The 68,296-nt window shown below is 51.4% G+C and overlaps 4 protein-coding genes across 8 annotated transcripts in view; 2 read left to right on the forward strand and 2 right to left on the reverse strand.

Moving 5' to 3' along the window:
• The window catches only part of AEN (apoptosis enhancing nuclease), a 3,478-nt gene extending 35 nt beyond the window's left edge, over positions 1-3,443 (reverse strand). Inside the window, exons 1-4 of one of the 3 annotated variants that reach the window (XM_053988296.1) lie at positions 3,368-3,443; positions 2,242-2,903; positions 1,767-1,967; positions 1-1,390 (exon numbers count right to left, since the gene is read on the reverse strand). The exon at positions 1-1,390 is cut by the window's left edge and continues 35 nt beyond it. In XM_053988296.1, coding sequence (XP_053844271.1) covers positions 1,187-1,390; positions 1,767-1,967; positions 2,242-2,903; positions 3,368-3,419 — 1,119 coding nt within the window. In that variant the 5' untranslated portion in view covers positions 3,420-3,443 and the 3' untranslated portion in view covers positions 1-1,186. Of the gene's footprint in view, positions 1,391-1,766; positions 1,968-2,241; positions 2,904-3,231; positions 3,293-3,367 lie in introns of those variants that run through there. The other 2 variants (XM_053988294.1, XM_053988295.1) reach the window with 2 other exon arrangements.
• Positions 3,444-22,505: 19,062 nt separating this feature from the next.
• Positions 22,506-36,021, forward strand: DET1 (DET1 partner of COP1 E3 ubiquitin ligase). Of its 3 annotated transcripts, none has more exons than XM_053987999.1 (5): positions 22,506-22,650; positions 23,293-24,401; positions 27,417-27,607; positions 29,249-29,440; positions 33,171-36,021. In XM_053987999.1, the coding sequence occupies exons 2-5, from the start codon at positions 23,319-23,321 to the stop codon at positions 33,358-33,360; spliced, it is 1,656 nt and encodes a 551-aa protein (XP_053843974.1). In that variant the 5' UTR covers positions 22,506-22,650; positions 23,293-23,318; the 3' UTR covers positions 33,361-36,021. The 3 variants fall into 3 exon arrangements, with proteins under 3 accessions (XP_053843974.1, XP_053843976.1, XP_053843975.1); XM_053988001.1 differs by lacking the exon at positions 22,506-22,650 and adding an exon at positions 22,832-22,848; XM_053988000.1 differs by lacking the exon at positions 22,506-22,650 and having other exon boundaries at positions 23,038-24,401.
• Positions 36,022-44,073: 8,052 nt separating this feature from the next.
• Positions 44,074-47,773, reverse strand: MRPS11 (mitochondrial ribosomal protein S11). The gene is made up of 6 exons (XM_053988003.1): positions 47,678-47,773; positions 47,425-47,535; positions 47,099-47,188; positions 46,266-46,395; positions 44,853-44,918; positions 44,074-44,435 (listed from the first exon to the last, which is right to left on the reverse strand). Exons 1-6 carry the CDS (start codon positions 47,722-47,724, stop codon positions 44,328-44,330), a joined length of 552 nt encoding a protein of 183 aa, XP_053843978.1. The 5' UTR covers positions 47,725-47,773; the 3' UTR covers positions 44,074-44,327.
• Position 47,774: 1 nt separating this feature from the next.
• On the forward strand, positions 47,775-50,296 carry MRPL46 (mitochondrial ribosomal protein L46). Its single transcript, XM_053988002.1, has 4 exons — positions 47,775-47,984; positions 48,355-48,547; positions 49,072-49,245; positions 49,850-50,296. Exons 1-4 carry the CDS (start codon positions 47,790-47,792, stop codon positions 50,098-50,100), a joined length of 813 nt encoding a protein of 270 aa, XP_053843977.1. The 5' UTR covers positions 47,775-47,789; the 3' UTR covers positions 50,101-50,296.
• The last annotated feature ends 18,000 nt before the right edge of the window (positions 50,297-68,296 follow it).

A 68,296-nucleotide genomic window follows, 5' to 3' on the forward strand; every position in this document is an offset into this window, starting at 1 on the left:
ATTATGTGAATCATTTATTTAAAATGAAGTGCATTCTATGCTCTTGTCCAGGCTGGACATTGATTAGACCCAGACTTTCCTCTTGAACTTCATTGTGCAGTTGGATCCCTATAAATCTATGGGGCCTGATGGAATTCATCCAAGAATCCCCAAGGAGCTGCTGATGTCATTACAGAGCTGTTCAACTATTTTTGAGCAGTCTTAGGAATCCAGAGAGGTCCCAGATGACTGAAAGCTGGCAAATGTTGCCCCAGTTTTGAAGGGCAAGAAACTGGAAACTACAGCCTGTCAGTCTCACTTCACTGACAGGTAAAATGATGGCAAGTATTTTTTTCTGGGAGGTATTGAAAAACACCTGGAGCACAATGCAGTCAGTGGTCACAGCCAGCGTGGCTTCATCAGGGCAAAGTCCTGCTCGCTGAACCTGATTTCCTTCTACACAGGGTTCCCACCTAGCTAATCAAGGGACACCAGGTGATGAAATCTTTTTGGACTTAAGCAAAGCTTTTGATACAGTATCACAGTATCCTTCTGGACAAAATATTCAGCACACAGCTGGAGCTGAGCACTGGAACAGGCTCCCCAGGGAAGTGATCTCAGCACCAAGCATGTCTGAGTTCAAGGAGTGTTTGGACAAAGCCCTCAGGCACACAATGGGATTCTTTGGGTGTCCTGTGAAGGACAAGGTGTTGGACTCAATGATCCTGACAGATCCCTTCCAACTCAGCATATTCTATGATTCTGTGAAAGAAAGTGAGCAGCAAACTGGTTGTTTACTGGCCCAGATGGTTTTCAGCCCTTGGACATCAGCAAAACACCTCAGTCCCTGCACAGGAAAACTTGCTCCTTGCTGTCTGGGAGGAGGACAACCCCACGGAAGGCATGGAGGGTGTTGGTAGCCCCCTTTACATGCCCACAGAGGCTCCTCCAGGCTGACACAGGACCCTGCTCATCCCCAAGTGACAGATGAACACAGCACAGTACGGCCCTTATTTCTGTGTGACAGCTCAAGGCTGCAGACAGCATTTTTGGGAGACTGCTTGTGTCCAGGTGTCACCTGTCTCCATCCCTGAGCGCAGCAGTGCTGGGCACAAGCCCCAGAGGAGGAGGTCAGCAGTCACCTCCACCTTTAGCAGCTGAAGGCACCAGGATGGCCCAAAACACACAGGGGAGACACTGTCCCCCATCACAGGCTGCTTGCCATCAGGTCTGTGGGCCAGTACTGGTCATCCAGGTACTGGCTGCTGTCTGCAGCGGGGTCTGTGACGGGGCTGGGGGGCCGGGGGGGCAGGCTGTGGGCCAGCTCCTGCTCCCACTGCACCTCCACCAGTCTGTACAGCTCCATGGCTGTCTGGGCGTCCTCCACCGATGAGTGTCCTCTGCAGCCCACCTGAGAAAAGGGGAAAAAACCTCGTTAGATAAAAGGGGCAGCAAAAATCCCACAGGTCACGTTGTCTGCTTGCTTGGAAAGACACAAGTGCTGTGGGTTTTGGAGACAGCAAAGGTTTGATGTAGCCAAGGCCATACAGGTATCTCTTCCACCCTTTTTGGAGGGCACAGATCCTGTCCCTGTTTTACTGAGATACTTAATGGTCAGCTCGGGAGGTCCTTGGCTCTCCCAGCTTATTTATAGCCAGGAGCACGGGGCGAACAAGGTTCATCCCCACCTCACAGAGAACACACGTGGAGGTGGGATGACCAAGCTGTCCACAGGGGTTCACAGCTAACCCAAGGCTGTTTCCCATCTCAGGGTTCCTGGGGCTTACCTGGATCTTTTTATGGAGCAGATGCCTGGCCAAGTTCTTGAGGGAGACATTGGCTCTGATGGGCAGCCCTGCCCTCTTCTTCAGCGCAGGGCTCTGGCTGGTGTCTCGAGTCCTGTCTTTCGGGTGGAAGTACTTCAGGGCTTGGAAGTCATTGTGGATGGCGTGCCCTACCACAATCTTGTCTTTCAAGATCTTCAGGATCTGGAAGAGTCACAGAGGGTTAGACAGACATTGCAGTGAAAGAAATCCCAAGCAAAAAATAAGACATTTCTTATTAAATTCAGCTCCTTGCCTTCTAGTTTTTAGGTTCCCAGAAGGAATAACAAGCAAGCAATCCAACCCACTGCACAGCTTGAGGCTCCCATTCCCATGTTGTGCCTCTGCCTCAGAGCAGCCTAGCACAGGCCACCAAGAATCCCAATTTGTGTCTGACAGATAACACAGACACTTTTAAAAAAATTTCTTTTCTTCTGACCTCAGCCTGGGCAGCCTTGAAGGGAATTGCATTCTTCATGTGCTGCTTGGTGATGCCACTCCAGCGCGTCCGGTAGTCCACGATGGGGAGCTCGGGCTGGACGTACTTGTCGTAGACGACGTCCCCCTCGTAGTTCACCACGGAGCACCGTGCCAGCTCGCTCACCTTACCCTGAGGACCGGTGCCCACCATCTCACAGTCAATGGCCACGTACTTGCCCGGCCGCAGGACCAGGGAGGACGTTCGCACCCTCTTGGAGCTGCCATTCCCCTGGGACAGCAGCATGGAGTGGTGCCTGGCTATGCTGTCTGGAGATGGAGACAGGGATGAGGACACAGTCTGTTTGGGCTTGGGGACCTTGTCACAGCGTGGTGCCGTGGTGCCATTTGCCTCGGTGAGTTCAGTGAGTGCCTTCAGCCCCGCCTCGGGGCTCTCACTGCCCGGCTGCGTGTGGGGGCTCAGCAGCCCCTTCTGCTCCAGCACTGCCCGGCGCGCCATGAACCGCTGGTGCTTACGGCTCCTCTTCTTGCTGCGACCCTGCGGCGAGCCGGGACCCTTCGGGGCCTGAGCGCAGCCCCCATGGGTGCCCTGCAGGGTGGGCGCGGAGACCTGGGGGGCGGGCAGCAGCGGGGTCATCTGTCCTTTGCCTGGTGGCATTCCTGCTGGAGGGTGCACAGGGGGCCATGAGTGCCATGCGGACCCCATGCTCTCCGAAAAGGGACGCACAGAGCCCACGGCAAACCGCCCCCCCGCCGCGGGTTGGCACAGGCAGGAGCTACGGGGCAAGGGAAGGGGGGGAGGGGACACGGACGCACTGTCGCACCCTTTGACACACCACGCCTTTGCCCCCTCATTGCCTGGTCCCACACCGCCCTCTTCCTGGCCCCAGGGCCCTGCCCACCCCCTCGCCGATCCGCAGCCCCCTGCCCACCCCACTACCCCTCTGTCCCCCCCTATTCCGTACTCCCTAGGGCCCTGTCTGCCCATTACCCGGGCCCTCTCTACGTCGCTCCAGGCGCCAGCTCCCCGGCAGCCCCGTTACCCATCGCCAGGCCCCTGCGGGCCCCAGCCGGCCCCTGTGCCGCCCCTGTGCCGCCCCGGTGTCCCCGGTGTCCCCGGTGCTGACCGCTCCCGGCGCGGCTCACACGTGTCCGGCCCGGAAGCCGCCGCGCGCACATGCCCGGGCAAGTCCCGCCATGGCCACGCCCCCGCTTCCCCATTGGCCGCCCAGACATTCTAATTTGCATATGGAGGCGGGGCTTCGGCCGTCCCCGAGGGCGGCGCGGCTTTGGGGTTTTTTTGGGAGAGCCCCGGAGCTCCACACCCGGAGCTTCCAGCTCACGCTGGGTGATGCTCAGGGCTTCAAGCCTGTCCCACCTCTGCCCCTGGCGGAAAGGGACCCTCCGTGGCCGTGGGCTTGGGCTGGGATGCACGCTGCGGTGCCCAGCTGCGCGCCCCGGAGCGCAGCCCCGCACGGATGCGCTGCGCTTTTCCTGCGTCGTTCCCTTCGTCCTGCAGGTGGGGCGGGCTGCAGCACGGCAGCTTGGGGTTTGCATCCTCCAGGCTCTCCCAGGATGCTCCCCGCAGTTGTGGAGGGAAGCTCCGGCTGGGGCATGGTTGAAGGGAGGGTTTCAGACCGGCCTCTCGTTGCTTCACTCTCAAGGCTCACAAAAGCAATGTCCGAGGTGGTCAGAAGAGGAGAAGGGCCGCAGGCAGCCCCAGCCACCGGCTTGTCCCCATGCATTCAGCATCGCTGCAGAGGCCGTGTGCCCTAGGGCAGACTGTGACTTGTTGTGGTGGGATGAGCCATACAACAACAAAATCACTAGTCTTCCACAGGGAAGCAGGCACCGTGTCCATCCTCATCCCTCAGGGCCTTGCTGGGAGTGTTCCCTCTCCCTGCTACCCATGGGGCTCACAGGGATGCAGGACAAATGTTTTCACGCTCCACCGTTCTCCCTTTCCACCACCCATTAGCTTCTCTAGCCTGGTAAGAAAGGAAGGATTTTGATTGCCCTGTGACATGTTTTTTCATATTTATTTTCTGTTTTTCTTTTGGTCAGTAAACCTCTTCCTTAAATCAGTTGCTCCATGTTTTGCATTTCTTGCTTCCATCCCTGCTGTTCAGCTAATTAATCTCCCTTTAACGAGAGTCATTCAGGTGTCTCAATATCTTGCTAGGGAGTCCTGTCAGGTCTCTGTGTAGAAATTTATACTCATTTCTGGTGCTTTTGGTGAAAGTGTGCATTACAGCTCTTGGAGATGGTTAATTTCCTATTCCTGCCCCCCCCCCCCCCCCCGTTTTTCTCCCTGTAAATGAGTTGTGAGCTCACTATCACCACACAAGTGGGAGCAAACTCGAGCCTTGCTGTGAGGGACATGGGCTTGCATTTCTCCTCCAGCTCTGGGTGGATAAGGAGGTGGTGTCACTGCCTGCTCTTCTCCCTCACACCCTGCATCATATGATGAAAGACTCAAGTGCCTGGCTGAGAGCTTCTCCCTGGACACATTGCTGTTCCACTCGTGGGTCTGATCACTCTTGGCTTGTCCACAACAACCTCATCCATGTTCCTCCTGTTCTTCCCAGGATGTATAATTTGCATTCTCTTTGAGAGTGCAAAGTTTTAGCTGTACCCTCATGATTACAAAGAAACCTCAACAGAAGAAATTATGGCATGTGGGGAGGAAGGGAAAAGCTTTTCTCTGTTTTCCAAAGTGACCAGGCTTGGGAAACCAGATAATCAAGGATGCAATCATGGATTTTTTCTATCATTTTTTCTCCCTTCCCCATATACAAAGATGGAAATGAAAAAAAGTCAAAATATCTTTGAAAGAGAAGTCAAAATAACTTTGAAAGTGTGCTGTGACCTCCTGTGATCCCACTGACCCCATGATCTTCAGTAGATGGTTCTCCCACAGTAGGTATTTCTCCCTTTGGTAAAAGCCTGTGTTGAACAGGGATGCTACTCACCTCTCCAAGGTCCTGGGGCCATGCTGGGGGTGGAGGGTTGGGCACCAGATGGTAGAAATCGCATTTCAGATGTGGCAGATGAGCTGAGATGAAGTCAGAGCGCGCCAGAGCCCAGGAGAGGTTTCTGCGGTGTTTGCACAATTTGAAATAATAACGAAATCTGTAAAACTCTGGGTAGAGCACGACTAGAATAACAGGCTAAATTTGTCAGATGAATAATTTACTAGAAGTGATTGGCCGTGCTCCAAGTGAGATGAGCACCAGCCTGGTTCCAGGCTGAGCAGCCTGGGTGTCTGTCCTCAGCTGGAGCAGGTCCCTCTCCTGCTGCCTGGTCATTGCTCTGCCATTAAAGCTGGTCTCTAGACAGGATGCCTTTCCCCAGGTCATCACTGCCCAAGGCTGCAGGGATTCCTGCAGAGCTCCTGGTGCCCTCCAGAAGGTGTCTGCTCTTTATTTTCAAGGCGCTGCTTTGCAGAGCGGAGGTGGTGGAAGTGGGTGTCTGTCTCTGGCTCCAGGCTCATGGATTCACCCATCCTCTGCCTCTTTCCTTCCTCCAACCACTTCTCTGCCCTCGGCCATGGTGCAGAGCGGAGGGAGGAACAGACACATCTTGACATTTGGGGTGGGAAGGGAGATGAAGTCCCAGCCTGAGAGGAGATGGCAACTGCAGTCTCAGCAAGCAATTAACATGATCATGTTTATGAATGCAGATCAGTAATTCCAGGTAAACTCCCCAAGAGCAGTGCTGCAGGCGAACAAAGCCTCCTGCCCACCCAGGAGCCTGCCAGCAGGCCCTGCCAGTGCCAGCACATTCCTGCTGTGACTCTAAACTGCTTCATTTCCTCGTGCCAGCCTGAACATGCATTGTTTTGTCTCCTATTGCCTCGATGCCAGAGCTCCTCTTTGCAGTCTTGGTTGCACCACGTCCTCCTGGACCTCTCTGTTCCCTCCCTGCCAAGGGACACGATTGGTGGGAATGGAATAGGTTAACTCAGAGAAGGCAGCAAGGACCCAGCTTTGCCTCCAGGGGTGATGAGGGATCACTTCATCATCCTGGGCTCTGCAGGGTTCCTGGTGCCTCCCCGTCACCCACCTGTGGTTGGGGAACCTCACCAGGGCTCCCTGAGCTGCTCCCATCACTCTGAGTAGGCTTGTGGCAGGGCTGGTTTGTGCCCACTAGCGTACAGAAGATCAAACAGAAGCTGGGAAGCTCAGAAATAGGTTGAGGTAGTGACCAGTTGCTGGACCTGATTTCATTTAGGGGAAGAAAGTCTCATCATGATGGAGCACCTGGAAATACCAGCACCATTCTTTGGTGCAAGGGACCAGCTGGGGCAGCCAGTGCCACGTGGCTGAGGTGTCACCAGCCAGCAGTCTGATGTCAGAACAGACAGGCACCATGTCAGCCCCTGGCCTTTGCTGTGATGGGACTCGGAGCACTGCAGCCCTCTTGGTCCATAGCAGGGGCCCAGCACAGGGACTCCTGCAGGACCCCTCCATTGCCATGCTGAGATCCCCATCCTGAGCCCACCTGTGCAAAACCTCCAGGAGACTGTGTCCCTCCTGGCTAAGGACAGGGATGGACTGTGTGTGACAGCACCTGAAGACTGCTCAGTGCTGGAAAGCTGTGCTTGGAAGGCAGAAAACCTTTTCCTTTCCCTCGGAGCGCCAAGAACCTCCCTATTCCTCTGGCATCTCCTCCAACACTCCACGGGAATTGTCTGTATCCCTCCAGCACGGACAGATCTCCTCTTCAGTCATGGCCTGGGGGGTGTCAGTGCCCCGGGGATGCTGCCGGGGATAAGGCGGGATGGATGCTCCCAGAGCAGGAGGTGAGGGAGGATGATGCTGCCATCCATCTCCCCCCTCGCTCCCCATTTTCTGGCTCGCCCCCAGGAGAGCAGTGAGCAATTATGGTCCACACGGAAGCTTCATTATTGCCCTGTCGTGGCCTCGTTTGATGAGATGTTTTATTGCCAAACTTATTAAAAGTGAAACGTGCGGTTTCTGCGCAGCAATTTCCTGTCTGCAGCGATAAGCCGGGCTCTGCCCGCTGTGTAATAAACAGTTATTTTTATGTACAGCTCTGGCTGGGGTGACAAGGAAGGGAGAGGGCCTGGCTCGTGTTAATTGCAATGGTTAATGGGATCTATACTGGGAGCTACGTGTGAGGAGGTGCGTGCCCTTCCCCTGCCACGTTCTGTGACACAGGTGGTCTCCAGCGGATTTGTGCCCTGGGCGTTGGCAGTGGGGACTGTGCAGGGTCTCCTCCCCACAGCGCATGGGAACAAGAAGGCTTAGTCTTGAAAGCTCCTCACCTGCCTCCTCTCAGTCCTTCATCGCAGCCTGAGCAAATGAGGGACCTGCTGTGCACCCCCCGGTGTGAGACTCCATCCCCTGCAAGGGCTGCCCCTCAGCTCCATTGATTGCACCCCTGCAGGAGGCTGCAGGGAGCTCCAAAACCTGGGAGCTTCACTTCATCTTCCCCAGATCCTCCCATCTGCCCAAGAGCCTCTCTGTCTGCAGTGGCATTTGCAGGTGATGCTGGTGGCCAAAGCCTGGAGCATCCACCGTGCCACCTCCCACTGTCCCTCCTTGGCAGCAGACAGGTGCTGGAGGGGAGACAGTAAATTCAACAGGCACACTAATGCCACAGAAAACATGTGTCACTGCTGAGCTTGGAGCAGTAAAACTCTGATAAATACCAGCAAAGCTGATAAATATCGTTTCATTTTGTCAGAAACAAAGTGTCCTCATTAGGTGTGCAGTCTGTTTTTTGGTTTAATTACATCTTTTAAATACATTTTGAAAGGAAGCAGCTTTTTAAAATGCAAGGTGTCAGAACTGCATTTACAAAAATCTTGATTGCCTTTTTTTTTTTTTTTTTAATTTTTTTATTTTCCAGATCTGGCCAAAACTATTAGTTCAACTCAACCTGAAAGTGCATAACTTTCCCCAATAAACAATTTGTCAGAAAAATTCCTCCTGGCTCTGGGAGATCTGTTTATTATTTGTCAGCAGTCAAAACCCTGTTGGGTATTTCCCATCTGACTTCTTTTCTTAACAGCATCTTTATTGGTCTGGGAATTAACAGCTGAAGATGTGATACTTGCTATTCATTGCAGTCATCCCAAATGCCACTCATCAGGCCACGGCTCCACAAAGCAAAAGCCCCTCTCCTTTTCTCCAAGGCACAATTTTTGGGTAAGCATAGGGCTTTTCATCCCAGATTTCCTCCCTTCATCCTCCTGATCCTGCAGTATGCAATGGTATCCCCAGGCTTGGAGTCAACTCCCTATCTTCTGCATCCGTCCCCATCCCTGCTGCCCATCTCAGCCTCTTGCTGGGCAAACTCCCTCCACTGCCAGCTCAGACCCTCATTAATTTGTATTGCAGCGTGTGTTGCGGGCTGACGTGTAATTAGAGCTCCTGAAGCCTGTCTCATGCTGTAATTGCCATGACAGGGGCCACAGCATATCCGCTTGTTAATTAGTAAACCACAATATCCCGGGGGCTCGTTGAGAGCCGCCTTAATTGTATTTCAGCTGGAACAGAGGGATAATTACCCTTTGCTAGCACTGCCACTTTTAAATTCTTAAAAAAAAAGAAAAAAAGAAAGAAAAGAAAGGAAAACCCAAATCAAGCTCCTCTGCTGCTTCCCCCCTTGGCTATCCAGGGACCTGGTTTCATCCCCAGGCTGAAGGGGAAGGGCCGTGAAGCGCAGCAGTGTGGGAACAGGATGCCAAGAGATTTGCTCGGGGACACACTCAAACTGGTGGTGACTGAGCTGCTCCGAGGGCGCTTTTGTGTCCCTCCACATGGGACTCCACTGGGAACCCCGCTTGTGGATGCAGGCTGGGCATACTGTTTGATGGGAATCCCATCCTGGACAGTGAGCAATGGCCTGGCATCGCCGCCAGGCACCTCCACTGGCTTGGAGGAACAGCCTGTGTCCAGGCAGGAGTGAGCCAAGGTCTCCCTCCTAACTTCCCATCAGACAGAGGGGGCTGAATTCCCCTCGGAATGGGAGTGGGAGCTGCTGCAGGGGAGGCTGTGGACCTTGCAGGGCTCACTGTAACAAGTGTACATTGCTGCCAAGGGTGTGCTTGTATTCCACACCCCCAACACTCTTAGAGTAACAGCAGGACCTCAGCATGCTCAGTGCTGGAAGTCTCTTCTCCTACAAACCCTGCAGCAGTGTGGGATCAGCCTGCTCGGCTTTAATGGACCCCAGAGGTGAATTATCTCCCTTCTCAATTCCTTTCTTGTCAAACTTCACCTCACTGGGCAACTGTGAGTCTTCTGGGACCTGGTTAAAGCTTTTTGCTCCCCAGGAAGGGTGGCCCTGCAAGGTAGGTGTGTGTCTGTGTGTCTCGTAGCAGTCATGGGGGTACCATGGAGCTTTGGTGAGAGATGGAGGTGCTGAGGTGGAGCATCAGCCTTCTCTGGGCACCACAGGCTCCAGAGCACCTCTTCAGAGGAGCTGTTGTCTGGTCAAAGATCTTTGGGGGAGGTTAACATGGGAAGAGAACCTGACCTGTGACATCCATCCCTTTTCCTGTGCTTCTCCCTGAACCAACAGAAAGAGCTCAGCCACCACCAGCCCTGCTGATGTTTAAAAAAAATCGTATAATGGACAACTGGGCTTTGGTTTGTGAATTGGCATAAATAACAGTCCTGGCTCTCTCCTGGGAAGCTGCATGGAGGTCAGCCTTGAAGAAAAGATCAGTACAGCAGCTCCAAGCATTAGTAAAAAGACATAACCGAGGCAAACCTTGAACATAATTACAGCTTAAGAGCTGTGATGGGAACTCAATGACCTGAAGCCATCTCCTGGACTTGAGTGCAATCAACAGATTGACACTGTTGGGTCCTGAAGGCTGGTTTTTGGAAGCCATACACCAGGGTTGAATGCCAGAGCAGGCAGCGAAGCAGCACAGGTGCCCGTTCCAAAGAGCAGAGCTAGAAAAGGGTCTCAAATGCCATGGAAGAACCAGATGGAGGCAACCACTGGAACACTCTGCATGTAATTGAGGGCACCTTCAAGGGTGTGCACAGGGTGGCTGCCTACCTCCAGGATGCTCTCCACTGCTGTCATGCAAGTGACTGTCATTAGAGCTGGGGATGGAGTTTATAGTTGAGTAACCACAACAACTTTGCACAGATTAAACAACATACTGTGGGTTAATTAGATTTCTTACCGCTGCCTCCATTAACCTAGCCCTGTCATCTGCTGTCAGAGCCCCTTCAAAATTCATATTCAAGGCATTATCACTGGGAGATATGGATGGCTACGTCTCTCCCTGGGCAACCTTACCAGTGTGGACATGGCACATGCCATCTTCTCTTCCTGGAAACCCCTTGGACCAAGTAGAGAGGTGGTTGTCCCCCAGGAGTGCAGATGCTGGGCTGGATATCCCAGCTGGTATTTCCCACCTCAGATGATCCTTAAGAAAAATAGGTGTTTTTGCAGCAGTCTGTGTCTCATTATCCACAGGGTGCCGTGTGAATGCAAATAAACAAATGAGACCCCTTCAACAACATCTGAGAATGTGGCTCCATATTTTTAAGCCAATTTCCTTAGACTGTGTCAGGGCCTGTTTTGTGTTTGCCAGACAATTATGTGGCTAATGAGGACAGGCATGGTTACATCAGGCGGGATTAAGAGGAATAAGGCATCAAATGTTGCAGTGCTTAAGACAACTGCTAACTAATGGGGGCTTGGAGGGCATGTCCTGTGGGCAGGTGGTTCCTCACAGGAATTCTGGTTCTGTTTGGAGGAGATGGAGCAGGCAGTGGGCAGGCTAGCCAGAAGGTGAGGAAGCCTCCTGGTCCCTGCATGGTGGCTGTGACCATAGGAAATGAGAAAGTTGGAATATTTAGGGAAAGTAGCATCACACAGCTGACCCTCAGTTTGTCCCAAGAAGTCAGAGACAGACATGAGTGTTCTGATGGAGAAGAAGGCACCAGCCAAGACCACCCCACAAATGCAGCAAAAGGGGATCAAAAGCAATGTGGAATCTGAACGTCACCACTGAGATCACCAAGAAATTGGTATTTTAGCTGAAACCTTCCCATCCTGACTCACTGACAATCAGCACAGGCTCTGTGCAGTATTTCTGCAGGGCTGTGGATGTCCTCCACCCCCCTGAAGAGGGTGAGGAAAGAAAGCAGGGGCGATGCCTGGTGCTGCAGTGAGACCCCACTCCCTGAGTGACATGGGGACATGTGCACAGCCAGCTGTGACTTTCAGATGCCTCCTCCCAGCCACCTCTCTGCCAGCTCCTCTTCCGCCTGTCTGCCACCACAATCTCCCATCAGTCAATGAACCAGATTCTCCCTTGAGTGCTGCATGGCTGTGCCACTGCTCCCAGCAGGTGCCCTTGGTCATGTTCAGTGAATTCCTACAACTGCAGCATCCTGGGAGAGTAGCCACTGTGACTGTAATGCTGCCCAGAGGGGCTTTGTTTATTCCTCTTTGGACTCTCCTCCTCCTGAACTCTCATCCCACATTTCAGCTGTGTCTTCTACAAAAACCTCTCAGCTGAAGTGAACAAGGACGGGTTTACCTGCAGATGGATGGATGCACAGCCACAACTGTGGCAGAGGTGCCTCCACATGTCCATCTGAAGACCCCAGGCTGTCCAGACCAAACAAGCTCAAGATGTCAACCACCCTTGCAGCACATTTCTGTGCCAACCCTCTGATGCACCCTCTGTTGGATCCCATCACAGCAAGGCACAGACCTGAGCACCTCACACCCAGACTCATCTCTCTCTCTTGTCAGTGCCAACAGGGAGCTTAATCTCAGAGCCCAGTGGTTCACCAAGTCATCCTGAAATCCAGGGGCCTAGGAGAAGCACACACAGCTCATGGAGACACCCTAAACCCTCTTGCTGACTCTGCTCCATGCCCAGTTCCAGTCGCAGCCCAGTCCCAAGCTGTTACCCCAAAATGCAGGCCCCAGCACCCCAAGGACCCCTTCCCTGTCCCTGCAGTGGCCACCCCACCTGTGCCTGCCACCTGCCTTCCTGGAAGAAAATGGCACATGTGCTGAAGAGCTTCCCTTGAGCACAGCCACTGGATTGCTCTCCAGGTGACTAATTTACACCCTAATTGGTGTGGAAACGAATGCCAGAAAGCGCTGGAATACCGAGAAGTGAAGCTTTCCATCTTGGTTTCCTTCAGGGAAATAGTCTTAATTAAGTGTCTTGCAAACAGAGATAATTCCCAGCTATGTGTTGAAACATGAGCCAGGGTGGAGGGTGCAGATGAGATGGGCATCTTCTCCTTGCTAGGTCTGCTTGGCCATTGCAAAGCTGTGGATTCCTTAGATCTCTGTGTCTCCAGGGCTCAACCAGCCTAGACCATGGCTTTTGCACCTCCACCTCCTTTGCTCCTTAGCCCCAAGAGCACCTTCCCATTTTACCAGCCCATCCTGTACTGACTCCAGGGGGGTTGACACCATCTCTATGATTTCCACCAGTATTTATATTATGATTGTTCAAGCTTCATGTCAGTCATTAATCAACTTTAAGCTTTCTGCTGGGGTTCTTTCCGTGTGAATTTACTCTGGACAAGCAATTTCATCTGCACTCCCCATGGTGGGTGGTCCCAACCATCCCATACATCTGGCAGCCCTTCAAGCCCTGTCGATGGGAACATGCCAGGAGGGGTTGCACATGCCAGGCAAACTGGAGTGGCCTCATGTTGCTTTGCTGGGCATGCTGGAGCCCATGGCAATGTGCCAGCACCATGGGAGACACCCAGCAAGCCCTGGCACAGGTGGGAAGGGGACTCTGGGGATGCAAGCTGCAATGGAGAGCTGCTGGACCTGGCACTGCTGCCCTCAGAGCATGGCTGGCATTGAGATGCCCCAGCCCCTTCCCCATGGCCTCGCTGTGCACAGCTGTTCCCTTAGAAATAGCTGTTGCCATGGTTTTCCCAAAGAAAACACATCTCCCCCCCCTTCCCCACCACCACTCCCCACCGCCTTAACCTTGTGACAGCAGTGATGACGCGGCTCCCTAAGAAAGGCCACTTCACGTAACTATGGTAACAATTAGCTTTCTCTTGGTTTTACCTCGGGGGTGACACTGGGGAGAAGGACCCAGAGCTGCTCTCCTGGAGCAGGTGCTTCCCCTGGCCTTGCACCCAGAGCCAGGGCTGGCAAGTGCCCGCTCACTGCTGCAGCATCCCAGGCAGGTGTGTCACTCGGACATAGGGATGTCTGTCTGTCTGCAGGTGCTGGGGACAATCCCCCTGCGTAGCTGGATGCACCCTGGGACCCTACAGAAGCCCTAAAAATCTCAGTAAGGCTCTGCTGGCCTCCAGCAGCGGCTGGCGCAGGGAGATGGTGGGGAGCATCTCCCAAGGCATGGGAATGGTGGGAGCATCTGCATCGCCTGGGCTCACTCTAAAAGCGTGGGGGAAAGAAGGGTGGGAGGCAGCCGGTTGTGCTGGAGAAGGACTGGGAGCCAGCTGGGATTTTGGGGCTGAGAGCATGGCAGGGGCATCCACAGCTTGAATGAGAGGTCTGCAATGGTGCCTCTGCTCCCGGCAGCGGGAGGGTAAACACGGTGCAAAGCCGCTCCTTAGGTACATACGAGTCACAGCTGTCGACTGCAGCAACTAAAATAAGCATTTTCCTGCTTTTTATTCCTCTGAGCCCAGCAGAGCCCACTCAGCACCAGGAGAGGAGCTGGAGTCTATTCTTAGCTCTGCAGGGAAGGGAGCAGGAGTCCCTGTGCTGCTGTCGTGAAGGCTTGGGGGCTGCCACATCCCATCCCCTCATGGTCCCCAGGTGGGACCCCTGGCCTGACCCCAGTGTGGCATTGAGACAGGAAGGACTGCACCCAAACAGGGACAAAGTCCTACTTTTTAGCCAAAGAGGAGTAGGGGAGACAGTGGGAGGAAGGGAAGCCCCAGCACCTCCCTCAGCATCACTGCAGGATTTGGCATCCCCGAAGGAGAGGCTGCAATGCAGGCTCTGAAATTAGTCCCTGCTCCTGCAAACTGCTTTTCTGCCTGGTATGGGGAGAGTGGGGGACCTCAAGTCACAGCTCCTGCTGCCTCAGAGATGGGAGTTTTAAAGGGAGTTGAGGAGTCTGAACTGAGAGTCACCCACTGGCCCGTGCTGTGCCAGGGTCAGACTTGCTTTGCTCAGCCCTAGCCATGAGGTGCTGGCACTGCCCACCCCAACACTTCCCACTGTTTCCTGGCTGCAGATCATGGTGGCCAGGGGGTCAGGGAGCCGGTGGCCACCGGCACCACACCATCCCCACATGGCACTGTGGGTCCTGCTTCAACATGTTGGGGGATTTGGGGTGACCTCCAAAGCAGCCTGCAGGAGCAGCAGGCACAGTGCAGGGAGGAGAGCCCCCATACTGGTCACACTGTGGCCAGTCCAGCACTTGGCTCTGCTCTCCATCCAGCTCCATGAGGATCAGGGTAGGATGGGGGGCAGGCAGGGATACAGCTGTGCATGGGGGGCCATGGGGAAGAAGCCCCAGCTCCATAGCAACAGGTACTCTGCACGTAATGGAGTCCTTTCCGCTCGGCCTCCGCAGCCGCCAGCCTTATTCACATGGCCATAAATAATTCAATTTTCTCATTCACACACATGAATGCTGCGGGCCGGGACTCTGGGTGCACTCAGCCTCCATCTGTCTGGGGGGGAAGGGGGAGCCAGGGCCTGATAATAGACTCCAGCATTTGTTTAACATGGATGAGTGTGGCCAGATGGCCTGGGGACATGAGGAGGGGATGGGGAGGTGGGAGGTGCTGCTGGCACCCCGAGCCTCCCCTGGATGAGAAGGGGAGGAGTGCAGGGGACTGTTGTGGGGATGAGCTGTGGCACCTTGAAATCAACTCTGGGGCCTCTAAACCAGCCTTGGAGTTGTGGACTTTTGGGCTGAGAGTGGGTTAGGCAAGCTCAGGCAGACGTAACTCTCACTGAGCCTTTGTTGCATTTCCAGCAGGGAAGGACTGGGAGAAGTGTTGTGCTGTGCTGAGGATTGCCCTGACCCCTGGTGAGACTGGGAGCAGGGGCATCAATCCATGACTGAGATCATTTAGCAGGCGATGGTGAAGGGCAAGGGACGCTGCCAGTCACCATCATGTCCCATGCTGCCGGACAAGGGCCAGCAGTCCCCAAAATAACACCAGAGAATAACAACCCCAGTGATGAAGACACGTGGCAGCGTGCTGGTGCAATTAGCAGGCTCCGGGCCATCCCCTGGCAGAGGGACAGCGGGCCTGGCAGGAGAACACGAGGGAATTAGCAGGGTTAAGAGGCTGTGCTGGAAAAGCCTCGGTGCCAAGGAGCCAGTGTCTGCTGCTTGCACAAGCTGAGCCAGGTTGGGAGGTGAGGGATGTTGGCTACTGCCTGGTGGCAACAGTTTCTCACCTTTCCTCTCTGTGGCTTGGGCAGAGTTCAGCCTAAAGCATGCCAAGGGTTTGATCAAAGCTGGCACCTTCACCCCTCTCTGTGTTTGACCAGAGGGAGCCGTCGCTCTGGCACACAGCGACATCCTGAGCCTTGGGTGGGCTCAGACCCTGACAGGGAAACACAGACCAGCAGGAAGCCTCGAAGGTGGAATTGCTCACTTCATCCTAACTCTCTCTCCCATACCCAAAGGGTTGGGCTCCTCATCACCAGAGCAAGGTCCCAGCTTCATTCCCCACCCAGAGAAATCCTGTTGGAGATCCCATCCTTGTTTAAGACCCTGGCAAACAGACATTTTGCTTCAAGCTCCTGCACCATCTCCAACTGAAGCTTACAAAGCTGGCAGAGGGGATTTGGGTGATGCCAGAAGGAGGGTCAAGAAAGAAGCCCGCGCTTCGGCAGCGATATCCATCAGCAGCAGCGTTGGAAGAGTTTTCCCTGAGGGAATGGGGGAGGTGGAAGCGCTTGCCGGGGGGAGCTGGGAGCGTAACCAGCTCATGTGCTGGCATTCCCCGGTTCCGCGACGTATTGGGGTAGGACACGTGTGTGTATGTGTATATTTGGGTGCCCTCGCACACAGGCGAGAGTTCCCTCCTGGTTACATGCTGCTCTCGCAGGATTTTGCAGCAGTAAAAGAACGTTAGCTGCATGGTACATCCCTGGATCATCGGGCACAGCCGGCAGCTACTCCACAACTCCTCCCGTGCGGCGTACAACCCCCGCCTGCTCCGTGTGTTCATCTGCATGAACCAGACCCCCCACCCCGTGCCTGTTCAATTCTGCTTGCACCTTTTAGAGACACTGGAAAAACAGGCAGCCCTCACCGTACCCATCTAATATTAAATTAGCTCCTGCTTTCCGTGGCTGCTGCTCCAGCAACTCCTGCCCACACAACCTGCAGGAAGGGGGTGAGCCTGACCTTGGGAGCCAGCCCCCCAGCAGCTCTCTGCTACAGACGCTGCACCCTGCTCTGAGCATCTTCCAGGGAGCTGCCCACAGAGCAGCAGCCTCAGCTTCCCCAAAGCTCTCCAAAGGCAGGCGGGTGCACCCAGGGCTGCCCTGTGCCACACTGGGGTGCTGAGCACAGCCACAGCTCCCCAATTCACTGGCTGCACCCATAGCAGCAGGGGGGCCAGAAGTGACAGAGCATCACAGGGGGCTGTGAGTGTTCCCCCCAGATCTCCCAGGCCATGTGTCAAGAGGTCCAGGCTGTGTCCCTGCACTTCTGCTGCTGCCAGGTGGGCAAATGCCAAGACCTCCCAGACAGAAATTTCCACCTGTCAGACAATTCATATTTTGCTTCTTCCACCCAAAAACCAGGCCCAGCCCAAGCCATCTGCATCTTTTGAGGGATGGATGGCAGAAACATGCTGCTGCTTATTCCTTCAGCTCCCAGCAGGAGCAGGACGTGGACAGCCTGACTCCAGCGGGATCCCAGGGGCAGCTGCATCACTGGGTTTGCTCAGGTCCTCAGGGATGGACCACAGATGGACCTCACTGCAGCATGGACCACTTCCCCCCCCTGCCCCATGTGCCCAGGAAGGCTGCAGAGGCAGCTTGCTGTGGGGTTTGTCCCGGTTGTTTTGCTCCCACGACAGCCACCCCTGTGTTACCAGTGGCTCTGTAGCTGCTGGGGGTCCATGCAGGCTCCAGTGGATCTGGATCTGGATCTGCAGGCAGCTGTGGGCTCGGAAAGACCTTCCAGGACTGCTTGGTGGGAGCTACCGAGGAGTTTGGTGACTTGCAGGGTCACCAGTGGAGTATGTCCAGTGGGAAGGGACACAGCCTTCCTCTGACTGGGAATACACACACCAATCCCTGCATGCACATCTCCACCCTGCTCTTCTCCAAGCCTCTCAGGTCCCAGACCCTCTTCTACCTTGTTCATTGCCTGCACATCCAAGTGACACCGAACAGAGGCACTTACCTGCTGCCCCATGGGAACTGAAAGGACAGTGGGACAAAGCCCTTAGGACAGGGCAGAGTTGGTCCTTCTTCCCCCACAAGGTGAGGAGGACAGCTCCTCTCCTTCTCCTGCCTGCTCCCTCAGCATGCACCGTGGCTCCTGGCATCACCCAGGGCCCCTCAGGGCTTGGCCATGGTGGGTTTCGGGTGCACGGCACGGCACCAGCTCTCAGGGTCTCACAGCAGGAACAAGGTTTATTCCAGGGAGCTGGCATAGAAGGAGGGCAGATGCCCAGGGGTGGGCATCTTCTGAGGTGGTCTGGGAATGCCGGCTGGCAAGGGATGAAGACGCTGCAGACCCCCACACCTCCCAGGCAGGAGCATCCCTGCCCCTTCACCTAGCGAGGGACCTGCCACCTCGGGGAGGTTTGTTGTCCCCGGGGTGGTTCTCTTGTTCTGTCCAAGCGGGGGGCACCCATCCAGGCTCTGGATTCCCAGGGGTCCCTTCAGGCTGCAGCCCTGAATACTGCCAGCGGCGTTTGGGGCTGCAGCCCACCGGGGTCCCCAGTGGGACGGGGGGGCACGGAGCGCAGCCTTACCTTGGAGGAGCCGCTACAGGGAAGGGATACGGGACCCAGCTTGGGACGCCCCGGTCCCGGGAGAGCTGCAGTGGTGGAGGCAGGGGATGCAGGGATGAGGTGACACGGACGGGATGGGATGCGGTGGGTGGGTGGGTGGGTGGGTGGATGGATGGATGGTTTGGGGGCTGCAGGTTTCCCCGCTCTCAGGTGCGGAGACAATAGCCAGGGCTCCTGTTGCAGCTGCAGACTGTCTCTTTAAACCCCTCATCAGCCCACAGGTGGCCCTGTCACCACCGTGGTCATCCATGACGTCATCGGGAGGGAGGGAAGGGGAGGAGGAGGAGGAGGGGGGAGAATCGCGATCCCCCTCCACAGCAAAAGTCCCCGAGCGCCCATGGCAACAGATTGCAAATGTCACTGCGCATCAGCCGGGAGGAGGCTGCCGGGCTGCCCCCCACGGCTGGCACGGCGGGGGGACGAGGCTGTCTCGCCATGGGTGGCACGGGGGACACGGGGCTGTCACCAGCACGGATGGCACGGGGGTGGGCAGAGCTGTCACCCTGTAACGGGTGTATTGCAGGGGACAGGGTTGTCACCCCACGGTGGCACGGCGGGGACAGGATGGTGTATGGGTGGGGACAGGGCTGTCACCCGCACAGGGACCTGGCTGTGGGTTAAGCAGGTGGGCAGCTCCAGCTCTCACCACGGGGTGCGGAGGCCTTGGGGGCCTCCCCAGCCCGGACACTGCAGCAGGGGAAGGTGCTGCTGTGCCCCTGCCCAGGAGGTGCTGGTCACGGCTCGTCCCCTGGTGCCCTGTGATCCTGATCCCTGATCCCCAGCAGTGACACCCACCCCCAAGCATCCCGTGGGCACCCCGAGAGGAGCAGGCACCCCAGTGAGCCCCATCTCCTGCCCCTCTGGTCCTGCCTGTGCTCTGCCCCTGCAAGGGGCTCTTTCTGCAAAAGCCAGGAAAGTTTTGGAGGGTGTTTAAAGCAGATTTTGACTTCAAGCAGAGACAACTGGTGTTGTGGAACAAAAAAAGGGGGCCTAGCCCTGAACCCACGGACCCCAGACTCGTGGACCACATCCCAGTGGTGGTGATTCCACTAACAGCCTCTAAAATTTGTCCAGTTCCACTCCAAAATGAGCCTCTGATACCAGTTAAAACCAGAGCAAGGGACGTTTTGGTGACAAAGAAAGATTTCCTTAGAGCTGTGAAGGTCCACCAGTGCTGCATCCTGCAAACTTGGCTTTGGTGGAGCCTCATCCCAGTGAGACCTGCCCAGTGTGGGGAGTGGCGGGGGGCCAAGTCCTGGCTGTGCTGGATAGGACCAGTTCACCCCTCTATGAAAATGTGTGAATGTGAACATGAACCCCCCTGCAATGGGAACCCCAAACTCTGCAAATGTAAATAAAGTCACTCCTCAGGCATGGGGAAGAATCAAATATTTAAATACATCCTTGTTTTTTTTTGGTTTTTTTTTTTTTTTTTTTTTGAGAAATTAGATACACCCAAGGACTCCTTCTGTTTCCTTTGGTCTTTGCTCACACCAACAAGAGTTTTCCCCCAGCTGGTTTCTGTAATGATCTTTAGGATGCTTCACCTTATAAAGGACCCCATGGAGGCAGCCAGTTCCCACAGAACAGCCTCACTGTTCCCTGCATACCCGGGGTTTGGGGAGCACCTCAGGGCTGCAGCATTCCTTCCCCACACCAGGATCCTGTGCAAACTTCACCATCTTATTTTGAATATTAAGAAAAAAAAATAGGGGTCATTTTCTTTTACCCTGCCCTCAGCTCGATGAAGAATTCAGCAGCCACCAAGCCCAGTGGCCATGAGAGGGGGTTGGCTCAGCACCTGGAGGGTTTTCTTCCTCCAAAGCATCCCTGTGAGGAGATGGTCCAAATTTTCCCACAGGGATTTCATGCTGGGGGTTGTATCTGGCTGGGGGCAGCCAGGATGGCAGCAGCCCACCCCTGTGACCTCCGCAGCGCTGTTCTCCTCACACGCCCTTTCCAGTCTTGGGAAAGCAGCCACAGGATCCAAGGATGGAAAGCTCTTGATAAACAGCCAAAGCAACAACAGCAGAAGGGTCCTTGCTTCAGGAACAGGAAAAAACATCCAAAGCAGCCTGAATGAGCTGCATTATATTATTTTCTCTTTTTAAAAAAAATTTAACCCATCTGTTGGCTCTGGAGAAATCAGCTGGAGGTGGATGTGGCACTGGCAGGGCGCTGGTGGGGCTGGTGATGCCACAAAGGCACGGAGCATCTCTTTCCTTGGCACACTGCTAAAGGGACTTCCACCAAAAGCAGCCCAGTGACATCCAAAGCTATGGACCCACAGTGGCCCTGCAAGGCTGGAGGAGCCCTGCAGCCCCCTGGGCCAGCCCCCAGCAACATGAGTAGCCAGTAACCCTGAATGCCCCAGCAGCATCCACACCAGCCCCAGTGTCAGAGCTCTGGGCTTGGGGCTTGCCCCGTTCCTCTGGCCGGGGACATGCAGAGGGACACCCCACCTGTGAGGATGGGGACAGCCGTGTGGCCCCCATCGCTGGACCCCAAAGGGGCAGCACAAAATGCTGTGCGAGGTGGGAAATGTCCCAGGAGTCCTGAGCCCTCAGCCACCCCATGGCTGGGGGTCTGGCACTGTGACCCCACATCTCCGGCCTACCCCCAGGCCGAGATAAACCAGGACTAACTTTGTCCCCAGCCTGGTGCCTGCACTGAGATTTATTGCACAAGATTCACATCCCTGCCACTGGCTGGAACCGGCCCAGTGAGGGTCTTCCGACCCCTCCCCAGCAGCGGGGAGGGGTGAGCAGTGAGCAGGTTGTGGGATGAAGTTCTTAGCTCTGGGAGTGCCAATTGCTGCTGCATTAGCGGCTCTTTTGTCCGGCGAGGGGCTGAGGAGCTGCCTGTCGGTGGTGCCTGTGCCTTGTTTTCCTGCCAGCTGCTGTGTGGTTGGATGTTCTCCGGTATTTGGCTTGATCCTATTAAGGTGGATCTCAATTAATTAGGCAGGAGGCAGAGAGACAAAGAGGGACGCCGGGGCCATTGGTTTCAGTCTTGTCATCGCGCCCTCTGCCACCGGCAGGCAGGGGAGAGCGGGCAGGGACGGGATGAGGCTGCTGGGCACCAAACCGCTGCGAGATGGGAACGGGGCACGCAGCGGGGGTGGCAGTGGGGTCACCCCGAGGGTCCCCCAGGATCCCTTGCCCGCTGCTCAGGGATGCCAGGCAGGCTGACATCCCCCATCCCCGCAGGAAGGCAGCTGGGGCCACTCGGGTCTTATCCCCTGGGCCAGTGGGGTCCTACCCTGTCCCACTGATGGCGAGACCCCACAGCATCCCATAAAACACAGGGGGACTCAGCGGTGTGAGCTTTGCTGCAGCGAGAGCATCCCCCTTGCACCCAGGTGACACTGGCTGTGGGCCCGGCCGCCCCACAGCAGAGGGAACACCCGCCGGGCGCCCCAGTTTGAGCGCCCGGCCCCGCACCCTGCTGCCCATGGAGCGGCTCCGGGAGCCCGTGCGCCGGCCCAGCCTCGGTGAGAGGCGGCAAATGGATCCCAAGGGCCCCCAGCATTCCTGCTTCCCTCCCGGGAGCAGAAGTGCCCCTCAGAGCTGCCCTGGGCGCTGATGCGCGGGGCCGAGGGCGTGCTGCTGAGAGCCAAGGCGAGCAAAAGGCTTTCAAACCCTTGAAGGGCTGCCCGGGGGTGACCCCAGCCTCCGCTGCCGGTGTTGGGGTGTACCCCAAAATGCTGGAGGGAGGTGTGATGTCCCCTGCGGGGTCCCCGTGCGGGGACTCGGGGTGCAGCGGGTGCAGGGCGCGATGAGGCCGTGCCAGACCCTTCCTGGGATGCCCAGGTGTGGGGGGGTTCAGGGGGCGTTCAGGGGCATGGAGGGGGTGAAGGTTCCTGTAGGGGATGGTTGGATGGGGCTTGCAGAGATGGGATGGGATGGCCAGGGTGGAGGAGGGGTGCAGGATGGATCCAGGGTGGGCCCAGGATGGCAGCAGAGGGTGCAGGGTGGGTGCAGGATGGGTGAAGGCAGTGCTGGAGGTGCAGGGGGTGCAGGATGGGTTCTGGGGTTCAGGATGGGTACAGGGGGGTGCAGGATGGGTGCTGGGGTGCAGGGGGATGAGGATGGGTGCAGGGTGTGTTCAGGGTGTTGTAGGGTGGGTTTTGGGGTGCAGGGGGTTCAGGATGGGTGCAGGGGGCTCAGGATGGGTGCGGGGGGTCAGGGTGTTGCAGGGGGTCAGGGTGTTGCAGGGTGTTGCAGGGTGGGTTCTGGAGGTCAGGATAGGCGCGGGGGGCCCGGTGCAGGGGTCCTCCCCGCCGCCAGGGGGCGCGCCAGGCCGTTCTCGGCACTCTGGTCCGACAGGCCGCATCTCGCTTGTCCGGAGGCCGGAAGCGGAAGTGCGGTGACGCCCTCCCGCCGCTGTGCCGTGGCGGAAAGATGGCGGCGGCCATGGCATGAACGGGACCCGGCGCGGCCCCAGCGGTGAGCGCGGCCGCGACCTCTCCCCGGTCCTAAACCGGCGCGGAGAACACCCCGGTACCCCGTGTCCCTTTATCCCTCGGGACAGCGGGAGATCCCCAATACCTTTGGCGGGTGGGTCCTCAGCTTCCCCCGGGCTTCCCTGGAGCTCAGTCCTTCCTCATCCCGGGGGACGGGAGCTCCTCGCTTCCCTTTCGGCAGGTGGGCCTGAACACACCGCGGGTGATCCCTCCTGTGCCCCCTTGCCCCCAGCTGCCTCCGTTCTTTCCAAGCTGTACCCTGTGCCTGCCGCTTGTCATGTGTGCATTTACTCCTGGCTTCCTGGGCTCCCTTCCCGGTGTACGGGAGCTCCCTTTACTCCCTTGGTGTCCAGCTGTGCCTGCGCCCTTCCCTGGCTCCCTCCTTCCTCTCCCGGTTCCCCGCTGTGTCTCTCTGTTCAGCAGGCAGGACTGCCCTTGTTCTCCTGGTGCCTCCCACTGAGATCTTTCTCCCAGTCCCTCCCCCTGCTCCCCGTGTCCTCCCGTGTTATTCCCCCTCTCCCTCTGTACCTTTTAGCCAAATCCCTCGGGTGCTCTGGTCCACGTCAGCAGTTCCCTGTGCCCTGGATTCCACGCCGGTGCCAGGGCATGTGTGCTGTCCCCGCAGGATGAAGATGAAGTAGAGCTCTGACCATGGACCATGAGGCCCCCACGATCAGGCCCCGGCGCATCCAGAACCAGAACGTCATCCACCGCCTGGAGCGCCGCCGGATCAGCTCGGGCAAGGCCGGCACCCACTGGCACCAGGTCCGCGTCTTCCACCAGAACGTCTTCCCCAACTTCACCGTGGTCAACGTGGAGAAGCCGCCCTGCTTCCTGCGCAAGTTCTCCCCCGACGGCCGCTACTTCATCGCCTTCTCCTCCGACCAGACCTCGCTGGAGATCTACGAGTACCAGGGCTGCCAGGCGGCCGAGGACCTCCTGCAGGGCTACGAGGGGGAGATCCTGGCCAACGGCAACGACCAGAGGTCTGTCAACATCCGGGGCCGGCTCTTCGAGCGCTTCTTCGTGCTGCTGCACATCACCAACGTGGCCTCCAACGGGGAGCACCTGAACCGCGAGTGCAGCCTGTTCACGGACGACTGCCGCTACGTGATCGTGGGCTCGGCCGCCTACCTGCCCGAGGAGCCGCACCCGCCCTTCTTCGAGGTGTACCGCAACAGCGAGTCCGTGACCCCCAACCCCCGCTCCCCGCTGGAGGACTACTCCCTGCACATCATAGACCTGCACACGGGCCGGCTGTGCGACACGCGCACCTTCAAGTGTGACAAAGTCATCCTGTCGCACAACCAGGGGCTGTACCTGTACAAGAACATCCTGGCCATCCTCTCTGTGCAGCAGCAGACCATTCACGTCTTTCAGGTGACGCCCGAGGGGACGTTCATCGACGTGAGGACCATCGGCCGCTTCTGCTACGAGGACGATCTCCTGACCCTGTCTGCCGTGTACCCCGAGGTGCAGCGGGACACGCAGACGGGAATGGCCAACCCTTACAAAGAGCCCTTCATCAACTCCCTGAAGCACAGGCTGCTGGTGTACCTGTGGAGAAGGGCCGAGCAGGACGGAAGTGCTATAGCAAAAAGAAGGTTCTTCCAGTACTTTGACCAGCTGAGGCAGCTCCGCATGTGGAAGATGCAGCTCTTGGATGAGAACCATCTGTTTATCAAATACACAAGTGAGGACGTGGTCACGCTGCGGGTGACAGATCCTTCCCAGGTACAGAATCACAGAATGGTTTGGGTTGGAAGGGGCCTTGAACATCATCTCATTCCAACTGTCCTGCTAAGGGTCTGCTAGACCAGGCGGCTCAGATACTGCCTCCCTCTTCAGGCTGCTCATTGCTTTGGGACAAGTGCTCAAGCATTACAATGCTGTGAAGTGTTCCTTAATGAGCCTGTAAAGGCTATTTAGGATCCCTAGTACCTGAGTCTTTTTTGATGCCTCTGATATTAAATAACTTCTGTATCTTTTTTCTTAATTTCATTTCTTTCTTCCTTCTTACCTGCAAAATGAGCAAGATCTGATTGTTAGCAAGTCCCTTTCTCCAAGGATTGTTCCCCATGCTCACAGATGCTGTTCTATCCTCTTTCCCTCCCCAAATCCCCAACTGAGTTTAATTTTAGCTGATATTTTATATAGTCCATTTAAATTGTAGAGGTAGTCTCTCCCTTTCCTCATGTATCTTCAAGCATGTTTTTCAAATATAATAGTCTTCATTTTCCCTGGTACAATTACCACTTCTGTTCTGCCTACGTACTTAGTCTTTCAAGCTTCAGTAAGAGGTAGTATTTATGATCTCTCCAAATTGGAGTAGCAGCTTTTAGATCGGGCTAATGGGCCAATTGCTTCTCTTTTCAATTTAGTACTAAAGAAGTGGAATTAGAGCAAATGTAGCTCAGTCAGTGCTGGGTCCCTCCAGATGTTTCACAACCCTGCATGTTGATCATCTCTTTTTACTGCTTTTAGAGTGGTTGGTCACGTTTTGAGCCCTGTGAAATGAAGAGATTTTTTTAGTTAATTTTTATTCCTTTAGTCAGCTTGGTTTTATTCTGTTGAAAGTATTTAGCAAGAGTTTTTAATAAAATATCCAATGTACCATGTAGGATTGTTCCCCAGAGGTTTGTTTTCTCTCATGCACTTCTCTTCCCCACATCTGTGCCAGGACTTAGGTCCTAGAAGAAATAAACAGTAGCTCTTAGAGTGTTGCCTTTGTCCAGCTCTTCCTGGGAGATGACTCTGGTTTGTTTTATTTTCCTCTTCTGTGGTGTTTGTTTGGGGGAGTTGCTTTGGGAAGAAATAGGTAAGGCTTTATCTAATCCATTTTTCCCATTGGTGTAAAGCTGAATGTCTCTCTCAGAAATGTGAAGGCTCTGTGGATTGGCCTGCAGGGTTCTGCTCGTTGCTGGTGTCTGGAGTGAGCTCCTGGCCCTGATGTAAATGTTTGTGGCTGGCTCAGCTCTGCACTCTGCTGTGGTTAGTAGGGTTTAGTGCCTGCTTTGCTGCAGGGAGCTCTCGACTCTTTTCACCCCAGGGTTACTTTAAGATGCAGTTTGTGGTTTGTTTGCAGTGTGCCTCAGGCACTGGGTTTCGTGCTGGGGAAAGAGTGTCTCATTTCTCAGTTCTTCCAGGAGATAATTCCAGATGTGGAGCAGTCTCTACAGACCTGTCTGAAGGTAGGTGTGTTAGGCTTCCTGAATAAAACTTGGCTCACAAAATAAGTACAGCTCCCATTTTTCTTCAGTCTGTCAGACAAGGAACATGAGGTTTCATCCAATTTCAGGCTCCTTTCTCCCCTCTGGCTTCTCTGCCAAGAAGGTTGAGGAGTTGCTGTTCATGGTTGTGAGTTGTGTGGTTTTTGTCTGGATCTCCGCTGTATCCTTTGAGATTTTTAAGAGGGTGCTCTGCATAGGTAGCTTGGGGGGTTGTTGCTGTTGTAGGCTTGTGTTGATAGGCTTGACAGCATTGCTGTGTGATTTTTGTGGCACTCAGCTGCTGCCTCCCATGCTCTGATGATGTTTTGGTGGTGTTACAGGTGCTGCAAAAGCAGTGAGGGTTTCCCTGCTCAGGGACATCTTGTAGATGTGTCTCTGTGTTAACCTGGCAAAGGAATTTTTTTTATTTAGAGTTGGAGGATACTTCCTTTAGTCTTCAGTGATTTAAATAGTTTTTCCTTCTGCTGTCTTCTCTTATTTTTTCTCTGCTCCCACCCTTTATTTCAGAAGGGCTTCCCTTTCCTCAGGCAGTAGTCTAGTGAGTAATCTCATCTTGTGTGTTTCGTCTGGACATGTAGGGGCTGGATTGTATTATTATAGTTTATTTTGGGGCTGTAAAACAAACAAACCTTGTGATATTTGCAGGTGGGTGGGGTGGGCAGAGTGCCTGCCATCATCCCTGAGCATTGTTTGGGAGCAGGAGGTGAAGCATTTAGGAATTGCCTCTATTGACAGAAGATTTAATCAGATGTCACAGGAATTAGTTCCCTTTGAAGTGGGGACAGGTTCTTACTTTGGTGTGCCAGCACTCCTGTCTCTAATGGAAGCTACTTTTAATGACCGAGAATTAAATATGCCCTTTCCCAATGGAATGGGAATGTCATCTCCCTTTGATTTAGCTGTGCTGACGCAATGTCACCTTTTTTCCCAATTTCTTGCTCATTCGTGCCAGGATTCATTGCCATTGCCAGTCCACAGCATGGTACAAGGGCCATTTTGCACAAGAATGTCAGCATTAAGGTGTCATTAATGTCTTTCAGATTTTCATTTCTGTGTTGGCAGGGTACCTGGAGTGATGTAGTGCACAGTACATTAAAAAGGCTCATCTCTGTGTGATGCAGATATTAAGAAGGGGAAGAAAATAATATATCTATGCAAAGGTAAAAATAATTTAAGGTCAGCTAGCATTGGATCTGAAGTAATTTTTTCAGCAGGAATGAAAATTAAATTTGGCACTTGTGTAAGCGGAGGACAGAGAAGAAGAGAAAATAGTACGGTTGCATCTAGTTCAAGTTGAAAAATTGGAAGGCCATTAAGTTTTCTTAAATAATCACAGCTGAGAGGTGGATAATTGGGTATGTGTTGAGGCATTCCCATAGGAGAGTGGATTATTGTGAGGATGTAGGATTCTCTTGTGCTGTGGAGAAATTTAGATAGGGTCTGTGGTGTGATGTGAGGAGAAGGAAGGGACAGCTTCCCTACCTGTGCTCTCCTGGGTAACCTCTGCCTCTCTCCCCAGCCCTCGTTCTTTGTTGTGTACAACATGGTGACCACGGAGGTCATTGCCGTGTTTGAGAACACATCTGATGAGCTGCTGGAGCTGTTTGAGAACTTCTGTGACCTCTTCAGGAATGCCACCCTGCACAGTGAGGCTGTCCAGTTCCCCTGCTCAGCTTCCAGCAACAACTTTGCGAGGCAGATCCAGCGCCGGTGAGCCATTCGGAGCATGCTTTATTCCGTATAGACACACGCTCACCCCCGTCTGCTGAAGGCCAGTATCAAATACCAGCCCTGAGAAAACCAGTTCCTTTGGTCCCCTTTGCCAGGTGGTGCAAGGGTCAGGACTATACATGGTTCATCTTGCAGCCTGATGCATCTGATTTTATATTCTGCAGCATTTACCTTGTTAGAGGAAAGGAACAAAGCAGTTGCAAACTGCTGCTTAGAAGAAAGGAAAGGAATTTTGAGGGAGAGATGTTTCTGCCTCTCCTTGAGCAGTAACGCTTTTGGAGGTTATTAAAGTATTACTGCCCAGTAACTTTGGTCCCTGAAGATAACATTTGTCAAGATGCTGGCATGATCCAGTTGAGTGTATTTTGCCAAGTGACATTCTCTGAATTTAATGTGTACCAAATTGTGCTCTGTAGCATTTCCTCAACATCAGTCACCAGCTCGTGGTTCTCATCACTGTACTAGGAGAAGGGAAACTCATCTGCTTAGATCTGTTGTGAAAGCTGAACAAAATACCAAAATAACCTGGGTTTCTAGAATATGCTTTAACAGTCAGATGTGGTTTTAATGAGACAGAGAGTGTTATTTCTCTAGGAAAATTTTGTTGTGACTCAGGATGTTTTGTTCTTTCAGTGACTTGTTTCTCATCATCCGAAGTACTTGCCATCCACTTATGGGCATCAAGCTTCTGTTGACTTTAAGCTGATGTCACATAAGTCTGACGAAATTGACTATGTCTGTAACTTTCTAGAGCAACCTGTCAGGAAATCCATAATGCTTAATGGGAGAGAGAATGAGAGAACTCGCTGAAGACTCATGAAGAACAACTTCTGCCTTTTGTTAAAGTAGAAAGGAGAGTCTTTTCCTCCCCTTGCTACAAGGGCCTGTAACAGGAATGTTGTAACTTTCACAGCAAAGTCATAGTCCACAGTGAGCTGGCTTCTGGCTGAGTGTTTACCCTCCTTATTGTCCCTGCAGCTGATCTGACTGTTCTTGCACAGTCAGTCAGTCTTGCATATGTAAAGTTTCAAATGTTATTTGGAAAGAGAAATCCAGTCTGTGTTTATCTCTCCACCAGGAAGAACTTTCAGCTCACTGTAGTTTCTGGAGAGCTTTATGCTTCTCATCAAGGTTCTTCTTCATCTAAGGTTTCTCCCTTTATGCATTTAAAACAATGGGTGGAGAGAGGAGGATTGTCAAGTCAACGTTAAGGGCTCAACTGTTACTGTGAAAGCCCCCTGGCTTTTGCTCATGCTGTTTCCTGGCTTTGTGGTAAAACTTGGATTGACTGATAAGCTGCTAATCCATCTCTCCCTGTTTCTGATCCTGTTCATTTCCTGTACTGCAGAGCAGCTGGGTCCAGATGTTCTGGGTAGGGACATTCTTCTCCTTCTGTCACTCTGGACATTCTGAGTGAGAGAGTAATGATAAGGGAGGATGAAAAGGTTAGCAGAACTTGTTGATGTTTGAATCATTGTGATACATCTTTGGAAATGAGCTGGTTTAGTTCTTACACTGCAGCTGTTTTCTTTCCCTGTCAGTTTTCCTGCTTAGCTTGTTTAAGATGTGCTGTTCACCTGTGGCCTTTGTGAACAAAAGGTGTCTCTTGGTTTGCTGCAGGTTCAAAGACACGATTGTGAACGCCAAGTACGGAGGGCACACGGAGGCCGTGCGGCGGCTGCTGGGGCAGCTCCCCATCAGTGCCCAGTCCTACAGCGGCAGCCCCTACCTCGACCTGTCCCTTTTCAGCTACGATGACAAGTGGGTGTCAGTGATGGAGCGGCCCAAGACCTGTGGTGATCACCCCATAAGGTATGGGGAGCTGTATGTGAGGAGAGAGTGCAAGGAGTCACTGCAAATCACCTCTGCCATGTGGCATCAAGTGTGCAGAACAGGGAGTAGAGGGAAGCCTTTCTCTTAGGAAATACTTTCACCAGGGGATTTATTTCAGCAGTCCCACAAAACTTGGCCTCTCTCCTTTACAGTGATATGGATGTGTGGGAGGGCTCTTCATGTTTCCTCGCTGAGCTGCTCTGCTCTGGGGAAGGTTTGGGTGGTGAAGTCTCAGCCTTTTCCATATGAATGGTCTTGTTCCTCCTCCTCTTCTTGCAGTGCTGCCGTTGTGTTTGGGTTGCAGCGTGATACAGCTCTGATGTCTGCTTTCCTGTGCTGGAAGGATCCTCTCTGAGCATGTGGGTTTAGTTGGCAAGGATTGTCTGGTTTGTCCTGTGAATAAAATAGTATCTGGGCTAGGTGTTACTCAGAAAGCTTGTGGTATTGATTGAGCTGTTTTCAGACTTCCCTTGTTTACTGTTTTCACCCTGGGAGCTGTACTCCTTGTCATACTCCCTTCTCTCTGTCATCTGTAGGAAATTTCTCTCTGTAGTAGGAATTTTAGCCAAGTGTCAGGGCCATTCTGTGCCTCTTCTGTCTGAGCCTCCAATGCTGGCAGAGGGAGTAAGTCTGAGCTTGAGAATAAGGAGGTTTGCAATGCTTCTTAAAGAAACATCAGGACTGTTTATTCCTTTTTGTTGGCTGCAGCCATGGCTGCAAGAGGTAGTGGTTAAAAATCCAACATCTCCAGCTTGACAGGCTCAAAGGGCCTGAGTTATCAAGGCAGAATAGTCTTTCTGCTCCAAGTACTGCAGAAGCAAACCTATGCTCCGAAAACAAAGAGAGCCTTCCGTGCCTAAGTGCTTTGTTTAGTGACCGCACACATGTTGGGGGCTCAGGCAGCCTAGGGAGATCATTCTGGACCGCTTCCCAACTTTATTTTCATCAATGCATTTTCAAAAAGTGGTTTCATATCTCCCCTGGCTCTGACTCAGGTGGCGGGGAACTTCTGATTATTCCTGTGCTCTCAATTCCCAAATTATGTATATTTAATTGATTCTTCTGCCTGTATGATTTGGTTTGATCTCCAGCTTCCATGTTATCTGCAAAGAAAGCCTGCCCTTTTCCCCCTTGTCATGCTTGACGTTGGGAAAACTTGCAGGGTGGCAGTTGTCTGCCAGCGCCAACCTGCGCCCGGCTCCCGCGGACAAAAGGCAGCAGAACCGCAGTCATGTGCTGTGGTGGAGTCTTTGTAGTAAACAAAGCCAAGTGCCACCTTCCCTCCCTCCCCTGAGCAAACCAGCGTTTCAGAGCCAGAGCTTTTAAAGCTCAAAGCTGTGCAGAGTCAATTAGGACTTGAATAGAGCTTAGGAGCAGTGGGGCTTCTGGTTTTTGGAAAGTAAGCAGAAGATGAGGCGCTAACCTTAACCATTCAGTAGCTGAAATAGTGCTGCTGTGGTTCTCACATGCAAAACAAAGGGATTAATAAAATAATGCCAGCTGCCTGTTGAGGTTAGAGGGCTTGGAAATGAGGGACCACAGGATTTGTAATGTAAGTCCTGTAATTGTCTGGAATGGAAAACCCTTCAGTAGCTAAGGTTGTTATAATCTGTGTGCAGTTTCCTGGCATGATGTGAGAGCTAGGAAGGCTTCCAGACCTTTTCCACATCAATTCAATATTTCTGTGCACTGTGTTCTTTTAACCCTTAGGGCTTTTCTGCATCCCCGAAGGTTCAATTCTGCCTACTTAAGAGACCGGTGGTGTTTGCTGTCAGATGGGAAGGACTTTAGGTTCCCCATCACCACCGCCTTCCAGTCTCTTTTCAGGAGACTTGAAGAGATATTCAATGGGTGAAATGATGGCACTTGAGGGAAGAGGCTCTAACACAGCTCTACCTATAGCAGGGGGTCTCTAAAATCCATCTAGATGGCTAATAAGGAGCCATTTAACCAAAGAATTGGTCTGCAGATAAATCTTCCATTTTCCTACAGTTTGAAAAGGCTGGTCTTGCTGTTTCTGTTGACATACAATTTTATATTGCAGTGCCTAATTTATCCTCAGAATGAGAGCCCATGGAAATGGCCTCTGATTGCAGAGCACTTTTAAAAATACATTTAAAAATACCAAACTGAGCACATCTTTAAGATTATAGGGAGCTTCATCTTGAGTAGTAAATTGTTGTGAATTGGGGGAGAGCAGAACAGATGGGGGACTGTGCTTTATTTAAAGAATGACCCTCTGCATACCCAGCCTTGTGTAGGAGGGAAAGGGCTTTTTGAAAAGCCAAATACCAAGATTGTGACTCTCTTGCTGGGTTCTTGTGTGCAATTTTCAGGCAGGGCTGGCTGGCGCTTTGATTCAGAGGAAGGGAGAGGAGAGTGGCCCTCCAGGAAGAACATGAGGTTCTCAATAGGCTGTGTTGTTAAAATGTGGAGTATGTCTGCTCCTGAAACAGCATCGCTGGTATCTGTCATCATCCGTTCTCCCAGGCTGAGAGCTGAGTGCATCGTATTGCTGGCGGGGGGGAGATGTGCTCCGACATTAAAAGCATTCTTGGAGTTAAAATCAGAGGAAAATGCAAAATACCCGCATGCACTAAGTGTTGGTGGAAAAGAAAACAGCTGGGAGGCATAATGGCAATTCTGTGCCTGAAGTTGGAAGAGGTCTAATGAAAATGGTCTAACAAACAGAGACAGCTTCAGGGGGAGGACTTGAGTTAGAGCCCAGCTACTTGGTGAAGGTATCACATCCAGAAACCTCCACCACTACATCCCAGAAGCCTTCTCCAAAGTCTTGGGGAGGGTGGGATCCTCACAGAGAGTCCTGTGTCTGACAGCAGCAGAGGACAGTGGTTACCTGGGCTTATGTCAGTTACACAGAGTGTGCAGGGGAGGTTCGGGAAGCAAAGAGCTTCCCTGGACTCACCTGTCTCATCCCCCTGAAAGTGTTCCCTCTGTGCTGGAGCTGTGTTCCAGAGCTCACCTGATGCATATGAGCTTGACCCACAGGCAGGTGTGTGGGTGACAGCAGAAGGTCATAAGGTTTTCCTTGACCTTTGTCCTTGCTGTGGTTATTGAATCCAATTTGTCAGGTACCTCCTGCACAGCCTATCTCATTAATGCTTTATTGGTGGCAATCTAAAAGGAATTGCAAAGCCTTACTTGAGCTGTACACTACAACATGGCACCCTTGAGCAGGATTGGATTGACTTCCTTGACTGAACGGGGAGGTAGCAGGCACAAGGACAGGAGTGTAAAGCCTTCCCTGGCAGTACCATGAGGAGAAAAGGGTGGCCTGACACTCTCAGTGAAGGCCATTGCTAAAGGAAGGGAGCTCAGTTCTGTACAGTTTATCTGCCTTAGGGATCAAGGGGAGCAGCTTGCATTAAGAGAGGACGGAGAGCCAGCACAGGTGGGGTGTGAACCAAACTGACTCCCTCTTGTGAAGTCAGCTTTGTCCATCAAAATGACAGACAGAGTTCTCTCATTGCCAATAATAAAATAAAAGTGATGTGGTTTTAGACAGTGGAAAACAACTGCCCTGAGAGGGACTTTCCTGCGAAGCCAAGAGCCAGACACCCAGCTAAGCACCTTCTGCTCCTCAGGGAGCACCAGAGCTTAAACAAGGCACTTGTCTCTGTGTGTGAAGAGCCCAGCTGGCAAAGTCAATAGTCGGGAACAGCCATAATTGACTCTCTTTTCCTTTCAGATTTTACGCTCGTGATTCTGGCCTGCTGAAGTTTGAGATCCAGGCGGGCCTCCTGGGGCGCCCCATCAATCACACAGTGCGGCGCCTGGTGGCCTTCACCTTCCACCCCTTCGAGCCCTTCGCCATCTCGGTGCAGCGCACCAACGCCGAGTACGTGGTGAACTTCCACATGAGGCACAGCTGCACCTAGAGGGGCTCGGGGCTGCTCTCCTTGCCTCTGGGCCTCTGCCACAGGTGCACCAAAGCCAGACACTCACAGCTTCTGGGAAACCAAACATCGCTCGTAGAAAGAAGCCTCACCTGGGAGCTCCTACCAGTGGCATCTTGCAGGGCCCTCAGCCTCAGCTGTGGAAAGCTGATCCACCCCAGTTATGGGGTGGATGCTTCTTCTGACACTGTTTGTACTGTGGAGATCCCCCTGCTGTCCTTCCCTGCTCCTGTTGATGAACAAAACGTAGCTGGGGTTCCTTTCCTGGTTTCCCAGAGGCATGGCTGTTTTCTGTCCTACTGTGGGTCTTAGGATGGCAGAGATGGAGCTTTGCATCACACTTGTGAAGCACTCCCTTCTGCACTGGTGCTCTCCTACCGTGTTGGACAAATGACCTGTCACAGAGGGAGGGGATGGGGGAGCCATGGGGAGGGCTTGGATACAGCTAACCCTGTTTGTATCTTCAGAATTGCTAGGGAAATGAGATCCTGCTCTCATCCACACAATCTCCTCATGTCATTTTAATATGCAAGAGGTCAGGAAAAGAAAGGTGTGAGAAATCACTACAGTTGAGAGACATGAGGTGTGTTCCTGACTCTTATGCAAGTCATTTAATCTATGTGCCTTAGTAAAAGCTCCTAAGTGAGAGGTGGTGTTACACCAGCAGGCCAGGGCAGCTGGTTGTGTCTGTAACGCACAAGGAGGTAGGTGCAGGAGGAAGATGGGTGTTCGGGAAGGGTGTGAGGAGCAACAGCAGCTCCTTGGTCACTTCAGAAGGACTCTTCTGCAGCATGGGGGTTAATCCTCACAGCCATCTGCAGGTTCTGCTGCTGAGAAGAGAGAGACCCAGCTGCTGGCACCCTCCTGTGTGTCAGAGTACCAGCACAGAAAATGAGTAGGATGACCAGGAAGAAGGGTGGAGACCTGAATTCATGTTCACTGCTGTGGGTGGGCACTCTGGAGATGAACTTGTTGACTTAGGTTGCTTACCTCTGTCTGTTTGATACACTGTTCTCTGTGAGAACCCAGATGCTGTTTCCAGGCTTCAGAGCACAGCTGGCCAGTGTGGCAGTGTTGGCTGGACCATGGCAGTGTTTGTGCTGCTGATAAATAAAGCTCCTGGGTGTAATTTCCTGCCACTGTGGGCTGGTGAGGATGCTGGCCTGCACTTCTTGCTTAAAAATGGAGTTTTTGGTTGTGGGCCAGCATTTGGGGGTTTTTACATGAGGGCTGGTTTATGACTGCTGCCAGGCAGCACAACCATCCCAGCATCACGATGTGCTCCTTCAGAAGCTGGAGCCTGTTCTTGTCCCATTCCTTTAGGAGGTGCAGTGGGGGCAATAGAAAATTGGTGCTAATAAACAGGAGACCCTCTCCGTTAAAGGACCCTGTGGGTGTCTTAATTGGACCAAAATGAGCTGTGGATGATGTGTTGTGGCCACATGCCTGTGAAGAGGAGTGTTGGAGTCATGCATTTATTTTGCTGGTGATGCACTGGAGAAGAGCTGAGTGGGTGGGCGTGCCTGCTCATGGTATGAGTGGTGGACCTCAGAATTAAGGGTGTCCTGGGGTCCTTGAATCAGCCTTCGCTCTCTGCCTCACTGTACTTCTCTCCTGGCCTTGCTAAACATTATTTCTAGGGAAGACATTGCATTTCACTGCTCTTTTCCTGGTGTTTGCACTGTTGGTGTCTCAGATCTGTCAGGAGTGCCGGCGGGTCAGGAGACTGCTAACAGAGGAGGTGTCAGTGCTTTAGCTGCAGGTTCCTCTCATCTAATAACACTATTTGTCAAGGTTTTAGGGTTTTATCCTGTGATCTGTTCCTCAAACATTCAATTAAAGCTCCAAGTGGAGAATCGTTTGCACACTGTAGATCATGGATTTACCTCCCTCTGCACCACTCTCACAGCTGTTCGCACTTCAGTATGAGACTTTTTTTTCTCTCCAAGCTTCCAGCTGCTCCATCTGAGACTTTGTTTACTCCTTGGTGTCACAGCCTCAGGAAGTCAGTGCTTACTAAATTAGCTGTCAGATCTCCATTGAGACTCTTTTTTTCAGTGGCAAAAATATAAACTTCAGCATTTCTGTAATAGGGGCTTTTGCCAAATTCAGGCTTCCCTGTGTGAAGCAGAGTGTGTGGCATGGATTGTTGGACTTGGGGCTGAGAGAGATCTGTTCTTAGCTCTGCTATTAAATTCTGAGGCTGGGGGCAAATCTCTTCCTACTCCAGCTGGTGTTTTCTTCTCCGTAAATGAGGCCAAAAACATATTTTCAGCTTTTGTAAAACACTTTGAGATTCATGGATAAAAAGTGCTGGATAAGTGCTAAGTATTTTCTTATTATGTTTGCAGACAAATTGATCATACTGGGTACTAATTGCCTTGGAGTAGCATAGCAGATCCTCTGGTCTTGGCTGCTGCATTTTATATCAACAACAGAGTTAATTTTGTTACAGAAATGTATGGAAAGAAAAGTCTCTCATGCTTGAAATTTTGATGCTTTTATTTAAGAAACAAAAAGTGTGTGCGGTGGGGAGGGTAGAAGAAAAGGGGAGATATTTTCTACCTGATATTTTCCTAGGTTAGGGTAAAGATTTGTTAGCAACACAAGACAAAAACAGAATAAACAGAATTTGCTTTAAAAGTCTGATTTATTGTCTTTGTCTTCCAAAAATCTGAATGGTATAGATGGGAATTCCTTTGCTAAGAAGAGATGGCAGGGCTGTGCAGGCATATCCCATGGGAGCTTGCTGCCTCTTCCTGGCATTTGGAGTACAAGTGTCCTTAAGAATGTTCCCACCTGAGGCATTTCTGTAGTTCCTGCAGATTTCTCAAATTCTTGTCTACATGAACTAATGCTGGGAGAGGATTTCTTGGTTACATTTTTCCCTTTGTATATTATTACTAGCCCAGCTTGCACTCAGGGACTCTTCCTTTATTCAATTTACAGCATATATCTAACGTTTTAGTCACTTTCTGCATGATCAAGGGATGAAAGCTTGTTGTGGTTTAACCCCAGCTGGCAGCTGAGCCCCAGAGAGCCACTTGCTCAGTCCCTTGACAGTGGGACTGGGAGGGAATTGGGAGAGTAAAAGTGAGAAGACTTGTGGGTTCAGATAAACACTGATTAACGGGTAAAGCAAAAGCCACATGCAAGCAAAGCAAACCAAGTAATTATTTCCCACTTCACATGGTCTGGCAGGTGTTTAGCCATCTCCAGGAAAGCAGGGCTCCATCCCCTTTTGCCCCAGCCAAAGCCAGCACAAAGCTGAACACACCTTGCTTGGCAGAGCAGCCTGTCCACTGCTTTTAGATTGGGCTGAGGCACTCAGGTTTTCCATGTGCTGCTCCCTGCCTCTTGCAGAACAGTTTGGCTGAGAACTTTGCAGCATTCCTGTTTGTGTTAATTCCTCTAACCATCTGCATCTTGAGCATGAAAGTGATTTTCCTTTGAACCTTTCCTCCATTTCTCAGATGCTTTCCTGTGCAGACCTTGAGCACACCAGAAAGCTCTTGAGCCCGTGGCTTTTCAGATAGGCACTAAGTGAGGAGGACATGCTTGAGCTGGAAACCATGTTTGGCAGCAAAATCCCATCTTTTGTTACTTCTTGTGCTGCCTTTGCTTTAAGAAAATAAAAGTAGTGAAAGCAGGACAGCTGCATTATTTCTTATATAAAAGGCATTAGACAGCAAGGCACAGAAATCCCATTAGAGTCAAACATATGGATACGTTTAGGATGTGTCCCTACTAAAGACTCCTATCAATTAACCTTCCAGTGCTCATGGCTGGCCCTGATTTAGCTGCCTGTGTGTACTGACAGGACCTTCCTTTTGCACAGGTGCTGCATCTGTTAAGCTCTTCCTTGGTCATTTTGACCCAGGTAGAAGAATCAGATTTCTGATGCTTTAAGAAATCTCTTTGTTTTTCTTCTTTAGGATCTGTCTAGCTGCTTTTCTGCCAGCTTTTCCTGCAAGGATCTCTCAGGGCTGTGGGCAGAGAGATGGTAAAGGGATATCAATGAGAGATATGGTCCTCTCACAGCTGTTGTCCTTCTGGGAGCCTTTATCAGATAGGTGCATACTGCAGAGCAAATGGATGTCCTGTGGACAATGGGACAGGATTTTGTGGGTTTACTTCATCCTTGCTATGCAAGTTCTGGAGTCTGTGTCTTTGGTGTGCCTGAATCTTGAGCTTCCTTGTCTTGTTTCATGGTAGTAAAAGCTTTTCTGGTCAAATACTCCTGAGGAGGAGGGAATGGTGAAATGGCCTTTTATTTTTTGTTGTTTTCCTTGCTCCAGGGCTGTGGGGGCTGTGGGCTGAGCTGTGCAGTGCTGTTCCAGCCTGGTGCTGGCTCAGGCAGCCCCAGCCCCTGCTAGAGCTGTTTGCTGACCATGATCTGATTTGACTTTGTTTCTCTTGGGGAAGAGCTGTACTTACTCTGTAAGGAAATAAATTCTCAGAAAAATACTGATGTGGGAAAAACACTGAATGGCACCTTTTTTTTTTTTTTTTTTTAATGATGATTTGACATAAAAATACTATAGTTTTAACCTGGCAATGTGGAAACTGGCCAACTGTGGAAATTCATGGCCAACTGCTGTGATCTTGCATGTGAGGAGAACTGGAAAGAAAGACATTGCTCTTGGTTCTGGCTCCTCTGGGCTGTGCTGCAGCATCTGGGTACCATGTGGGCCCTCACTTGATTAATGAGTTGAGGACAGTTATAGAGGAATGTGATGGGATGGCTCATGGATGCCCAGGGCCCTTGGATAACACTACCAAGTCCCCAGCATTTGCTGCATTCTGCTTTGTCCAGGGACGAACTGGAGCCTTTGGATGAGTTTATTTTCTGTGGATGACAAAACTAGTTTGAGTTCAGTCTTTTTAAAGCTAGCAACATGTTATTTCTACTTTCCATGGCTGTCTTCTCTTCTACCCAGCAGCTTTGCAAAATGCCAAACGCAGTCCAGAACAGCCCTGGCTTTGCCCAGAAGGCTCCAGCCCCTGGTTTTGGCAGTGAATTGTTCCCTCTGAAAGCTACTCTTGCACAAGTTCATCCTTCCCTCTGCCAGTGTCCTTCCTCTATCCAGGTGTGTTGTAACAGCATCAGGTGTGGAGGCAGAAGGGTATGAGGGAGAGTTGGGTGGCTGAGCACACTGTCACTGTCCCAGTGCCTGACTGGGCAGCAGCTTCTGGTCACCTTGGATGGGGCAGGTGAGGGTGCACTGGCAGTGCTGACATCAGCCCTAGGCTGGAGCCCTGGGGCTGCTGGAGCTGGGATGTGTGGGACCAGTTGCTTAAGGGGCTTGGAGAGGTGAGAACCAGGCAGGTGGCAGGGAAGCCCTGCCAGGGTCATCTGGCTGCTGTTGAATGTGATTTTAGGGTGTTGTTAAGAGCGGTGGGCAGCGCTGCATCCCTGTGAGTGCCTGCTCGCTGCCGCTGAGCCGGTCATTTGATAGCTCCTCGGTGCTCCTCGGAGGCCTAAAATGGAGCAGTGCCGGATTAGATGTACCCAGTGCCCTTGGTGAGCTCCGCGGAGATACGATCCTCGCCCTCCCGCCTCCGACCTGCTGGCGCCCAGTGCCGTCGCCACAGCAACGGGGAGAAGCAGCCCATCCGCATGGAAACGGCCTTGCTGTGCCCGCCAGCCGCCTGGGGACAGCGGTTCAAATGGCGAGCTCGGAAAGGTGAGGGGCACCAGCACCTCTGTGGCCCGAGCTGCGGGGCTGAACACACATCCTGTGGGTTACTGCAGTGCTGGCTCTGTCCCTGTGTGGGGGACTCCATCCAAAACACTGGCACTGCCCCCAGTGCAGAGCCAGCACGTGTTCCGCTGTCTCTGACTGTGATGGATAATTTTCATTGCTGCTGCCCTATTTTTTTGGGGCTGGTCCTGAAGTCAGGGTAAGTCAGATTGTCTGTGCTGATACCTGCAGCAGTGTAGGTAGGTCACTGGTTCACCCCTGACTGGTTAGTACTTAATGCTTGTAAAATCCCTCTTTCTAAGGAAAAAGGAGCAACTGGCAGCTAAACAGGGTCTCCTATAACATAGGACAGACAAATGTCATCTCAACAGCGTGATTGTGCAGTGCAGCCTGTCTGGCTTTGGGCAGCAAAGTCTGAGTTAATCTCTCCTCATCCTGCCTCCTACCCCTTAAATCCCCCATCGGCTGCTTCCCCAGAGAGGGCTCAGGTTTGAAGGTGATGTTGGTGCTGATCCACTGGCTCTGATAAGGGCTGGGGAGAGCAGCTCTGCTGTGCATCTGCTTGTGGCCAAGCAGGGCTTGTTCCAGTTTTACGCTGGCCCTTTGGTGACTGTGTCTCTTGGCTGCAGGATCACTTGGAAGGGGATCTCCCCAGCCAGCATCACTTCTTTGCACAGATTTTGGTAAACAGGGCTGGTTTTACAACCATGTCCAGGGACAGATTGTCCCAGGGCATCTCCCAGTGCAGGAGAAAGCTGCTTTCCATCCATCGGCCTTACTAAGAAGTCCACAGGGCTGGCCAGTCTACAGTAATTTGCATTTCTTGGTCAGTTTGACCCTGGCAGGTCAGGAAAGTGCTCTTTCTGTGGATTTGGCAGGAGCAAAATGAAAGGCAGCACCCAGATCTTGCCAAGGGGCCGTGTGAGAGCCTGGCTGGCAATTAGAAGAGCAAGGTCTGTGTCTGCAGGCTGGTGCATGAAGAGATGAGTCCTATTTCACCTCACCTTGGGACTTGCAGAAGGGGCAGAGGATGGAAGACTGGTGGGTGAAATATGTCATTCTCCTGCCTGGGGCCCCAAGTTTTATTTGCTACCTGGAGCTCTGTGTGGGTGGGAACCTGGCCTGCTGCTGTGCAGAGGAGCCCCTTGTGCCCAGTCCTTTCTCCCTTCTGCTTACTTTTTTTTTAGAAAAGCAAGTGGTGAGTTTGCTGCTGGAAGCAGCTTTCCCAAGCAATGGCTGTTAGGGCTCCAGAGCTACTGAGATGTTTGGTCCAGGTGCACAGCCTCCACTGTCTGAATCAGTAGATGTGGGCATAGGAGGAGGGTTATGGACTCTGGAGAAATTAGAGGACTCTGCCAAGTGGCACTACTGCAGGGGAAGCTTGGAGAACTCAGCAGAGGAGGTGTGAGTGGTTTCAAAAAAAAAAAAAATAACATCGAGGCTTGGCTCCCCTCTACATCTCCCCAAGAGGACCCTGCAGCCCTGCCTCACCATCAGTGTGGGGACTTGGATGCTCTTAGGCTGTTCATTAGTAAAACCTCTGAGCAGTTCCTACTGCCATCGAGTACCCATTAATGCCTCTTCAGGGAGAGGAGAACATTGGGAAAGCAGAAAACCAATCTGAGGGCCCTTTATCTCTTTTTGGTTTGAGAGGTCATGGGCTGAGGTTGGAGGGGAAGAGGGGCCAGGTGTGGATGCTAGGCATGAAAGCAGCACTGTGATTATCTGCCGAAGTCTGAGTGCAAAAACATAACCTGATTTGAACTGTTACTTCTTCAAAACTCCTGGGGGTGCTTTAGGGTTATAAACACCTACTCAGTGACCTTCTTTGTGCACATCTCGAGCCAGGTATTCCCACACCAGAGGGAAAGCCAGCAAAACCTGCACAGATGTCTTTAGCAGCTGCAGCCGGCTGCCGTAAGCCACCCCTGCTGCTACAGTTTATTAGCACTGCAGGGTCTGTCCCCTTCTCCCCCTTCTCCTTGCCTGCTTGTGTACAGTCAGCTGTTAAAGGACACTGACATCACTTTATGGTTTAATTGGATCTCACAAAGGGATCCAAATTGGCTGCCTGACTCTTGTCACTGAGATGCTCATGGAAGACATCATAAATCACCAATTCAGCAGATAAAGCTGCAGCTCTGGGCAGAAGGGCCTTGTTGCTGGGGATAAGGAAGAAATTCCTCTTTGCAGAATAATACACAATTAGGGAGATGGCTGAGGGCTATTTTTCCAGGCCACCAGGTGCCATCCCAGGTCCAAAGGAAGGGTAACTGAGTTAGACTAACTCCCCAAGGTAGTGTGGCACTCAGTAAGGGGTAAACAGACCTGAGGCAGCATTTTATCTGTAAGTCAGGAGACTGTTCTGTTTTACACAGGGATTTACAATGGAACCAGGATGAAGCTTTGCAGCCAGCAGCAATTTCTGAGATTGTTTCTCAGAAAAAGTAATCTTTGAGCGTAGGGAATCAAAAGTTAGGAGGGAATGGAGAGCAAAATGTCCAAAAGCAACAGGGAAGCCCAGAGGGAGAGGATATGACCCTAATGAGAGTGCTAATGCTGTGGCCATGCTACTGACAAATAAAGTAATTGCTGCTCAGGAGGAATGTGAGCCAGTAGAAAACAGCTTTCTACCCAGATGCCAAGAAAAGCAATTAGAACTCGTAAACACCAGTGGCTGACTAAAACCAGGCTCTTAATTAATAGTTTCATTTGAAGGGTAAGGAAATCGTTAAGCACTATTGGTGTCTATTAATTCCCTGCAGCACAAACCACAATAGAGTTTTAAGCCTTCTTCCACTGTACAGTGTGTGCAAGAAGGAGCACCCCAGCCCTTGCTTTGCACAGCTGTGCTCCCTCACCTCATTGACTGCCCCAGAGCCCTGGAATGTGTTGCAGGATAAACAGCTCTGACTGTGCACTAAGTAGAACATGGTTTTGGGAGTGCTCCATCAGGGCAAGAGAGAATGTGGATGGAAAATCTGATTTCAGTAAAAAGCTGTACAACTGAAGTATTGTGCTGGGGAGTTCAGAGTACAGGGAGCTGGGGGTCTGGAAGATTTGCCTCATACTGTACGGATCCCAGCCACTGAGCCATGGAGAACAGCCTCAGCCTCTTCTGTCCAGCACAGAGGGTGTTACAGGACTCTCAAAGCAAGAAGTGGGGGTAGCTACCAGAAATAGGCAGGGCAGGAAGGGACATAAAGCTTCCCACTTGTATAAGCAGTGGTGATGCACTGGCAGACCTCCTAAAACCCTCACAAACACCCAGAAACAAAGAGCGTTAAGGACTGGCCTTTATAGAGGACACAGCCTTGATTTTAAGTGCGGGTAAGATGAAGATTTATTCTTCTTGTTTTCTGACTCTTGATTCACACACATACTCTTTCCTGAATTCCAGGAGGACCACAGGTCTCTTCACAATTTTGCTTTGCGATTTGTTCTACCATCTTCATGTGACCTCTGCATTGCTGCAATGAACAGGCTCTAGTAGGGAACAGCAGTGTTTGGTTTTCTGTGTGTTAGACAAACCTGCCAGCACAGCCTGGTGCCCCTCCTTTGTCAGGTTGGTTGCTGTGCTGGGCACAGACACGAGCCCAGCCTTGCTCTAAGCACATCACACACCCCTTTCCCAGCCAGCTGACTGCATACTCAAGAGAGCTCATCTTGGCAGTTTATGGCTGACCTGCTATCTTCTTCTTAAAAAGCAGACTATTAAGTCCCTAGTGCAGCCGTATTTCTGGAGTGAGGGAAAAACTCTTCTAGTGTGGCAAACATCTATGGAAGAGCTTCTCTTACTCACTGTCAAATCTGTAACAGCTCAAGGAACTTCTCTTTAAGATCACCCACCCTCCCTTCAAATTCAGAGAGTTGGACTAAAGTAGATTTGTCTGAATCTTGTTTTCTCCTGTCAAATGCAACTCAACAGGCTTTTCGAAGCACAGCGATTCCTTTCAAAACCTGTTGTATGCCATTCAGCCCCATGAAGGAGGTTCACTGCCTTGTTGCTATGGTACCCTTTCTCTAAAAAGGAAGAAAATAGTTAACTATGCAATTTAAGAAAACACAGAGGAATGACAGAATGAGAAATAATAGAAAGGAAGATTCTGCATTTGCAATAGAACTGCTGGTTTCTCTAAAATACACCATGTTTACAGGTGAAATACTTGCCCAGAACACGTTGTATAGTGCCAGGGCTTTTCTGGCAGCAGGGATTTCAATGAGATGCCCTTTGCTAGGCATTGTGCCTCTGCCATCCAGCAAATCAATCCTGTAAGTCAGTTACTGCTTTTACCTTCCCTGCTTAATGCTCCTGACATATTTCCTTGGCAGAAATCCTGGATGGAGCTGGGACAGCAATAATACATCACAGACCCACAACAAGCTCCTGCTGCTTGTGGATACACAGAGGTACAGTTCAAGACTTAAGTGCTTTGTATCTCCTTGGCAGCATTTCATTATTCCTTGGGCCTACTAACCCCTGCTTGCTTTCCCCAGGACCCCGGAAAATCCAGTTTGTGGTGCACAAGGCAGGACCAGAGACTGCAAGAATCAAACCTGGCAAGATCCCAGCAGCCCCTTTAGAAAGTGAGGTGCTTTCCTTTGCCAAGAGCAGTGGCAGGTCAGTACAGCCTGGGTGAAACAAAGCACTGCAACAGATCTGTGGCAAGAATGGATCCAGGCTCTGTGAACAGGGAGAGCTGCCTCCCATGGGGCACACGTAGCTCTGTGAGCCAGGGGGAAGGAAAGAGTTACCCCATGCCTTGTTTCCCATGTGAGCAGTGAGACAAAGAGGGAAGGAAGATGACCTGACTCCGTGCATTGTTTACTACAAATGACTACAAGGAGATTGAGATCTCAGGCTCTCCTTCTGCCTGACAAGGGCACTAATGGCATGGAGAGCTAGACAAGAGCCACATACGGTGGTAAGAGGAAGAGAGCAGTTGAAAGGCAGTAATAAGCCAAAATACTTCTGGGAACACAGCAGGAATGGCTGTCAAAAGACCAACATTTTAATCAACAAACTCTGTAGACAAGAGGCTTCCCACTAAGGGAATACACAGATTCCTGCTTTCATCAGTAGCTTCTACCTCCTGCATTTTCAAGGCTCAGCATGGTCTATCCAAGCTTCCCTCAACAAGTATTTCCAGGGATAGTGGCCTTCCAGAATCAGTCACAGAAGCAACATTCGACTCAGTCCCTGAGGAACTGATGTTGAAAGCTGTGTGTCCCTTGCACTGCCCCTCACACTCTCCTGGCTTTCCGTGGGCGGCAGCCGTTGTGGGGGACTGGGCTGTTGTCGGTGATGGAGATGATCTCCAAACCTCCCATTGTCAGCCCCTTGATGGCAGCCTGCAACGAGACAGCAGATGACACTTATCAACACACAGAAAAAGCTCAGGGCAAAACAGTTTCGTCCCCTATCTGAAAATCAACTTGTTCCAATTCTTCTCACTTCTTAATTCTTAAAAATAAATAACTTATATCAGAAAACCCAGTTTAAACTTATCTGCTCTAGTCCTTTCTTGAGCATTCCCATTGATTTTCCTACTTCAGCCATAAGAACCCCCAAATACAGCTTTTATTCTACCTCCTACATGGTATTACTCTAAAATTCTAATGACTCTAAAAATTCATTACTGGGTACTAGGATGAGGAATCCTTTTTATCAGCTTCAGAAAAACCAAGTTAATTGAAACCAACCTGTGTTTAGAAAACATTCATGATAGCTGAGAAAATAAAGTATGGAAAAGAAACACCAACACCTACTTTGCGTCCTGGTCCCAGTCCTTTCACAATGACTCGCACATGCAATACACCCTTCCCACGTGCTTTCTGTGAAAAGAACAACTGGTTAGTGTTCTCTCTGACATAAACTCTGATTCTCCTGGTATCTTTCATAATAGTATTTAAGTAAAAATAAAGATTAGGTAGTAATATATACAGAAGACATATATGGGGATTACTGCAGAGACACTAAAAGCAAAGGGGATATGGGGTATGGCCATGGCAGTTCAAGAGAACTTCTGTGCTAGACTGTGAGCTCTGCACACAGAGAAAGCTCTGAAATCAAACTGTCTGTGACCTAAAGCCAGAGCAAAAAAGGACATATCCATGGATACGTGACTGAAGTGGCAAGGGACTAACAATGACTAACTCTAAGTTGTTTTCCCTTCTCTAATGTGGCGACTTCTCCCCTGTGAGCAGTGGATTCTTTCTGGAGGGTAAATGAGAGAGCACGCAAGCTTTAGATTTGCTGTGCAGGAGTTTACACCTCCAGGGCAAAAATTCTAGGGGCTTTCAAACTAGAAATGAAAACTGCTGTACAGCACAGCCCTGCTGCCACCACGTGGAGGGAGATCCTCTGGCTCTCTTTCTCATTGTGCTCTGGTGCAATTAACGTACTAACTACTTCAACAGTGACAGAATAAATCTGTCCAAGCACAGCTATGCAGCTATTATGAGGCTCCAACGAGCACAGATTAATAGCGAAGATGTTCTTATATCCCTCCGAGTCAACCACAATAAGCTTCTGGCCAGCAGTAGCACCAAACTCCTGTGGCATGAAAGGCTGAAGTGAGTTCCACCTAATTTAGGGGTAGGATTTTCAGTTTAACCTTGCCTCATTCTGCCTAATGAGGACCATGACACAGCCAGCCTCATCTCCTCCACCTGGACACCCACATGGGTTTTTTTAAGAAAGAGTTACAACAAACCATATGCACCTGGAAACTACAGGTGCAAGAACATCACTTTCTCTGACAGGAACTGCTGGCTGGAGCTCAGTTCTGTGGAGAGAACAGATATAAAACATCCAGACAATAACTACAGCTACTTCTCAGTCCCCTGTGAGGCAAAACTTGAACTGCTGCTGATTCAGGGTCTACAGTCCCCAATTGACTGAGAGATGTTCACTTAGGAAAACAGGAGGCTGTGCAGACCAGTGCTGGGAAAGGACAGGCTGCAAGTTACAATCACACATTTCCAATCACAACCCGCACAGCTCAGCTCCCACTTGGGGCATTTCTAACAGCACTTTCAAACACTCTTTGTCTGTGTGCAGGCAAAACTTGGGACACTGCTCCAGCACCACAGTGCTGCCTGTGAGCCAGGGCTGTGCCCAGGTACAGGGCAGGCAGCCAGAGCTCCCCTCTGGAGGTGGGGATCACAGTGGGGACTCACCACTGCCGCTGCCATGGCCGCGGTCTGTGCTGCGATGGCAGTGCCCTTCTTGGCGTTCTGGAAGCCCTCTGTGCCGCAGGACGTGCGGGAGAACGGCTGGTTGTCAAAGCTCACCACCTGGATGTGCGTGCTGCGGAGGGACAGGGGCGAGGGGAAGAAGCAAGCTGGAACAAAGCTTTATTCTCCAGTTTCTCGCTCACCTTACTGGCATAGCTGACTGCAGGACTTCCTCCAGTCTCCCTTTCAAAGTATCCCACTTAAACCCACTGCAGAGACCACCCAGCAGTGACCTTCTCGTCATCTTACAGACCCAGTCAGAACCTTTATGGAAAAGGTGTGCTTTATCTCAGCCCTTTCAGATCCACCTCTCACTGCATTTTACCTCTTCTATTAAAAAAAAAAAAAAAACCGCACAAAACACTTCTAGAACTTGAAAGAGCCTTAAGCAGTAACATATCACAGGAGCAATCACTGATGAAACACAACTGTCTCATGGAGAATATGATAATTTTTTAACACCTGTACAGAAATAGTGCTAAAGCAGTGGGCTAGTGGGAAGTAACCTGCTGTTAAAGCTATCAGCATCTGATTATTCATATCAGAATGTAATCAAAATGTATAAAAACAATCTCATTGATTTTAAGACACTCCAAGAACAGTTATGCTCCCTGAACAGCACTGAGGTTTAAATCAGTATCATATTCCCAGCCATGAACATCACTCCCTTGGCTGATTTTCTTTCAATCTTTAGATCAAAATGATGACAGGCCAAACCCCGGGTTCTAGGCTTTTATTTCACACGAGAGCAGGAATGGAGCAGCTAATTTGCTTACTTGTTGTACGTTGCTTTGATGTGAGCTATGGGGACCTCTTCATAAACCTTGCCATCCCATCTCGTGGAGTTCCTCTGTAGGATTAAAGAGCTGAGGAGCAAAGTAAGAATTATCAGACCTCGCTCTTTAAACATTACGAAGTTTCATTTCATATCGGGAAATAAAGGAAGAAGGGATCAAGCCTCCGAAAAACACAAGCTGCGTTTCTGATTGAGTCAAGCGGCTCCCTCCCCATCCTCGGCTGAAAACCCACCGAAGGCGATAAAACCTCGCAGCAAGCGGCAGATGGCAGCGCCCTCCCGGCGCGGCCTGGCCTCGGCTCTCACCTCTGCTCGGTCTCGCTCTGCCTCTCCGTCTCCTTGGCAGCCGCCCCCGCCGCGTCCTGCAGCCTCGGGGGGCCGGTGCGGAGCCCGCGGCACAGGGCGGCGGCGCGGCCCCTGAGGGAGACAACCGCCGGTGAGATCGGCTCTAGCGATAGCGGGAAGCCTCCAGCGGCCACCTCGCAGAGAGGGGGGCCCTCCCCGCTGTCCCCTCGCTGTCCCCCCGCTCCCCACAGCCCGTCCCGCCCTCTCCGCTCACCCCCAGCCCAGCACGCGCTGCCCGGCGAGCGCCAAGGCCGCGCTCATGGCGGCGGCTCCGGCCCGCGCCGGGGAGCGGCCGCCGCGGAGCACGCCGGGAGCGAGGAGGGGACATGGCGGGGCATTGTGGGGCGCGGGCGATGGCGGCGCCCCTGGCGCTGCGGGCGGCGGGCAGCGCTCGGTGGGTTTGCAGCGCTGCCGCGCGGCGCCCGTGGAGGCTCTTTGGGGCGATGTGCTTGTTGAGGCTTCCCCGAATCACGCAGCCTCTGGAAAAGGAGGAGGAAGAGATGGCGGCGCTCATGGAGCAGGTAGAGGGGGATGTGTGTTCGTGTGTCTGCGAGGGGGTGTTGATGGGGAAATGGCGCCCTCAGGCATGAGGGGAGAGGAGCATCAGGGGCTGGTGGCCTTGCACACACCGTGTGTGATGTTGCTCCCCGAGTGCTCCGTGTGAGATTTGCACCACATCTCGTGGGTGTTGGTGGTGTTCCCATGGTCTTCCTCCATGGTGTTGGTGCCCCTGTCACACGCTGCTGCTGCAAGCAGGGAAGCCCTGCTCAACCTCAGGAAATTCCTATTGCCTTACTTTTGCGGAGTTGGAAACAACGTAATTCCGCTTGCTAATGTAGTGTTTGTGGCTTAAGGAGCACTTAAGAAGGCTTCTTTATGTTGTTTTTCTAGATAGAGCTGGAGAAGAGCCTCTATTCGGATCACGAAATGCGTAAGCTGGAGGAGGAGGAGCAGCTCAAGAGGAAGATGGAAAGTTTGTATGATGAGGATGAAGCTCGGGGCAAGACGGTCGTTATGGCTCAAGACCTGGAGGAGAAGTGGGAGCAGATGTTTCTGCAGTTCAAAGCTGCTCCGCGGATAACAGGTACAGCCTGGAGTTCGTGGTGGGTGAGAACACCCAGATTGTTTGCCAGAGTGCAACTCAGTAGAAGGAAGGCATTTTTGGATCTCTTTTTTTTGTTTGTTTTAAAGAGAGTCTTGACTCTGTGGCAGCACATGTGCAATTAACAGTCTGACAGGGAAATCAGTGTTCCCGTGCTGCAAAAAAATGTGTGTTCGCCAGGGCAAAGTGATGAACATAGATGTGGTTTCCATACAAGAGAAATCTTGGTCATTTGGTTCCCAAACTCTGCTTAGTGCTCCTGTTGATTTTTGTGAAGGTGGAGATCTAGGCTGCTTATTATAGAGTCCTTCTGGAAAGGACAACAGCAGTTGAATCCTGCAATGACTTCTAGAGTGACTGAGCATTCCTGTGTAGATTTTTGTCTTATTCCATGTATCCACATTTGTGTATTGTTTCTGGGTGTGAGGCACAGAGGGTTGATAACCAAGGGGGTCAGAGCATGCTGCCAGGAGACTTTGTTGCTAGCATGTGTTGGTTTTTGGCAGATGCTGATAAAAGCAACGATCGAACGTCGTTGAACAGGAAGCTGGACAGCAACCTGATGCTTCTGGTGAAACAGAAAATTGGTAACCAGGAGCTGTGGCTTCTGCCTCAAGTGGAGTGGCAGCCTGGAGAGACACTACGGAGCACAGCTGAGCGAGCCATGGCTACGTTTTTGGGTGTGTAGCTTGACCCTCCCTCCTGTTTGTCCCAGTGGTTTTCTTCCAGGGCCCTGTCTGAGGCATATTTGCCATCTGCTGTAGTGAAATCTTCTCCCATCTGCTGGGAAAAGGCATTTCATGGCAGAGGACTGGCACACTGGGAGTTGGGATCTCTGGCTGCCAGCAGCAGCAGTGCCATGTCTGGCCATCATGGGCCATTTTGGGGTATCACCAGACACCTCACCATCACTGAATGTCTGGGATTGCTTTGGGCTTCTCTTTCCCTCTTGTTGCCCTGTAGTAGCTTTTGTGGCAGATGGGTGATGATGGCAAGCACGTGTCCTTGCTTTTCACTCAAGATTGGCAAAGCTGGATACCCTCTCCTTCCCTTCCTCCCTCTTCTGCTCTGAGAGGACTCTCTGGTCTCCAAATGAGCTGTTTTTTCATGAGAAAAAACCACAGTTTTTTCACAGTTGTCAGTATTTCTGCCAAAGAGGGAACAATCAGTCTGAACCACATACAAGGAATGGCTTGTGCCGTGTTGTTAGACAGGGGAGCAGTTATTGTAGCTCTGTGTTCTTATGTCTTATTCTCTTTCTCTTGCATTGCTGGCTTCTTGCAGGAGATCGCATTCAAGCCAAAGTCCTGGGGAATGCACCTTATGGGATTTACAAGTATAAATTCCCCAGGGCCATCAGAACTGAGAATAACGTGGGAGCCAAAGTCTTCTTCTTCAAAGCCTTCCTCCAAAGCAGTGATTTGTCCCAGGCAGAGCTGAAGGCAGATTACCTGTGGGTCACAAAGAAGGAGCTGGGAGATTACCTGAAGTCAGAATACCTGAAAAAAGTCAATCGATTCCTCCTGGACTTGTGAGCAATGGCCTGTGCTCCAGCAGATGGGGAGGATGTGGGACGTGGCTCCAGGGAGGAGCACAGCTGCTGCTTTGCATGGTCTGGGTGTATGAGATGTTCACTTGGGCTCTGGAGGATAATTTGCCTTTGCCTTATTTCCCAGTTCTCTTCACTGGCCCTGTACTGAATAAATATTAAAATCGATACTCGGAAGTGAAGCTTTCCTGAGGGAGTTCTTTGCTCTTGTTGAATTTTCCTCCTCCACCTCTCTGGAAATGCATGTTGTGATCCTTTCCCAAGAGTGTGGTTCCCTGGGGCTGTGGTACCCAGAAGGTTTGCTTTCCTCTCCAGATTGCTGTCACAGGTTCAGCCTCAAAGGGTTTCTCCTTGCTATAGCTAGTGCTTATCACTGGTACCTGCTCTCTGATAAGAGCAGCACTGGAGGGTTATCTGTGTGTCCAGGTGGGAATAGACTCTCCTGAGCACCAGCCAGGACAAGATGGGTTTCTGGGGAGATGTAAGCAGGGATATCCACAGCTTATTAACTTCTAGTGTTAGCTGCCTCTGGCCTGGAGTCTGTGATGCACAGTGGCCGTGGAGGACGTGGATCCATGAGGAATGGGCGGCTGCCTTCCCACTCACACTGCCTCCCTGTGAGCCTCAGGTTACAGCAACAGACACTGAGGGAGGATAACAGCAACAGCAGCTGCTCTCTGTCTGGGCTGGGAGGCTCTTTTTTCCTGGGAGGGGAAGGTGCTTTAGCATTTCAGTCTCATGGGAGCAGCCTCAAAGGTGTCTCCAGGGAGTTCTTGGCTCCCATTCCCACTGCATGGGTCAGCACTGCTAACCAGCACAGCTGGGTCTGCATCAGGTAGCCTGACCCTATTACCCCAGTTTCTTTATTAAAAGATCTATCCTGGGCTTATGTGGTGCTATCTTGGCCCTCTGGAACTGATTCTGTTGTTGGAGGTTTTTTCTGGTTGTAAATGTTGCTGTTCAGTAGTCAAGAGTGATGCTGGACCTTGCAGGGAATGAGCTTCCTCCAGCAGCAGGGAGAGAGGGAGGAAATAACTGTCATAAATCATCTGGAGAGAGTTTGGACTCCAGAGGTGGAACTGGAGATTGCTGTGTGTACTTTATCAATCCTTTGGGAGCTGTTGAGCTCCAGGCCTCAAATTAAAGTTATCCTTAATCACACTGCAAGCCATTGGGGTAGCACAGCAACCTTCTGTTTCCCAATGCTGGACAGTTTGGGAGCTGCAGGTTTGCCATAAATTACCAACAAAACTTGGTTCCTGGAAGCATCCTCGCAGGCCTGGCAAGGAGGCTGAGTCTGCAGCAGAGAGCAGTGACAAAGAGGAAATAAATGTGGAGCAGAACATGCGCCTGAAAGACTGCAGATTTTTGGCTGCTCTCTGAGGTCAGCACTGCTGAAGGTAGGCCTGTTGCCTTCTCTAGGACTGGAAGCTTGAAGCAGGGGGAGGTGAGTCCTTCCCCTCAGGCTGTGCCCCTCCCGTGGGGGGCATGGTTGCAGTCAGTACAGGTTTTCTCTGCCACTCTTGTTTCAGGCTGTCACTGGCTCCAGAAGATGCAGCAAAGCCCTTGTGGCCACAAGCTTAAGGCATGCCCTTAGCTAAAGAGTCTGCCCTGTTTCCCACACCAAGGTTTTGTATTGCTGGGACAAAACTTTCAAAGAATAGAAAATGCTGTTTAATCTGTGCTTGCTCCCAAAAGACAGAGAACAAATGAAAGAAAAGGCTGTACTGAAACCTTGCTGATCTTCAGATCCAGGCAGTTCCTATTTCTGGATTACCCAAGCTGCAAGTCTTTGGGCATTGTCTGTGCTGAGAGATGTGTAGCTCCTTCAGCAGTGGAAAGGTCAGAATCAACAGCATCCTTCATTTTTTAATGTTTTTTCCTTGTCCTCAGACCTTACAGGTAGCATGTGTGTGAGAAGCTTGGTCTTTTCTGAAAGCTGAATGTGTTGTTTTCTCATCACCTGAAATAAAAATTCCTTCTTGCAGCCTGTGTGGGAACAGCAGCTTTTATTTATTTATTTGAATTATTTTTATTTTTCCTGTGGTTTATTTTATTTAAAGCCACTCAGCCAGTTGCTGCAAACAATCACCAATCCTGCAACTCAGAGGCTTTTGCTCAGTTCTCCTGTGTGGTCTCTTTTCTTCCCTAGCTTTGGGGAGAGGGAAGCTGGAAGATCCTAGAGGATGGTTTGAGTCTTCTCATTTCCTCTGCTCCTAAACACCTCCAGTAGGTCACTGAGGCTGTTCTTTTCCTTTGGGAACTTGGTGGCTGCAGGCTGTCTTTCCACTCAGTGTGAACCTATTCCCATACTCAGAGCTGCAGAAGTCTGAACAGGCTGGTGGGATATGTTTTGCTGGTAACTGCTGAAAGGGCAGCACAAAGCCTGAGAGCCTTTTTTGAGAGAGCAGAAGAAACCTGTGGAGTTGTGGCTGTGTGAAAGCTGCTGCAGTCCAAAGAGCAGGGGGAGCATTTTACTTCTGTTGGACATGAAACACAAAACCCCCCTTGCAAATGTGATGGAGAGCCACCAGAGTGTTTGGGTGTTGAGGGAGGCTGGAGCTTGTCTGCACCCAAACCCTGTGGGGTTTTTGTCACCTTGACAAAGGCCTCCTCACATGAGATTTCTGCCAGAACCTGAGGCTGCAGCAAGTGCCTGGGAAAGAAACTGAGTTTGTTGTGGCTCTTCAGTGCAAGGCACTGTGAGATCAGTTGAAGAGCTCTCCTGTGAACTGTGCATTGGAGAGAGGAGTTTTGGAAAGGACCTGTAACTAAGTCCTCGCTTTGAGAGCAGCAATGTGAGGTTATCTAAGCAGTCCAAGGTAAGATCAGTGCTGCTGTTACACACTCCTGACTGTGCACACCAGAGAGGAGGCTCCTGACTGCTCAGGCTGCAGAGGCTTTCTGCTCCTCAGAGCCATTTTTGGCATAGGATGTTTCCATTCTTGAGGGTCATACGCAAAAAGCCTCATCCTTTCTGTCTCCAAGGGGGAAGGAAGCATCTGAAGATGTCCTGACCCTGGTGTGATGCAGTCCAGCAGCTGTTGCTAAAAGTCTCCAGTAGCAGACACAAATGGAAGGAGCAGTTGCATTCTAAAGCACTGGCATCTGAGCCATTGCTTAAGCCACCATGTTAGAAGAGAGAGAGATGAAGGTTTTCTTTGTGGCAAGTTGACACTAGCACTCCCCTCCAGTGGAGAAGAAATAACAAGTCCTAATAAAAACACTTCAGCTTCACAGATTCAGTTTTCCTTTACTTTTACAAAATTGTTCCCTAGCTGATATCCTTCCTTGTCTGTATAAGTTTTGGGGGTTGGTGCTCTCTAAGCAGAGCCCTGCTCATATGTTTTGTGATACAGTGTGAACTGTTCAGAACCTCACACTTTCTCACATAATGGGAAGCTGCTGCCTGTTGCTCCTTCTGGCTGGCCCCAAGCAATGAAAGGCTTCAAAATTGGAAAGATAAATAGATGCAGAGCCAGGAGAGGCCCTTGGAGCCACAGGCTACACCTCTTCCTGCTCTCTGAAAACCTGTAGGAGGAGAGATGACATTCTCCCAAATACAGCCATGAGCAGGGATGCGTGCTGGGGGTGCAGGTAGCATCCTGAGGCATCCCTGACTGCTGGGCCAGGGGTGAGCTGGCTCAGGGAGGATGGGAATTGTGCTATCCCAGCTGGTGCAGCCTTTAGTCTCACTCTCTGTCCTGGAGGATGAATCATCTCCAGCAGCATCGGTCCCTTTGCCTTTATGTTCAAGCTCCCATTCTTGTGTTGGAAGGGATCTCTCTCTTTGGAAGGAATTTTTTGTGCAGGTGCTGCCCTTCCCTGCTCTGCTCTGCTGCCTGCAGGGGATGCAGCCTGGGCTGCTCTGCTTGTGGCAGCCCAGAGACCCAGCAGAAAGTTGTGTGGGAAATCTGCTTGAGGTCACCAGTGACATGAGTGGACTAGATCCCATCCTTTTGTTTTTGAGGACTTCTTTTTCCTCCCTTTTCTTGTGAAACCCCTGTGGGTTGGTACAACCAGCATGTTGGAAAGACACGGAGTGGGGCAGTCAGGAGGCAAGGCTTGAGTGAATCTCTGCAAAAGTAAGAATGGATATAAAATAAGGGATGGGAAACTTGTACTCAGAGTCAAATTTCCCCAGAAGCTTTGTTGATACTACCCAATCCTTGACATCAATCTCTCAAAAAGGAAAGCTAGGAATTTGGGCAGAGGGAGACTGGGGACATCATGACATGAGGCATGGGCCAGCACTGCTGCTGCCTGCCTGCTTTCTGCTCTCTTTCATCTATCAAAGTAATTATACCCATTACATTTCGCCTTTCAGGTTTTACCCTCCCAAATGTTATTCCTCAGCAGTAAACCTGTGGGGTGAGTGAATTATTGGGGAAAAAAATAGGTATAATCCAGGTTTAATGGGCACATAGAAAAAACACACTGGGTTTGGAGGGTGGCTCAGCCAGCGTCCTGCTTCTGCAGGCAAATAGAAATTTATCTTGATGTGTGTATATATCTAGTTTTGTGATCTGTGAGCTCTTAATAATTGGTTTGGTGACCTGCCGGCAGTGTTCTCTCTCTGTAGAGCTTTCCCCAGCCCCCAGTTAATATAATGGGTCACAAATCCCATTTGCTTTTGAATTCTGAGCAATCCTTTTGTTAACGTTGCCTATTACTTTCCTGGAAGCATTGGAGGAAATTGGAGCCACGTGCTAATCAGTGAATCTGGTTCTGCGCGTTCGGAAGCCGCTGCCCTGCCCCGCCTGCCCTTTCCAAATGCCCGGTGCAGGCCGTTTGTGCCAGACCCAAAGCTCCCCTCTGCAGAGCAGCAATTGCTTCCCAAGCTGTGCTTCTACCAAGTGGCACAGGCTGCAAGTGTTGGATGAGCTTGGGGAAAGTGGGATCTGGTGGGGACTGGGCAGCCAAGCTGTAAGAGGTTTGGAGAGGAGGGAAATTGGGTGTTCAGGGTGTCTGATCCCACCAGTGCCCTGTGTGGAGGGGCAGTGAGTACCCCATTTTAGGGGGTGGGACCCATAGGGACCCACTTTTCAGGCTCTGCTCCATCAGCGAGCTCAACATCCAGTCTTGTCCCACCTTAGGGAATGTGGTGCAGCAGACAGCGCCTTCCACTGGAATGCTGGAGGCCCCGGGGCTAGAAGGGGCAGGAGGCAGTGAGCAAGATGAGCATTACCTGTCCCAGATCTTTCTGGATTTCATATCCCTTAATTTTCTCTGCCTGCAAATAGGATTATGGTGAGCTGCACCTGTGTTGCCTGTTCTCTCCTGCCCTTGTAGGTAGGTAGTTATCTGAACCCTTTCAGAGGAACAAGAAGCTGCCAGACACCCCCTAAGGTGATTCCAGGTACATCCCTGCTGAAGGAAGGAAGGAAGGGAGACCATCAGCTCCCGAGATTGCCTGAAGACAAAGTTAAAATCACCAGCTACAAGGGCTTGGCAGGGACTGTGTTACTGCTGCAGTGATTGCCCATGGATTGAACTGGGTGGGAGTCTTCAGAGGTATGTCCAAGAACCAGAATATTCCAAGTCACAAAATCAATGTTTCTTGATTACTTTTGTTTGTTTCCTGATTTTCTTAAGTTTTCAGTCACCTGCGCAGCTGACAAGCCTCACCCTTCACCCTTTTCCCTTATGCTTCCATTTGTCTCCCTATTTTTAGCCTGTCTGTGGCACTCTTCACACAATGCCTGTGTGCACTGCTTTGATCAGAGCTGCTGACGATGATGACATGACCTTGAAGGCAGCAGCTTGCAGCAAGTCAAGCTGTGTTGTATTTAGTTAGCTTCTTGTAGCTGGGCATCGTGTCACAAGCCAGGCAGGCACACAGCATCACCTCTCCTCACTCCCATGCTGTTTTCCCTGATAGGTCCCACCAGGACTTGGGCTATTTGACTCCAAACCCATTCCCTGGATCTGGCCCAGAGTGAGGAGCACGGCGGGGAATTATCAGTGCTGGGAGCTTGATGCTCAGAAGTCGCTGGCTCCAATCTAAGAGCTAAATTCCCCTGAGGATGGAGGTGGATGCTGCTTGCAGCCCGTGAAACAGCTCAGTGCTAGGCACTAGATGGCAGGCAGTGACTGGGAAATCCTTTCAGTGGAGTTTCATTTCCCTTTCCCCTTAAAATAACCTCCTGCTCTAGCTCTGGCATGCTCCAGCATGGGAACCTGGAGCATGGAATAAGGATCAACAATTTTTAACTGCTGCATTCAAGCTTGTACCTCACATGTTGAAGGATCCCAGTGATTGGCAGACACTCATCTTTGCTCCACTGAGGCCTGACAAGTAGCAAGAGAGTCTAAGGAGCTTCTAGTGCATGGAAAAGAGGCAGGGAGCAGGCAGGCAGCATCTGAGGAGGGAGGGTGGATGGAGGGCAGGTCCTGAGGTCTGCCCAGGGCAGAGGCTAGGGAGGGATAGGGGTGCATCCATATGGAATAGGGATAGAGGAAGAAAATGATTGTGTGTGTTTGATGCAAACAAGGGGAAGTCAAGAAATCCCTAAGGATGAATTTCCTATAAGCCTAGCTGTACAGCAGTTGCTTTGGAGAGGGCAGTGTCAAGGTTTCAGCCACATGCTGTCCCTCACCTTGTGAGGGCGAGGGTGGTCACCAGACTCTGGCTGTGGGGCTTAGTCACTAGGGAGGGCCTGATCCTCTCTCCAGATTGCCACAGCATGCCTTTGATTTACTTGGGTTGGGCTTGGGGGTTTGTCCCCAAAAGTGCACATAGAAGTGAACTCACCTAGAGGAATATATGTATATCCTACTCTACCCCAGTGATGCAGCAGCATGTTCTCCCGTGCACTGATAGGAGGCAGGAGTGCCAAAATCCCTTCTTTGTTGTCCTGGGGTCTATATTCAGCTTGTCCCTGGACCCTGCTGTGTGCTGCTCCCACCTCTGTGGAGGTCAGGACAGGACAGCACCCACGGTGCCAGGTGCCTGGCTGTCCTGTTCCCAGAGGGGAGCCACAGAGTCACAGCCCCTGTGCCACACTCTGGGTGTTGTAGGTCCTCTGTAAGCACCTTCCAACAAAAAGGAGATTATCTTTAGCTTGTTAGAGTCCTTGCAGGGAGGGAGAATAAGGCTCTTTGCTCTGAAACGTTCTCTTCCCTGGGATTACAAGATAATGCATATGAAACTACATTAGCTCAGCCAGGTTTATGGATTATTTGAAAATCAAATTCTTTTAATCTCATCCACCATCTGGCACCAGTGTAACAGCCAGCAGCCAGCTCGCTGCCGCTTCCACCCTGTGCTGGAGTGACTGAAGTATCACAGCCAGTGAGGGGACACCAGCATCCCTGGCTGTCACCGTGCATCCTGGCACCAGCACCCAGGCCTGCCTAGTCCTGATTTCTTCCCAAGACAGCGTGGAGGTACTGTGGAGGAACTGGAGGGAGGCCTTGGCACGCACTGGGAATGAACAGACGGACGAGGAACATTTCACTGCTTGTGCCTGTGTGACCATGAGACTCAAAGCCAGAGGGGTTCCCTGGCCTTGGATAAAGGTTAAGATCAGAGCAGGGGAGCTGCCAGTCTCACTGACGTGACTTGCAGTGATCTCCTGGCTGGGCGGGGAGGGATGAGGGTGCAGGATGCTGACACAGAGTTTTTTCCAGGGAGGTTGTGTTTCCCTGTGAATATTAACTGGGAGCTGCCAGGGTGCATCTGTGCTCAGCGGTGGGGCTGGAGGCTCCATGAGTACTGGAGAGGCAGCGAGCACCTGTGCTGTTTGCCAGGGGCAGTACAAGCAGGATTGCTGTCCCCGAGGGGCAGGGCAGGGTGGGACAGCCTGTCAGAGGTGCAGCATGGAGCACTTGTGAGGCACTGCCATGGACAGCATCACAGAGCCCAGCTTGGTTCACTCTCCCTGGCTCACAGGTCAAGGAACTGATGGGACTGGAGGGCGGTGAGGGATCCCTATGGGAAGTTGGAGCTACCAGAACTGGGGATATGTGAGTGTGTGCTGGGCACTGTTGTCCCCACTCCAGCTCCACATCTGATTTTTCAGATGCCAAGGCAGCTGGGCTGCAGAGCTGCTTGGTTCTCCTGTTTTTGGTTTCTGTGCTGAGCCTCAATACAACCATCCATCTTCTCCTGTCTCCTCCAGAACACTTCTGTACCTACTACCAAGGAGCGCTCTAATCTCAGTACCCATTTAACATGAATAAAAAGCCTTCTGGGACAATAGGTCACGGTTATACAATTTAGCTCAAGTAGAGAAAAGGCCTTTATGGCTGTGAATACATGAATACTTAAAATATATATATAACATCGGTTAACATCAGGACTTATAAGCATAATATATATATATGTAGCACTGGGCTAACAGTCTGTGCCTTGACTCCTTCCACAGAAGGCTGTAGCTGTTCTGCCTGTCAGCTCTGGCCCAGTGACTCTTCATGGCTGGAGTCAAAATTTTCCCTGGGCTTTTCTGCAGGGCTTTTGGTGTGGTGAGCAGTTGTTGCAGGCAGGGAGCTCTGTGACTACTGCTTGGTGGGGATCAGGATGAGAAAGGTGAGAACACAGCACCTCTGCCCACAGGTAAAAATGCACACAGAACCAGGTTGGTAGCTGCTGTGCCATGCAGCAATTTTCTCCCAAGATTTGTGTGCCCTGAAGACAGTTGCGTGCAAATAAAAAAAAAAAAACACAAGAAAAAGAAAAATGAATAGCTTTAAAGAAAAGAAAATGTCATTTCTGTAGGTAATTAATTACTAATTATACAATCTTAGCATTGTCTGTATCATTACAATTACTTGGTTTTTCAATACATTGTAGCTTTAATTAAATAAATCCTTAGATTCTTCTTTTTTCTCCTCCTTTGTAACACAAAGTCATTTTTTTTATTAGTGCCAAAGAATAAATTAATTGTGTAATTAGTGACTTTTACATTATCACTCCTGAAAGGGTTATTTCCAGGTTGTTTGTGTGAAGGGGCTGGAATGGTTGTGAAATGTTGTTTGATACCAAGAGTCTCAGGAAGTAGCTGTCTGACTGGGCGTGCTGGTGGAGGTGAGGATTTGCCAGTGGTGGGGCACAAATGGCAAGAAGGGCATGCTAGGGCTGGATGAAGGAAGCTGTCAGGCACTGCTGGTTATCCCCTTGCTTATTTGCATGTTTGTGAACAAATAGATTTCATTTTGATGCAGAAATGCCCTCTAGAAGGCATCCTCAGGCCCTCCAGAAAGGTGAATGGCAGTGAAGCTGTGGCTGCTTCCATGTGCTCCCGCTGGTACAGGTGAAGGAAAATCCCCAGGGGGCTGTGAGCTGGTGGGGATGGTATGTCACCCCCTGCCCCACCACGTGCAGGGGACACTGCAGATTCCAGGCAGGAAGAGGGGAATTTAGCATGCAGCTAGTGATAGGGATAGATCTTAATAGATCTGCACTTATTATTTAGAAAAGAAAATCAGGATTACAGGCTTATGAAGGATTAGCAAGCATGAATGCATATTTCTGCATATACTGCTCCTTTTGTAAACCCATTGTGCCATTAGGCTGATATAGAGTTATACCATTACCAGCATGACATCAGTGTATCAGATAGTCTTGATTAGAAGACCCAGCAGCTGTACAAAGGAAAACAGGGCATTCCTACAAGCCTGCTGATCCTCTCCTGTTTGTACCTTGTGGTTTGCCTCAAAAACACATTAGTTTTCAGACAGCATCAACACCACCAGTAAGACAGACACCCTGCAAGCACTGGCCCACCTCCTGGGCCTGTCAAAGTGACCACACTGAGGCTTTTAGTGTTTCAGCTGCCCTGTCCTGTGGGTTTTAAAGTAGCAGCAGGAAAGTGGATGCATGAGGATCCTCAAGTGTCTGCACTCAGCTGTAATGGTGGAGAGAGATCTTGGATTGCTCAGAAGAGGCTGAGTCACCCATGGATATATGTGCAGGGGTCTTCCAGTGTGGCTGAAACTGCATTTCTGGTTTTAGCTGAAATACAAAAAGATCCTCATAAAGGTGGTGTGTCTGCTTGCTTCGAGTGCTGCATGTCCACAAGGACAGGAGCTGCCAGGTCTTAGCTCTGGGAGCCCCGGAGGTGTGTGAGCTACCTGGAGGTGTAAAGAATTTGATGCAAATGTGGAAAGCTTCAAGAGCCTGCCTGTACTTCATAGCCTGCAAGTCTTGACCCCCCATGACTGTCAGTGTGTGGGTAATCTTAGCAAACCCAAGCCCTTGGCTGTAAGCTTCCCTAGAGGTGGTCTTTGTAAGTAGAGTTGTGCTGAGCAAGAAACTTGGATGGAGGAGCAGGAATTGAGTGGTTATGAGATTTCAGAGCCTCTATGTGTATGAGTACAAGGTTTCATTTTTACTAAATATTTTCCCCTTTAGTTTGAACCATTGTTTTATTTTCCCAGGGAAATGTAATAAGACCCCATGTGTTTCTAACTAAATGGCAGCCTCTGCTTAGCAGACAACCCAGGGTCCAGTTTGGATGGGATCCCTGCATTGATGTTTCTGGAAATCAAATAACAATTGAACAAAGGCAGCTTGTTTCTGGAGCTGCCCAGAGCTGTTTGTTTATTGGGCCAAAGGGAGTGAAGAGCCCCTGGAGCATCCAGCTCTGCAGGAAGCTCTGTGGGACAGCAGGATTTCTCTGTTCTGCTCTGATGTTGTCCTTTTCCTGCTGTCAGTCAGCTGTCACAGCATCCCAGGAATGATCCCAGTGCTGGAGGCAGCCAGCTCCATCCATGAGCTCCCCTTAGCACTCCTGCCTCTCCCTTTGAGGGTGATTTCAGCAAGAAAAGTTGACTTTTCCTACCTCCATGGTCCACAAAATGCATCCACCTAGGGCTATCCCATCTCCACAGTGGGATGGAGAGCATCCCTTCAGAGTGAGTGACCTGCTGCTGCCAGATGTGCTGGTCCACTTCCATTTTGCCTCCTCTTCTTGCTGCAGGTTCCCTCCCCTCTCATTCACTGATCTCCTGCAAGTGTCACTTTGCTGACACTTTAGGCTTGAAGTGGGACCAGTTTCCTATTTGTCCTGTCATGGTCCTGGTGCCTTTAGAACTCAGATCACTTTTGAGTGTGAGATTCCAAGATACTTTGAAATACTTGAAAGACAGTGTCCATTTTTTTCTCTCCATTGGAGTGTATGTCTGTGGGGGTTTTGTTATTTTTTCCTTGAACGTGTTTAAAGTTTCTTTTGGCCATAATTTCTTCTTGTGATGTAAGTGTTCTGACAAACTTGACCCTATGCTGCAAAGCAGTTCTGCATGAATGATCCAAGTAGGTCAAGCAATCTTCCTCTCTGCTTCTTTCCCCTGAAGTAAAAAATGACCCTACAACCACAAACCCAGTGTGTAGAACCCAGTGCACCCAGAGACCCTGCAACAACAAACCAATGTGCACACAGCCTGCTGTTGATGTGTGCTGATGTGGTTTCAGAGGTACTGATGCTCCTGCTGGTGTGTCCTTTCTGAGGGCATCAGCGTCAGCAGCCCTGTTAGCTGTGAAATGAGGAGGGTGACTCATGGACTGCGCTGACACAGGCAGTGTCAGTGCCTCGATGGGCCACCAGGTTTCTAACCTGCGTCAGCAAAATAAGGGGTGAAGAAAGGAAATGAGAATGACAACTGAGCCTGAATCTGAGGGGCAGGGAGCAAGTGAGATGGAAAGTGCACTTCCCTCTGAGCCTGTGTCCCCACACCTTACCAGGCACAAGCTGCACGTGGACCCAGCTCCACAGACTGTGGACTGGTGTGAAGTGCTGCTGCTGTTTATAGATGCTGGAAACATTGACTCTGGACATGTTTTCCAACAGGCTCCAACTTTCTCACTGTGCCGAGAGCCTTGGAGCATCTTCCTCACCTCTCTCTGCAGGGGCTTTTGAGGGGCTGATTCTTGTGGGTTGGCACCTCTGTCCTCCTGGTTTTGCCATGAATATTTTGTTTGCTGGTGCAACAAACTCTCCTTAGGTCAAAACTGCAGAGGGAAGCAGATGAGAAGTGTTTAACAGTCCTGAAGCTGAGCAAGCAGCTGAGAAGGATGGTCAAAGCAAAATTAACATGCTGTAAACCTCGTTGCAATGATTAATGGCTCTTTTTTTATGAAGATGTTCAGAAACTGACATTTACTGAAGAAATGAGAGCGAGGTCTTTGGAATAAACTAGGAAGAGTTGTTTAGATTTTTTTAATAAAAAGAGATGTTTCAGCCAATACAAGCAATTAAGCATTCCTAGGTGCTTCTCCCTGCTTGCAGTCTGTAACAGAAGAAAAAACATGGAGAGACAAATAGCTTAGTTTGGATCATGGGACAACCAGACTGGAGCATGACCTGCAGATCACCTGGCTTTCAGGAAGTGCTGAATGGGGGTGCAGAACCAGCCCATCTTCACCCTGTGTCCTCTTGACAGCTCTCTGAGCTTCCACAGCTGCAGGAACAGGAGATACTGAGATGGCAGGAGACAATCTCAGTGACCACCCCTACCAGCAGTCTGGCAGCAGCTCCCAGACCAGCCCACCCTCAGCAGCAAGCAGAGCAGTCAGCAGCAGCATCCTCAGCACTCATCTCTGGACCTGCATTCTTTGAGCCTTCCCCCATCACCACCCAAAGCATGGAATGCAGCCTGGAAAGCTGGGGGGTCATATCTCCCTAGATGCTCTCAACAGTGTTACCCCAAGAGCAAATCTGATATCACAACCAGTAATGAATTGGAGCTGGGCTGTAATGATTTCTAAAAACATTTTCTAAGGCTGGCTGTCGATGCCACAGCTCAATCTTTGAAAGGATTTCACTGTTCCTAGAGCAGAATCCAAGAGAGCACTCTGCATCTGTTTACCATGCAGAAGAGTCAAAAATGGCTCTCCTCTCTCCTGGGTCCCTGCAGTTTCTCTGGCAGAATTAAAAGGCACATGTGGAGCTTCAGTGCTGGGGTGAAGAAGAGTGGGAACACAAAATAAGAATCCTCTGTTTCATCCCACCTGCTTTGTGATGGTGACTTGCCCCGAACAGTCTCAGGAAAATCCAGTGTAAATGGAACATAAATGTTTTATGAATTCAGCCCTGGTGGAGTAAATTAAAGGGTCATTAATGGCCTCATTAAAGAGCTTTGCACTTTGTTCTGAATTATGAAAGCTATCATGCAATGTTAAACTAAATGGAGTTTTCAGCGAGATTTTAAAACTCTTTAACTAGTTCCCTCTCCCCTCTGCCTCTCTCTATTATTTTCTTCCCCCCTTTTTTTTTGGTCTCTGAGAAATGTCTTTCGAGGGAACTGCCTGTAGTGCTACAAACTTGATTTCAATTATAAATCTTCTTATGCTCCACTAATTGCCCAGAATTTTTCTCAAGAGCTGCCTGAGGTTAATGCTGATGAAGAAAGAGCCCTTTTGTCTTTTCTTGAAATGATGCCTCCCTTCCCCACCTCTGACGAGACATCAAGCAGGGAATTACCTATAATGACACCCAAATGGGATGCAGAGCGCTGCCATGGGGGAAGAAAGGTAAATTTGCTGTGTCTTTGCCTTTGATAGCTGGGGAAAATCCTTTGGCTCCTCCAGTATCTCCCAGTGTGGCTCTTGGTGGGCCCCAGGAGCCTTCCCTGTCTCTGACTCCATCAGCAGCTCAGCACTGGCCCTTGCCTTGCCCTTGGTAGGATATCAGCTGGTGCTCAGTGGGGTCAAGAGAGTGTAAGAGCTCACCCTCAGCAAGATCCAGCAGAAACCAGGGATGTAAGGACATTCCTGAGAGCTGTAACTGCTGCAGCATCCTGGCTGCCACCACAGGGTCCTTGTCCCTGCCCCGGGTTTGGGGATGAGCAGCGCTAAATCCTCTTCTACAGCATGGCAGTGACTCCAGAGAAAGATCCATTTTGTGCCTTTGTAAATGTTGCCGTGGATAAACAATTGCCAGGTTGTTTTGGATCAGGCAGGAGTTTGCTGAGACAGTTGCTGGCCAAAGGATCTGGGTGTTGGGTGGCCAGGTCCTGCCCCTGCAGCTGGGACAGGGGCACAGGAGATAAGGGCTTGTCCCCAGGGGTACAAGCCCAGTGCATTTGGAGAGAGAGACTTTGGAATCCATGTTCAGGAGTCAGCATCTTCATTGCTGTTGGGTTTGAGTGTGTGGGAGTAAAGAACCATCCTCTGGTCACCTTCCTGCCTTTCCCCAGGAAAAAGGAAAGGGGAAGTCCCAGGGGGATGCTGAACCCCACACCTCAGTGCAGAGAAGGGAGGCCCCCATGTCTGGGGCCAGCAGCCTCTTGCTTAAGATCCAGCTGCACTGCTAACATGGGCAGAAATTGTTTGGCAAAACAAAAAAACATTGATTTGCCACAACTTTCCCCCCTGGACACAGCTATTTCACCACCAAGAGAAGATCCTCAAGCCTGGCCTGGAAATTCTTGTGATGCTGGAGGCAGAGCTGGGTCTCCCCACAGGACATGGCTGGTCACAGCTGGGGCACTTTCCCCTCCCCAGCCTACCTCTAAGGCTCGTTGCTTGAACTTTGTGACTTAGCTTGCCCTCTGCAAGGTCTTCACACAGCTACACAACAAATTATACCTCTTATTAACTAATTAAGCTATTTCTTCAACCAGGCAGGAAAGAGAGGAGGTTGTTATTATTTCTATTTTTAAATATCCGTGAGAGGTACATGTGCTTGAGCAGAGGCTCAGCCCCGGTAAGACACGAGGGGTGGACAGGGCCAGCTGAGAGGCCCTGCTGCAGCAACCAAGTCCCTTTGCTGGCTTTGCTGTTTAGTTTGCCACGTCTGGGACAGATTTTGGGAGTGAAGGTGGCAGGCTCTGGGCAATGCAGGCTGTGATGGGAGCAGCACAGAGGACCCCAGGAGGACGCTGAGCTCCGGCAGTGTGCGACTCCAGCAGGGAGGATGCAGGAGCCCGGGGGACCCCCCGCCTCTGCCAGTGAGTGCCAGCTGAGCAGTGGGTTTTAACCCCCACACACGTGTCTCTGGAGGCTCAGAGCCTCAGGCACAGAGCTGGCATCCCACGCTTCCCCATGTGGATTCGTTCGAGCCACATTTCCCCAATGCCCAGCTCCTCAGAGCTCCCATCATCCTCACTGTCTCCTGGGACCACTCACACTTATTTTGGGGGGGGGGGAACTCCTTAGAGATCAAGGGTCACCCCAGAGCAGCCATTAACGGGATGGGTCCAGCCCTGAGACATCCCAGTGTCTCTCCTGGCCATCAGGAGATTCCCAGGGATCCCAGCCAAGGCTTTGCTGCCACACCAGGCTTCACATTATTGAGGCTTGCCGGATGCTCTTCAGGAGAATCCTGGCTGGCTCCTGGCAGCCTGCACTGCAGAGCTTCACTGCCCAGAGACTCTGTCTGCCTCGTGGCTCCTTTCCTCCGAGGTGGGGACGCTGTGGCTGCTTCTGCTGCCCATCGTGTGGGAAAGGACGGGAATGTTGCAAGAGCTCTGCTCAGAAATGCTGCTGCTTGCTGGCAAGCTCTGGCCTCCTTCCCTGCATCGGGATGTGTGGCACTGGGACAGGGAGGTGCCTAAGAGCTGGGGCCAGATAAAAACCACTGCAATTGAAACCACGGATGTGAAGGCTTTTTGGGCCTGGTGTGGGGGTCAGGAACCACTGGTGCTTCCTATCCAGCTTGATGTGGGCTCAAGCTCAAAAAATGGTGTTTGCCCTAAGGGTGGGAGTAGGTACTGGGTATATCGTGGGGGAGCTGGGCAGAATATTAACAACAACAAAAAAATCAAAACCACCACCACCATCACCAAAATGCTCAGAGGTGGGGGGTACTGGCAGAAGTTGGGTTGGTGGGAAGCTTGCTCTGTGGCCATTCTGCTTTTTTACTTCATGGAGCTGTGTAGCTAGTATTTTCTTTCCTCTGAAGGCTTTGTTTGCTTGCTTGTTTGATTTTATTTTCCCCTTAATGCCTCCCTGCAGGGTGTGCTCCAGGAGTGTGCAGAGGCTGACCTGCTCTCTGGCTGGTGTGGAGGTTTCCTTGCTGGAGGTTGCTCTTGATGCCTCTAGCCTGTCACATCCCTGTTAGATGCCAACTTTCCTTTGGTGCTGTTTGCTGCTGAGGGGGATCTCAGAGCATCTCTGACCTCAGGAGAGGGGCTGGTGCTCTGGTGAGGGATGGAGACCATTGCACAGGGTGATTTAGAAATGCTGACAGGCAGCAGTGGCAGCCCAATAAACCATGTTTATGCTGATGGAATTAGCGGAGCCGTGGCTGTGCTGTGCTGGAGCCCTGCAGCTGCAATGAGCATCAGAAGGGGCAAAGCCCTGCAGCAGCTGCCCTCAGCTGCCACATCCCACTGGGGGATGGGGCTGAGCTGCAGGCAGTGGATCCCTGGTGGTTTGTAAAGAGGGGGTGCAGTGGGCAGCAGGGCTTTTGGGGAAGGTGGGAGGATGATGCCATGGGCTCTGTTTGATGCCTTTGCCTGCTGGTGTCTGTGGACGTGAGCTCCTCATGGCCCCAGTTCCCAGCACCTGCTGGGCTGAGGGCACAGACTCCTCTTCAGCCCAGTGCCACCATTCCTGGGGACACGTGGAGTGTCGGGGACTCGAGGCCGTGGCACTTGTGGGGAGGGACCTGGTGGAGGGTTTGGGGTCGGTGCTGTGGTGTGAGTGCCTGCAGAGTGTGCTGTGGCTTCAGGGATGCTGCAATGACCTGCATCCCTGTCAAGTGCCAGGGACAGCAGTTCCTGTGTGTTTTCCATGACAGCTTCCCACAGGTGCCATGAAGGAGGGGTGCTGAGGAGCCAGAGCTGGGCTCTGCTGCCTGCAACATGCTTGGGATTTGGGGGGCTCTGTTTGCCCCCAGGTGGGCAGGCGGCACTGGAGGAAGACCAGGGGTGCCATACCATGGATGAAGCAGCAATGCTGGGATGGGAAATGTAGAAATGCCAAAGCTGGTGGGCAAATCAAGGGCTTAATGCCACATATGCTGCCCTTCTCCCTGCCACTGTCCCTGCAGGGCTGCTGGTGGTGCAGCGTGGCCCTGCTGCGAGCAGGGGGGTGGGAAGGATGTGGCTGGGATGCAGAGAGCATCCTGTGCCATTCCTGGCCTGCACAAATGGAAGATGGAAGGGCAAAGGGAGGCTGAGAGCTCCTCAGGCAGGGAGGTAGCTGCAGGCACAGTTGAGGAATTGCAGAAATGCTTTGCACTGTTTCCAGCAAAGTGACTGATGGGGACTAGGGAAGAGGGAAGGATATGGGTGGGGAGCAGACTTAGCAAATGACTTCACTGTTGGTTAAATTTCTTCTGCAGTAAAACATTGCAGAATCTGGGGAAAGAAGCACAAGTCTGCCACAAAAAGAGTCCCACGTCCAGCTGTGGCCAGGCAATGAGAGGAAGGTGCTTGCAAAGTTATTGATGATGCAAAGCCACACCAGGGAAACGTGGGACAGGGCACGGCAAATCCCACCTTGTGCACACGCCTGAAAGAGAAATCTCTTCCCCCTGTCTAATCCATTACCACATGCTTATTCCTATAACAAATAACTGAGTCAGCGGGAGAAAACCAAATTCAATTTATATCTCAATCCAAGCAAATATGAAAAGACTGCCAAATCTGACAATAAAACTGCAGTGATCTCAGATGTTTTCCTTCTATATGTTAAGAGAAAGGGGAGCAGAGATTTTGGCCATGTGGCCATAGGTGGGGGTGCAGAGGGACTGGTGGGATGGCTCAGTCTGTCCTCAGGTGATGAGCACAGCTTTTGCTCTGAGGGATACCTGCCAGATGTGGCTGGTACCACATCTGGTACAGATGTGGCTCCAGAGCTACCCTGGGGACAGCAAGGAGCTGGGAGCAGGCTGGCACTCCTGTCACCTTTCTGAAATTGTCTGAATAATCTCTGGTGGTAAAAAGTGGAGGCTTCCCACATCGTGTTGTTCCTACTGTGTCTCTGTGGGATTCTTAGAGGCATCCCCCTTCCTGCTTTGCAAACACTACAGCTGTCTCTGCAGCCTGAGGGCATGAGGATTTTTCTTCAAAGTTTGTCAAGTTTGCCAGCCTTTCAATGAAAGCACAGCCACGCAGGGAAGTGCTCTGTGCCGGGGGATGCTCATTCCCAGGCAGGGTGGCAGCAGCACGTTGCCCTGAGTGCCCAGGGGCTCCCCTCTCTGCACTGCCCAGTGTGTGATGAATGGGTGCAGTCAGCTGAAACATTGCTGTCCCTCTTGCAGGGAGAGTGCATTGTCTGTGCTCCAGCCAGGCCT

The sequence above is a fragment of the Vidua macroura genome, chromosome 12 (assembly GCF_024509145.1).
Source record: "Vidua macroura isolate BioBank_ID:100142 chromosome 12, ASM2450914v1, whole genome shotgun sequence".
NCBI classification, from domain to species: Eukaryota; Metazoa; Chordata; class Aves; order Passeriformes; family Viduidae; genus Vidua; species Vidua macroura.

Coding starts and splice junctions, on each gene's coding strand:
- MRPS11 (XM_053988003.1), bottom strand. CDS start 47,724: ATGAGCGCGGCCTTGGCGCTCGCCGGGCAGCGCGTGCTGGGCTGGGG. Junction 47,536..47,677: donor CAGCGCGTGCTGGGCTGGGG/GTGAGCGGAGAG, acceptor TGTCTCCCTCAG/GGGCCGCGCCGCCGCCCTGT. Junction 47,189..47,424: donor CAGAGCGAGACCGAGCAGAG/GTGAGAGCCGAG, acceptor TTTGCTCCTCAG/CTCTTTAATCCTACAGAGGA.
- MRPL46 (XM_053988002.1), top strand. CDS start 47,790: ATGGCGGGGCATTGTGGGGCGCGGGCGATGGCGGCGCCCCTGGCGCTG. Junction 47,985..48,354: donor TGGCGGCGCTCATGGAGCAG/GTAGAGGGGGAT, acceptor TTGTTTTTCTAG/ATAGAGCTGGAGAAGAGCCT. Junction 48,548..49,071: donor AGCTGCTCCGCGGATAACAG/GTACAGCCTGGA, acceptor GGTTTTTGGCAG/ATGCTGATAAAAGCAACGAT.
- DET1 (XM_053987999.1), top strand. CDS start 23,319: ATGGACCATGAGGCCCCCACGATCAGGCCCCGGCGCATCCAGAACCAG. Junction 27,608..29,248: donor GCGAGGCAGATCCAGCGCCG/GTGAGCCATTCG, acceptor GGTTTGCTGCAG/GTTCAAAGACACGATTGTGA. Junction 29,441..33,170: donor TGTGGTGATCACCCCATAAG/GTATGGGGAGCT, acceptor TTTTCCTTTCAG/ATTTTACGCTCGTGATTCTG.